This window comes from Diaphorina citri, unplaced genomic scaffold (genome assembly GCF_000475195.1).
Source record: "Diaphorina citri unplaced genomic scaffold, Diaci psyllid genome assembly version 1.1 scaffold59, whole genome shotgun sequence".
In the NCBI taxonomy this organism is placed as follows: domain Eukaryota; kingdom Metazoa; phylum Arthropoda; class Insecta; order Hemiptera; family Psyllidae; genus Diaphorina; species Diaphorina citri.
This window is the reverse complement of record NW_007377496.1, coordinates 350,347-422,435: the sequence shown is the minus strand read 5'-3', so window position 1 is coordinate 422,435 and position 72,089 is coordinate 350,347. Positions and strand designations below refer to the sequence as shown.

Below are 72,089 nucleotides of genomic sequence, written 5' to 3'. Positions count from 1 at the left end.
AGCGAAGAAGCCATACCAAATCATATCATTTGTTTACCTAATGTGAGTGCTTATGTAATCATGTCTTTTCAGTCTTGTCCCAGCAGTATACAATAACCTAAAGCTACAGCAATGAGTGCAAAGATTCCAAGAATTGTTATATTTAAGAAGTACCTAGGTACTTCTCTACGTATCTACCTACACCAAACATGATTCATTGAATATAATTTTATCTATCAACCAGACTGAAAATAACTGAAGTTAAATCTTAAATCTCAAAATAACGAATTGCCATCCCAAATTGACCCAAAATAATAAACAAAATATAAAAATGAAATAATCAATCCAGTCACTGATCTAGACGTTGCCGTTGCTCTGGACCGACACATTTCTTAAATGGAAGTTCTTATTTTTTAAAGAAGTGCTGGAGTCCTTTAGATTCTTTAGAACAAAGCGAATTGGAACAAGTTGTTGTCCAGAGAGAACACTGAGCATATTGCAAATAACGATTTAATACCTGTAATAATACCTGTAAAAACGTGCGAATCTAATAATAAAATGATTATTACGTAGGTATTTTATGTCTGATAAATATGGAATTACTGATAATGGTAAGTTAATTTAGTGTGATTTATAAGAACAGGGATTTTGTGCAGAAAATGGGTGTTTCCTGTAGATTTCACAGGGGGGACAACCGTGCTTTCACGTACCTAACCAAATATGTTCTAATGGGCCAGGTTGGATTCTCCTCCTCTACAACAAGAACAATGCTCCTTGTATTATGATGCCAAGTGTTATCAGCCATCAGCAAAGAAGCCATACCAAATCATATCATTTGTTTACCTAATGTTGTGAGTGCTTATGTAATCATGTCTTTTCAGTCTTGTCCCAGCAGTATACAAAAACCTAAAGCTACAGCAATGAGTGCAAAGATTCCACGAATTGTTATATTTAGGTACCTACTTCTCTATGTATCTACCTACACCAATCATGATTCATTGGATATAATTTTATCTATCAACCAGACTGAAAATAACTGAAGTTAAATCTTAAATCTCAAAACAACGAATTGCCATCCCAAATTGACCCAAAATAATAAACAAAATAAACATGAGTAAACCTACCTGGAGAAGTTGATTTCCAAGCTGTCAGCAAACAATGGGTTACCAGCTTCAACTTCATGGAAACAGCTGATAATGATAACTGAGAAATACACGACTCGACGCGAGGTCTACACTTCAGCAAACAATGGGTTACCAGCTTCAACTTCATGGAAACAGCTGATAATGATAACTGAGAAATACACGACTCGACGCGAGGATAAACAAGGTATATTCTATTCTTTTTACTTTCTTTACGTTGGTAAACATACCTGTTCGCGCTACTCGTTTCTGAATCATGTCAGTAGGTACAGTTTTCAAGTCGTACGCCCAGCCAATCAAAGCACACAAGTCGACAAACGCAGTCGAAATGTTGAACTTGTAGTTCCATAATTCGGCGTTCTTGTAGTCCCAAGGAAACACGTGATGGTAGTTATGCCAGCCGTCACCAAACGATGCCACAGATACGAACAGGTTCTCGGTTGGGTTGATGTTTCTAAAAAAATAGATATAGAAACATTAGAACTTCTTTCTTCGTGAGGTTAAAATCCTTGCGGAGAAGACAAGTTGACATAAAGCAGTTAACCTGACAATAACCTTAATAACCTTTGACAAAAGGTTCCCTGTCACATGACCGAAAATGGTCGTGTAGTTATAAATTAAATACATTGATATCAAGGCAAAGTTTAAAGCTTAACCCTTGACAAATGGAGTGTGCCTAAAGGCATGCGACTCCGACAGTCCACTCGGCCTCAATAATAATTTTATTGAAAGATGCCCGGAATCTAGTACAACTCATTATGTGATCGGACTGGAGAAGACTCAAAACGCTGACCCCGCATAAGCGAGAAAACGTGAAGAATAAGAAGAATTTATTTTTCACGTGTCATTTCTGTGGTTGGGTGCTCCTTTTGGAGAATCCTGCCACATTAAATAAAGCCATAAAAAAGATGTGATCAGAAAAATCGAGATTTTACTTGAGTCATGTACTGAGTAACTTACTTGTCATAGGGTTTGTTTCCCCACATATGAGCCACGCTGTTGATGAGGAATGTCCCATGCAGAGTAATAACATGTCTCAGTTGAGTAGCCACGCAGTGAGCCACCCACAAGTCTTCACCCCAGAAATACCACGGTACCCAAGTCGGTAGGATGTAGCACAAGAATACAGCAAAGGGTGCGTAAAGTCTGAAACGTAAAAAAGAGGTCTTTGATTTAAATGGAAACAAAGTAATGAATGAAAAGTGGATGGTCTTTTTTTCTTTTTGTATGGAAATTTTTTCATGAAAGGTACGGAGTACAGTGCACAGTTGCACAGAAATCCCGTACCTCATTTAGAAGATTTCAGACTGAAATCTAGTCATTTGTAATCTCAACAAGGAAAGAAAAATAATGTATAAATGAATACTTACCTTTTCTCTGTTCAAAATTTTGGCCATCTTTTTGTCTTCTTCGGGTAAATCCTTGTCATTCCAGCCCCAGACGCCTCCATCGTGTTTCTCTGTTCAAAATTTTGGCCATCTTTTTGTCTTCTTCGGGTAAATCCTTGTCATTCCAGCCCCAGACGCCTCCATCGTGGTGGTGATGATGACTACCATCTCCTGCAATGGAAACGAGTTCAGTGCGTTAGAGTGAGAAACAGAGATTCTATGTGGTGTAACTGTATGTTTTCCGTAGCAACAACTAATCAAGGAAGTATGTTTTGTACTTGCGAAACCTGTCTGATTCAATGAATATTGACGCTCCGGGACGATCGGACTGACGCTGGGTTAAAGGGATTTTTTAATCTCATTTGAGCAGGATAAACAAGGTTCAATGAATATTGACGCTCCGGGACGATCGGACTGACGCTGGGTTAAAGGGATTTTTTAATCTCATTTGAGCAGGATAAACAAGGTACATACTATTCTTTTTACTTTCTTTACGTTGGTAAACATACCTGTTCGCGCTACTCGTTTCTGAATCATGTCAGTAGGTACAGTTTTCAAGTCGTACGCCCAGCCAATCAAAGCACACAAGTCGACAAACGCAGTCGAAATGTTGAACTTGTAGTTCCATAATTCGGCGTTCTTGTAGTCCCAAGGAAACACGTGATGGTAGTTATGCCAGCCGTCACCAAACGATGCCACAGATACGAACAGGTTCTCGGTTGGGTTGATGTTTCTAAAAAAATAGATATAGAAACATTAGAACTTCTTTCTTCGTGAGGTTAAAATCCTTGCGGAGAAGACAAGTTGACATAAAGCAGTTAACGATTTAATACCTGTAATTATCATTAAACGTGCGAATCTAATAATAAAATGATTATTACGTAGGTATTTTATGTCTGATAAATATGGAATTACTGATAATGATAAGTTAATTTAGTGTGATTTATAAGAACAGGGATTTTGTGCAGAAAATGGGTGTTTCCTGTAGATTTCACAGGGGGGACAACCGTGCTTTCACGTAATCAAATATGTTCTAATGGGCCAGGTTGGATTCTCCTCCTCTACAACAAGAACAATGCTCCTTGTATTATGATGCCAAGTGTTATCAGCCATCAGCAAAGAAGCCATACCAAATCATATCATTTGTTTACCTAATGTTGTGAGTGCTTATGTAATCATGTCTTTTCAGTCTTGTCCCAGCAGTATACAATAACCTAAAGCTACAGCAATGAGTGCAAAGATTCCAAGAATTGTTATATTTAAGAAGTACCTAGGTACTTCTCTACGTATCTACCTACACCAAACATGATTCATTGAATATAATTTTATCTATCAACCAGACTGAAAATAACTGAAGTTAAATCTTAAATCTCAAAATAACGAATTGCCATCCCAAATTGACCCAAAATAATAAACAAAATATACATGAGTAAACCTACCTGGAGAAGTTGATTTCCAAGCTGTCAGCAAACAATGGGTTACCAGCTTCAACTTCATGGAAACAGCTGATAACTGAGAAATACACGACTCGACGCGAGGTCTACAGAGCTACAGATACGACCTATCTCCAAGTGGTCACCAGAAGAACTAAAAGTAGCGCTAAACTTGAATCACTTTGAAACATCAATGTATCGATTTCGACAATCACTGTGTTTTGAATCATATGAAGTATTCGGTGAATGTACCTACTAGGAAATGCAACTAATAGGACAGAGGTTCCGAGAGCAAACCTTATCTGCTCAGGATAAAGTTAGCCTCAACAGGAATCGACACCGCAACCTAGCACTTCTACATCACTTTCGGTTACTTGTGCATTTCACGGTTCAAATCTTGTAACTTACTTGTATTGCCAGACGACAACCCAATCCTTTTCAACGTCAGACGTGTCAATGACTTTGACTTTTTCGGTCACTTCAGGGTGAGGCAAAATCAAACTCCAGCCAATGTGAGAGAAGAAGAAGCCTCGAGTAGAATTGTGAGGGTCGGCATCAGTGTCGGTGTACTTGTGGTGAAGTCGGTGGTCTCGAACCCAGTTCAGAATACTGAAACATGACGGACCGAAAAAAGGTTTGAAACAAGAGTTATTATTAGGGACCAACGGAGGTCTTGGACCTATATTGTCGATACATACTTGGACCTCTACGTGTACATACCTCTTATCAAAGAGAGAAGGAAAACAGGATAGAAGAAAACCAGCTGTTGCGAGAACGAACATTATCTGTTTAGGATAAACTTCTTCCCGGGCGGAAATGGATCCCGCGACCTGGAGCTTACAAGGCAGGCGCGCTACTTTCCAAACTGACTAAGCTCGCAGGGAACATATGAAAATTTTATACCTTACATGAGAATCTACTGACAGTATTATGTCGGAAGGAGGTAGGAACATTTAAATAAAAGTGAATACAATATGAATGGAAAACCTACAGGCACATCCATTGTGTGTGCGTTGCTGGCAATGTATTTATTTTTTGCCTACCTAGATATTAGGCATAACACGACTGCGTGTACATGCCTCTTATTAATCGACAATACAATCTGTAGAGCAATATAAAAATAAGTTTTCCGTTAACAAAATGTTGGCATCCATATAACGACGCTGAACTCTAAGTCATGGAGCCTACTCGTATTATAAAAATACTACACGTTTGTATGTATGTGGGTAGGAACACGTTTGTACTTTGTACGAAGAAACACGTTTGTATGTATAGGTACGAACGTACGAGTTGTACCTACCTACGGGAAAAAAATTGTCGGTATAAGGGAGTCAAATCATCGCCCGCCTTATGTCCCAACAATGTACCCACCTAATTCACAATTTTTATTCCACAACACAACCACACTTTGACTTTTCCCTCGAAAGCTGGAATAGTGTTTATTTTTATTTATTTATTTTGCGCAGAAAATAATTAATTTCACACATTTCCAATGAGAGGTTCGAAGGGCATTGATTTTCTTCGAAATCATTTTTGGACGCTACGCTGGCTGATTACAATATGCTTAATTCGTGCCTGAACGGAATGAGAACAAGTACTAATCAAGAGATAGTTGGGCATAGTTGCCTACTTAGCGAAGTCAATCGAAGGGGTCGTTCAATGCATACCTGTATTGAATACCGATCGTTTGGAAAATGGCCAACAGGAGACGCATCGGCCATTTCGCCTTGTAGGAGTGGTGGGACCAGAGACGGTGAGCACCGGCCGTCACTCCGATGGAGGAGAAGAAGCCGAGGCCGAAAGCTGAAAGCCAAATAAGAGACCAAGGTTAGAAGAAAAAAAAATCTGGTGTGAACACCACACGACTTTCTGTTACGCTGAGCTCTCTCTCTCTCTCTCTCTCCCCAGGGGAATCCCCAAATAATTGAATTCAAGAGAAAAACAAAATTGAAAAACTGTCTGGAAAATGGTAAACTTTCTGTTTTAATACTCACTTGTGTTTCTCTAAAATTCCCTCTACTAAATAATAATTTGAGGTGAACGAGTTTTTCTGTTTTTCGTTCTCCTTTCCAGAAAGGTCAAAAATATCTGACCTTTCCATTATTTTATTGGGTTTCCACTTTCCATGCTTTTTAGAAAAAAATTAAACCTCTACTTGCACAGCTTTACCTTCTCCTTCAATACAAGACAGCGAAACGTTTACATAATATAACCAAAAAATCCATCATGATCCCCCACAAGTTAAACCATTTTCAAAGAGAAGAAATGATAGAGGATCAGAAGGAGGAGGACGAAGAGAAATAAGAAGAAAAGGTGAAGAAGGGAGAAGAAAAGGACCCAAGAAGAGGAAAAAGGAGAAAGCTGGAAAGGTGGTTCTGGAGATTTTGGAGGAAGAAAGCGAAAAATAAGAGGAATAGCTGAAGACGAAAAGAGAAAAAGAAAGAAGAAGAAAAAGAAGAAGACGAAAAGAGAAAGAGAGAAAAAGGAGAAAATCAAGAAGGTTAGGAGCTTAAGGGACGAAAAATTAGAAGTTAATCTGGAAAGGAGAGGACAAAAGAGAAAATTCACAAGGAAAAGCTTGAAAATAAAGAAAAGACAAGACGAAACAAAAGAAACACAGTAGCTGTCCAAATGCAAGAGCGATTAAAATGTTCTGCCACTGCTGGTGTGGTGGCAATTGTGGGATTTTATACGCCAAATGTTTCAGTCTGGTGATTAATAGTGAGAAAATCTGAGGAAAAGTTCAGAGATGGAAATTGTGGAGAAACGAGAACCTGCGTTTTCTATGTAAGATTATATTTTGTGTTGAGTGTTGTTGTGAGCGCCACATTCTTCTTTTTCTTCTTCGCCTTTTCCCGTGTACAGATGGGGTCAGCGTTTTTCGACAGCCTCTCAATCAGCTTTAACTAGGTGATTGGTTTGGGCTGACATTTGGTTTTGGCTACAAATTTTACGAGTGGATGCCCTTCGCACTCAACCTTTGCTATTTCTTTAGCAGCAGCGAGGGACACATATAATATTCGTACCTAAATCCTGCTTTTGCTTACACTCACATTTACCGTTTATACCTCCATGTACAATCTCACTCAGAACATTCTAAGTGTTTGACGTTGATAAGTTAATAATTTATGCCTTCAAAATAATAATTTGTGTAAAGGGTGTGTCACTGCTTTTCCCTTGGGAGTCGCCTAAGAGTATTTCAGTCAATTTTCAGCTCGCACCCTGTATATTCATGCGTATAGTGTCAAAATATCTGACGGCTCGGCTTAGGTTTTATTCATTGTGATGGAGATTAAAGATAGCACAGAGACACTAATTCAAGCCTGACGAATCAGACCATACCACGTGGTTCCGCTGAGTTACTTGAACTTGGACTAGCCAGGGACGCTCACAGGGAGGTTCATCCGGTCTTAGTAGCCCCCGGGGCCTGGCTAAAGGGGCTGATTCAAAATGGCGCTTCAAGCCTCTTAGGCCGTGCTGATCCTGTACAAAGGACGGGCTAAATCAGGAACCAACAGTTCCTGATTTAGCTAAAACTACTCAATATTTTTATTTGTAAAACAATGTTGCAAGTAGAGATGATAGAGAGGTCCATTGTTGGAATTAGCCCCGGAACAGAGCCTGCTTAGAAATTAGCCCCGGGGCAGAGCCTCGTTAGGAATTAGCCCCGGAGCCTGATTAGGAATTAGCCCCGGCCCTAGAACTAGTCATGGTCTCCATCTTGCCAGTTACTACATATTCTACTCGTCTGTTTTCTTGAGTAACCAGACTAACTATAGGTAAATAGGTTCATCATTAAGACCATTGATATTATCCGGGTTGGGATAGTGTTTAAAGAGAAACATGAAAATCATCGATATTCAACATTTTCTCATTGAGTTCACACTTGAAGGCAATTTCATCAATGAAAGGATGATAAATCCTGAACTTTATAGATCAACTTTAAAATATAGGTATTAAGTACCGTACTTATTGATCATAATCATAGCTCATATGTCATAACACGTTGCAATGTAAGGGGGTGAAGGTAGGCCATTTGACTCGTGTATCCCTGTGCAGTGCGAATTCGTTAATGTCATCAATATTGGGTGAAGGTGAGCTAATATTGGGTGAAGTATGATTAATTTTCTTTACAATGACCCCTCTGGTCTTTGGATATACCTACTGAGCAACGCGAGCCAGAAATGAAGGCAATAACACTGGTAACAGGTTCTGGTTCTGGCAACGAATACCTCGGTCTTCAGAAGTATATCTACAACAGTGGCCAATAAGTTTACAGTTAGGCCCGAGCTACTGGGTGTGTCATAATCTCATCATTTGCTCATAGGATAACTTATGCTCTCCGCTCCACTCTGTTTCTAGCCTAAGACTAATTTCATGAATAGGTTGGGGCGCAATCGTCCTACAATCCTACAGGCAGCACTCCGCACACAGGAATTTAGTTTGTAAAGACCCTAATATAATGTCAATGTAATGTAAAATACCTACTCGCATAATGGGTGCTTGAGATATTTGTTGACACTCTGTATAAAATAATACTGGCGTTGTTCATCCCATCAGGTGCCAGAAATCTGGTATGTCATTGCGTGTCTTCATAGTCGAAATTATGGGTCAATATTCACTGTGGAGAATATCTAGTGGCAGAGTGGAACCGTGAAAGCCAGCCTGGTTAGCTTGGTTGGTAGCGCGTCTGCCTTGTAAGCGCTAGGCCACGAGTTCAATTCCCGCCGGGGGCGGATTTTATCCTGAACGAATGATGTTCGATCTCAGAAGGGCTAGCTTTCTCCTATCTTGTATTCCTTAGCGGTTACAGTTCCTCTATCAAACCTCTAAAAAAAGAACTATGAAAAGAGGGTGATTGCCTGGAACATTTCGTAAAACAACTCTTGTCCCCCCCCCTTTTTTTATCTGGTCCTTTGATAAAAGGGCAAACAAGAGAAGTGGACCAATTCTTTTGCTCCCCCGGAGAACACTTTTATTCAAATTTTCTACTGTCAACGATGATGTGAGCTTTAGGTTTTAACACTTGCTGTCCAAGCGACTCGCATTTAACTGTCTAAGAATTAAGAATATTGCTCGGAATAATATTATTTATTAATTAGGATGAACCGAATACACTGCACATCTAAATGCCGGGTCGGGAATTAATCATTGTAGACAGAAGAAAGCGTTAAATAAGCAAATTAATTTATCGTGCTAATTCCAAATCACTGTAGGTAGTTTGTGCATAATAGATGCATTATGCATAGGTGTGGATATGTACGAAATTTGTGAATATGCACAACAGTTAATATGCTCATGAAACTGTAAAGCATAAGGAATAATGAAAATTCATTAGAAAATTTTCGGAGGGCAAAATATCAAAAGTTTTCCATAACGGAAAGCATTACTATGCCATATGAGGGAAAACTCCATATGCCAGTTACCTATAGAGTTATAGAGGTAATAAAGTCGAGTAGGTGGTAATAAAATTATAGTACAACTATTTACCTTGACTTGACATTTCGTGTCAACGGAGGGCAAAATATCAAAAGTTTTCCATAACGGAAAGCATTACTATGCCATATGAGGGAAAACTCCATATGCCAGTTACCTATAGAGGTAATAAAGTCGAGTAGGTGGTGATAAAATTATAGTACAACTATTTACCTTGACTTGACATTTCGTGTCACAAAACATCCAATTTGTGTTCTCGTGCTACTGTCTTCCATTAATTTACACCTTCCTATCACACTATCTATCATACATATCTACACAATACACATAAATGTCATACTTCAAACATACACATAAGGTGGTATAGTGATAGGTATGTGCTGATATAAGTAGCTGTAGGTGATGCGCACCTTCAGATAAGTGTAAGTTCAAGTTATCTTCAAGTCAATCATAATGTAAACAAACAAGAACTTGACCGAAAAAACTATTGGTGCTCCAACAAAGGTCACTTTTCTAAAGTTACCTTCACAAAAGTGAGGTTTTCGTCTGATAATAAAAGCTCTTGCCAAGTCACGAGATGCATAACACTCTTATGCATGTAGAATATCTTTAATAGGTACTCTTGAAGTTGTACTTAGAGGACATTACTTTATTTCTCCTTAGGTACCTATATACCGTATATTACGGATTAGAGACGACATTTGATTCAGAAATAAGTGAAGTTAGGACTTGGGCTCAAAACACTCATCGTCCTTACGAAAAACAACTTTTAACCCATTGGAAGCTCATGTTACTTTTAACTTTAACCCATTTAAGCTCATTTTGTTGAAGTTGAAGATAATGTGGGAATGGTTTTAACTTTATCTACTTCCTTTACATGATGATGGTCTTTTCTGTTGATTTGATTTGTTCTGGTTACAATCTCTTAGCTCTTAGCTTGAACCAAACTTATCCACTTTGACCGGTCGAGGTACACGTGACCTCACTGTTGGCAGTCTACAACAGAATGAATGTGAGTCTTTTATTTCGGTACCACGACACTCAACTGATGATCATAATGGTGATGATGATGCTGCTGCATTGATGCCAGACTTCTCACGTGACCCCTCGTGGTCGCGTGAGTTTACACTTAAGCCTATAGAAAAGAAGGGATCTAGCTCTTAGCTTGAACCAAACTTATCCACTTTGACCGGTCGAGGTACACGTGACCTCACTGTTGGCAGTCTACAACAGAATGAACTATGTGAGTCTTTTATTTCGGTACCACGACACTCAACTGATGATCATAATGGTGATGATGCTGCATTGATGCCAGACTTCTCACGTGACCCCTCGTGGTCGCGTGAGTTTACACTCAAGCCTATAGAAAAGAAGGGATTCAATGTTGCCACATGTGGCTCGATGAAATGAGAACACACCGGGACTACCTTGTCTTGTACGGACGGTACAGGAATTGAACACGTGTTTCTTTACAAGAGCACATTTCATTGGTTGCACGTGAAGATGTTGCCTGTACCTTGTCTTGTACGGACGGTACAGGAATTGAACACGTGTTTCTTTACAAGAGCACATTTCATTGGTTGCACGTGAAGATGTTGCCTGCACATTCCAAAAAAAAAAAAAGTTTTGTCTCATCATGAACGGTAAGAGAAATGTCCACAGTTGTTCTATTACCTATATAATGTTTTCGTTTCATGCCGAACTACATCAAGTCATTAGGTAAAGTACTTATTGAATTTTACTTTAATCCATAAATGAACCAATTGACTTACTTTTCACAACACAGAAGTGAGCATATCACAAGTCTAACCTATGTTGCCTGTACACATTCCGGTACAGACGAATAATAATCAAGGATTGCCTTGACATGACAGAGTTTTTAGATCCCGATGAGCCTTTTCCTGGCCCTACTCAGGTTGGGTGAGTGTATAACGTGAGGAAGCGAGTAGCTTGTCGCCGAATGGTAGGCAAAAACCCCCGTCACCAAAAACCTCAGAGTCTAACCTAAACTTGACTAACCTTATCATTGCATTCCTGCTAAATTGAGAGTTGAGATGAGAACAATTTTATTAATATGTGGACTATTGTGGACTACCTATTTAAATCTTCCTGATGTTCCTGACAATGGAAGACATCCCAAACTTTCGTAAACGAAATTTATATTCTTCAAAAAGTCCTCAACGTTTTGAAGAAGAGCGAATTCCACAGGATCTCGTATGTTATTTAAAACCTCAGTATGTACCTAGTACACCATAACATGGAACCTTTTTTTTACCAAAATAAAATGAGAAATTTTAACAAAATAAATCAATAGTATTATGGTTTATTTCTCAACCGATTCTCGTCCGAGTATTATAGTTCCCTCTAATGACGTCAGCGTAACCATGACAACACACTTGAACATCCTTCAAGTATCCTAACTCTTAATAGACTGCATTAAAAATGACGTTAAGTTGGGCACAAATATTGTGTGATTGCTTATATCCTCTAATTAGTACAGTTCATTAGTATCACCATTCCCGATGATGATAGTTTACTCTCTGTCTATCAAAAAGTCTGGCTGGGGGACGGGACATTAAACAGGGAGTATAGCAGCCTGAATTTCCCTTGCTAAAGAAGTAGCAAAGGTTGAGTGCGAAGGGCATCCACTCGTGAAATTTGTAGCCAAAACAAAATATCAGCTCAAAGCAATCACCCTACTTAGGGCTGATTGAGAGGCTGACGAAAAACGCCGACCCCGTCTGGGAATCCGCCCCGGGTGGGAATCGAACCCTCGGCCTAATGCTTACAAGGCAGACGCACCACGAACCAAGCTAACTAGGCTAGCACTACATACTTTGAATGTATCATGTATGTCTAGCGAGGTCTATAACAAATTAACGTTTGTTCAGCTGTTCACTACCTAAAGAAAATACCGTACACGATACCTAGCCTACCACCTACCACTAACATCAGTGAATAATTTATTCCCCAGCCTAAAAATTTTGGGAGGCAAATTATAGATAATGTCGGTGTACGGCCAAGTCATGATTGTCATAATTTAGAGCTGTACAGTATCTCTATCTATACCCAAGATTAGAAAAAAATTAGGCAAACCAACACCTATATGTAAAAAATAAATATAAAAATACAAACCTACCACTACCACTAAAAACCTTGTAGCAGTAATAGACTAACGTCAAACCTCTATCAAACAAACGGGGTTCGTTTGTCATTTGAATTAGAAATATATCTAGAACTCTGATTGCTTGATTAGCGATTATGTAAGAGGTTGTAGTTGTACAGGATTAGTCATTTGTATCAAAAGATAAAGGAAGGCTCAGCATAGGAGTCACTTCCACGTTCAATTTATCGCTCTGAAGTCACGAGAGGTCCTCTTCCTCCAAAACTACCAGTGACGAAGCAACTAGCAGTGACGACCCAACAACCAGACAGTGACGTACCTATGTCCCCAGGCTGATCTACTGAGTCGGTCTACCTCAAGGCAGTTTTCATGACATTTAGGACTAAATTGACTAATAACTCAGAAAAACGGTTATCATATTCGGATTCAGCGACCTCGAAAATCCCCGAATGGATTAAAAGTTGGCTTGCAACTCTAGGTCGTTTCATTTTGCAGGCCAACACTTCCCGTATCAAGAGCAAGCAATACGAAACAAAATAATATTCATATATCCTACAGTCTAAAAAACCATGTAAAAAAAAACTAAAAGGTTACATCTATTGAATTCTTTATATTGCTTACCTTTTGAAAATCCACAAGATTCGAAGGATACCGGGAGGATGTCCAATAAAGCACTCACCAAACACCGCACTGGATTCACTCTGGAATCAATAGACTGGCATGATAAGCACGATTAGACGCGAAGAATCTCCTACCAAAGTCAGTGTCAACACATACACTGCACTAAAAATTCCGCATTGAGGAAAAGAGAGAAAAACGCGGCACGGAAAACTCTACCTCCAAGAGGGCGAGAATACGTTGTACTGAAGAGAAAAGGGGTGAGGGGTGTGTGAAAACAGCTGGAACGAGACAGAGCTATGGGAAAATGATGAGGGGAGAAAGAGAAACAATGAGAGAGAAACGGGGAGGAAGAGAGGCAGAGGGAAGAGAACGGTTGGGAGCAGGGCCGTATCCAGGATTTTGACGAGGGGGGGGCGAGGGTTCAGACAGTGATGTACTGGGGCGGTAGATGCTCCAATTTTTCGAAGTCTTGCCTACAGTACAGGAAAAAAATGAAGTTCAAAGGTAGGGGAGGGGGGTGGCTGGGTTCCCTCGATGCCAATTTTTCGGGGTCTGACGTACCGTAAAGGAGAAAAATGGAGCTCCCCCACCTGAACACGGCCCTGGTTGGGAGTGAGTGAGGAAAAGGGGGAATTTTGAGAAAGCGCATGACCAAACTTTCGGTGGAGCATGACTTTGAGAATGGGTAAACAAAAAATCATGGGGAAAAAGATAATAGACAGATCCCCGATGCACTCTGACGTGGAGCGACTGAGATATTAGCGAAAAAGAGAGAAGGGTTTGGTCAAGTTTGGTGTGACATTAATGTAGGCCTCGGCTCTCGTGGGTTAATTAGTCCGACTAACACAATATCGCACGAAAGGTCTTTTCTAAGTGCTGTTTTTGGCGGGAACCATTACCCATAGGTACTTGGTTACCTAAAATAAATTCAACTTCGTATGTGGAGTACTCTTCAGAAATCCCGTACCTCATTTAGAAGATTTCAGACTGAAATCTAGTCATTTGTAATCTCAACAAGGAAAGAAAAATAATGTATAAATGAATTCATTCAAATTTGTAAATGAATACTTACCCACGGTCGAGAGACGTTCTTCATCAAAAGTATCAATCTAGGTAAGTACAAGTTCAAAATGCGTTCTCATCTCACACCTGGATTTCTAAACCGACACTTCCCGTATCAAGAGCAAGCAATACGAAACAAAATAATATTCATATATCCTACAGTCTAAAAAAAACTAAAAGGTTACATCTATTGAATTCTTTATATTGCTTACCTTTTGAAAATCCACAAGATTCGAAGGATACCGGGAGGATGTCCAATAAAGCACTCACCAAACACCGCACTGGATTCACTCTGGAATCAATAGACTGGCATGATAAGCACGATTAGACGCGAAGAATCTCCTACCAAAGTCAGTGTCAACACATACACTGCACTAAAAATTCCGCATTGAGGAAAAGAGAGAAAAACGCGGCACGGAAAACTCTACCTCCAAGAGGGCGAGAATACGTTGTACTGAAGAGAAAAGGGGTGAGGGGTGTGTGAAAACAGCTGGAACGAGACAGAGCTATGGGAAAATGATGAGGGGAGAAAGAGAAACAATGAGAGAGAAACGGGGAGGAAGAGAGGCAGAGGGAAGAGAACGGTTGGGAGCAGGGCCGTATCCACAGGATTTTGACGAGGGGGGGCGAAGGTTCAGACAGTGATGTACTGGGGCGGTAGATGCTCCAATTTTTCGAAGTCTGGCCTACAGTACAGGAAAAAAATTTTTTTTATTATTATTATTATTATTATTTTTCTTTTTTTCTTTCTTTGAATGAAAATTTGAATACATTGAAAAACCACTATGTTAAATGAGTTTTGTATGTGTACGTATTGCTTTATGCTTACCTTCGCGGTAGCTAAATGAATGGAGCAGCGAATCTGAGGGAATCAAAAGTACCTAGGTTGCTGGGATGTTGAGGGAGTAATGGGCAGGGAGGGCAGGCCCGTATCCAGAATTTTATAGAGGGGGGGACAAGAGTCCAAACAGTGACGTACCGGGGGGAGGGGTGCTCCAAATTTTCCCAGTCCGCCCCATGGTAAAGCTGCAAAAATTAAGTCCGAGGGGGGGCCCTAAGTACGGCCCTGAGAAAGGGGGATCAACAGGATTGTGGGCAGAAAGGGTCCAGGGCAAAGCAGGATTGTGGGTTTAAAAGACTGGAGGAGAGGTTAGTTCTTAGTTCTGAAGGTAGTGAAGGAGCAACAAGTTGGTATTTACCTCATAGGAGCAACAAGTCATTGTACTCTCAAGAACCTGTATTACTTGGAGAAAGAAAAGAAAACGAGTAATAGAAAGTAAATAATAATAATAATATATGTTACAGTAATTCCACATGAAATTCTACCTTGTCTGGTATCTGGATTCTGGACGTTCTGAAATATTCTGGATAAATATTAATAGCAGGGCATTATTTTTAATGGGTCTTACGATTACTTTCCGCCACTGGTTTAAAGTATGGAGGATACCTATCTTTACATCTTATGATAATTTCATTTTTATTCAGCATTTATTTTATTAATGCTCACCCTTAAGTTCTTGCAGCAGTTTTCCCTTAGTAATTTGTTTTACCTATAAATGTAGTAGATTGTGATTTTTTTAGGAATTGGGCAATACATGACCTAATTCTGACTTCCACCCTAAACTTGTGGTTGTCACTTTTTTTTTTTTTTTTCTCATCAACGTTGTCATGATGAGTTAACGAGCCGCTCCAGATATTAACTTTATCAGATCTGTATCCGGCAGAATGATGAATAATAATCTTAATGGAATCTCATTTTCACAACCTCACTTCGTCCCCAGCCTACTTTCCTCACCATCTATAAGACAAGTATCTTTGGGTTCAGTTAAACCAAAGCCAATGTGAATGCAACTTTCTTTAGCGCTGAAAAGATCCTTACTACAATCTCCATAGTTTAGAATGTTTAGATAAAAGTAAACAGTACACATGTTCAGATTGTTCAGTCAGTCTTTTCAGTTTAAGTACTTACATGGGAATCCCATGATGGGATTGATACTTGTTAGTTAAATTCCCTTTAGAGATGAGCTATTTTTTTTATTATTATTATTTTTTTAATGATATTGGGCTAAATCCTAAAAATGATACCCCACTCTAGGTATCTGATAGAAGCCGGACCAAAATATTGTTTATTACTTTCTATTATTTGTTTGGCATTCTTGTCGCCTTCCCCATGAAAGCGCCATTTGTATTATGTGGGGCATTTTTTAAAACGAATATTATAAAACCGCCTTTGTGAATTGTCATGCAAGCGTAGCCTTTGTTTATTTAAAGTATAATTATTATACAAAATAAAAATCAGCTTCTTTTTGTGTGTGTCAAAAAGAGGAGCGTTAATAAAGATTTATGCTACACCCAGATCTCGACGTTTTTATTTATTACAAAAAGTATACGCGAACATCAAATGAGAAGAAGGTTCATAATAATAACTTATGTAATTATTGTAACGACGAAAGCTTGGAAAATATACGTAAAGCTTGTTTAAAGCATTCCTCTGTGGGAAAAATCAACTCTTAACGATTGTAGTGGTGTAACTTCAAGAAAATAAGCTTGTTTAAAGCATTCCTCTGTGGGAAAAATCAACTCTTAACGATTGTAGTGGTGTAACTTCAAGAAAATGGGAGCGATTGATGAAAATACATATTTATCATTATCTGCCTATTAAATCTGTAACATCCGGAATTCAATATTCAAGGAATTTTAAAAAGGGAAGTACGAAGGATTTTTAATAATTGTTTTAAGAATGAATGCTTGCCACTAAGTAATATCGTTCCCCTATTACTACACTACCCTAAATTTTAAGCCTAGACTTGGACTCGAACCATTAACCTCCTTCGAAGGCTAACACTATACACCTGGGGTTGGTTAGGTCTAATTTAAACCAAAAGTAACCAATCAGGTTTAAGGGTGGTTTAAAACTTTGAATTATAAGAGTGGACACTATATAATAAGTGAACTCCGAGTCCATTTGAAGTTTAGACTTACACCACTGATCAAACACAATACCCACTTAGGTAGGTACTTACCTATCTACTTACCTCACAGAAAAGAAAAGTTCAATTTAAATTTTGAAATGAGGCTTGGGCTTTGGAGTTATTTGTTGAAGTTTAAATTTAAACAATTTGGTGAATAGGTACTTCAAGAAATCCTCCTTCCTCAATGGTATGAAATAAATATATACAAGCTGGGCCCGTCCCTCCGGGAATTTTTTAGCCCGTAGTTTAGAAATCCTCCTTCCTCAATGGTATGAAATAAATATATACAAGCTGGGCCCGTCCCTCCGGGAATTTTTTAGCCCGTAGTTTATTCAATCGTGATTAGAGAAAATCAGTACCTGTGTACCTACCTAATTTGTTTAATATTCAGTTTATGATTATTCTTGATTTAATTTTTTTAATTTTACTTTCATTACATGAAAGTAATGATTTAAAATCAAGACTAGAGCCTGTTCTCCCTGTAATCCCAATATAATGTTGAAGTCACTCATCCATTTATTGGTTCAATCGTGATTAGAGAAAATCAGTACCTGTGTACCTACCTAATTTGTTTAATATTCAGTTTATGATTATTCTTGATTTAATTTTTTAATTTTACTTTCATGTAATGGTTTAAAATCAAGACTAGAGCCTGTTCTCCCTGTAATCCCAATATAATGTTGAAGTCACTCATCCATTTATTGACCTTACTCGGCGTAGCTTAACATAGGTGACGCCTAAACCGGTCTTAAATTAACGACTGAAGTGTTATCTAAATTTTCCTCGCTTGAGTTCATAGGTCGTCGCGACAAATTTCAAGATCAGAGCTCATTTGTGTGAGAAAATGTGAAAAAAAATCCCCCAAAAACCAGTTTTTTTGGCTTTTTGGTTTTATGGACAAAATTTGCACCACCACTATCGTGTTCCTGGTTAAAAGACCTTTAATTTAATACCTATATAGGTCGACCAGGTTTGGGTAAGTCCTTCTATGGGGGCAGACAGACAGACCGACAGACGACACCGAAGCGAATACAATAGCCCATTTCGTGTTCCTGGTTAAAAGACCTTTAATTTAATACCTATATAGGTCGACCAGGTTTGGGTAAGTCCTTCTATGGGGGCAGACAGACGACACCGAAGCGAATACAATAGCCCGTCCCTTATACCTTTTTTTTATTACTATCGTAATAATAAAAGAAGGACGGGCTAAAAACCGCGTGGTATGTATATTTACCTATCGTGGAATAAAATTGATACAGGTAATATTATTTCATCACCCAACCAATGTGTCTTAATACCTACTCTTTATAATGAACGGAGATTTATCCCAGGCAAATACTATTGGGTAATAAATTCTGGAAAGCATTGTGACATTTTGTTAATTAAAAAAATACGCAAAAAATTGCACTTGTAAATTTTCATAAAAAAAAAACTTTTTTGAAGCAACTTATACACAAGTTGAAGTTTCTATTCTTAAAATCCCCACCTCATGTTGTATACTCCAGTCATAACTTTTTTTTTATTAATTGAATTTTTTGGGGTGGTATAAGACCAGGAAGAAATAACGAGTAGGTACCTACCTTCCTGGCTCCTGAGGCTCTCTCGATGCGATCATGAATTTTTCAGGTAGGTAGTTCTGAAGCAGAATTTGAGATTCTGTATGTGCATATTGAAATTTCCTCTTTGTTTGTTTGTTCCTATTCAATAGATTGAATACGTTTCCCATGGAGATGCGATCATGAATTTTTCAGGTAGGTAGTTCTGAAGCAGAATTTGAGATTCTGTATGTGCATATTGAAATTTCCTCTTTGTTTGTTCCTATTCAATAGATTGAATACGTTTCCCATGGGTCACTAAAGTTAAACTACGTGGTTGTGGTATCTACGATGGGTGACCATCTGAATCAAGTGCTGATATAGGATATAGGTACCTTTTCTCAGCCCCACTCCGGCTGGGTGCGGATAGGCGGGTTGTTTGAAGCCAAATGAAGGGTAAAACCCCCGTCCTTAAACACCGTAGAAGTCATATAGTGACATTAAACCCATATCAAACAAATCATCAGTAGATGCAGAGATAAAACTATGTATTATAATGGAACTATTCAATAGATACTTCAACATAGATACAACTAGATATAAGTTCGCGAAAGAAAAACAAACCCCTCGCAGAAAATTTAAAATCTTCGTAGTTACACGAAATGGAACTTTTTACTTTGGAGAGGGGCCAAATTTCTCAAAGCTCAAACATTTACAAATTAAATTAAACCGTTATTTATAAGAAGGAATGTTGACGTTTCGACACACCTAGCTGATGTAACCTCAAAGTATTCGGTGTGCACACAGAAGCAGCTGGCGTGGCATGTGTGGTGGGTAAGAGTCACTTTCAAAGTTTTTTTTTTTTTTTTACACTTACTGGGTTTATGTACATAATATGTATATCTTTTCTTAGAGAGATATAGGTACATAATAATAATAATAATAGATCTACTCGTTTTGTATGCAAATGAAATCAACTTAACTCCATACACAAAAAGCTCACTCAGAGGCTTAGGTGCAGGGGCAAACAGCGTTAAAGGATGGGGGTTAAGCTTCTACGAAGCAACCGAAATAGGGTTCTCTCACTTGTTGATTGAAAAGAGAGAGAGAGAAATTAAGGGGCAAAGAAAGTTAAAAGAGGGGTTCAAAATACGGGGAAATTTCTTTACCTTAAAGTTTTACCTAACCCAGGTACAAGATTAAAAAGTAAAAAAATGAAATCTGAGTAAGGGATTTGTAAAACCGTGAATTTCCCTTTAAAAATATAATCCACAACAACAAGAAAGGCAACCCACATTGGAAAGTTCGAAATATCCCCAATGTAGAAAAATATCCTCAAGACATCAAAATTGAACAAAGACTCTCGTTCTTTCAGCTGAAAAAATCCTTCCCTGTCAAAGGACCAGAATTAAATACCTACCAGAAATAACTTTCTAGGAACCTGTCAGATTTCCCTGATATTATAATCCTTGAAGATGAGAGAGACAAACTTTGAAACTCCATAATCTTGAATAAGTCATCGATATACCGATCTATATCTGTAACCTATAATAAGCTTCTCCAGTACCCACCCACCTTTAGAACCTATTAGGTTGCTCTTATAAACTTCATAGTATGGCAAACTCAATCCTTGGTACTAATCTCTAATTAAAAGAAAGATCTGAAGAGAAGAATTATCGAAAGAATGATGGTCCATACCCATACAATACCTACAAAGGAATTCATAATTATTACCCCCAGCATCCTTATCACCAAAAACAATAGGTAGGTAATATTAGGCAACAACAAAACACAGAAAGCGATAAGAACAAGATAGAATACCCCCAGCATCCTTATCACCAAAAACAATAGGTAGGTAATATTAGGCAACAACAAAACACAGAAAGCGATAAGAACAAGATAGAAATATGGGAAAGGCAATCTAGGTAATAAGTTCTTCTCCCTCCCTCATCTACCTTTTTCCCACAATCACCTCAAATATCCCTCCTCTTAGAACCTAACGTAATGACTACCATGTAAACATAACAAAACATTTTTCCGTGAATAAACTTCGCATGATGATGGCCCACGTAGGGGGAAAAAATGTCGAATTGAGATGTAGGTAGGTATCTCCTCACCCCAACAAAAATCCAAACAGGGTCAACATCAGGGATATTGAGAGAATATTTAGTAGGTGTACCGATGTGCCTACATAGTAAAAATACCTACTGACCCTACTGTTAAGTAACGGGCACCCGTACGTATAATCCTGTAAGAGAGAACAGAAAGAATACCTTTGACCAGGAAGTCGAGCGAGCGCCCCAAGAGATTGAAAGCGAAAGCACACAGGATAAATTGGTTTGTCCAAGAGTCACAGGATAAGTTTGGCCTGTAATATACAAATTCATTATTTTCAAATTACCTGACTCATATAGGTACCTACCTAATATACGACCTATGTACTATTGTACCTGTAACTATTAAGACTGACCCTACTGTTAAGTAACGGGCACCCGTACGTATAATCCTGTAAGAGAGAACAGAAAGAATACCTTTGACCAGGAAGTCGAGCGCCCCAAGAGATTGAAAGCGAAAGCACACAGGATAAATTGGTTTGTCCTAGAGTCACAGGATAAATTTGGCCTGTAATATACAAATTCATTATTTTCAAATTACCTGACTCATATAGGTACCTACCTATTAATAGGATAAATTTGGCCTGTAATATACAAATTCATTATTTTCAAATTACCTGACTCATATAGGTACCTACCTAATATACGACCTATGTACCTATTAATAAAAATGATATCTTGAAATCCTTGAACCCGACTCTACCCGGACCCTTAGGTTTCCTCCCGTTCCTCCCCTTAAATGGTCCTGAGTTCCTGACCACAAAAAGGTAGGGAAGAAGATAATCAAGGGGAGTACTATACGCATTGAAATTTGACAGGTCCCCCAACGTTGGACGACTGCACAAGTTGAAAACGTTCAAGACGGCAGAAAGAAAGGATAATGAAGCCCTGTTCAGCGGAGCGTGCGGCCTCAGTGCATTCCCAAGTTCCAGATTAATATTTACTTTTCAATCAGAGCTTTTTTTTATCATCCTTATTATTATTTATTGTGCCAGTGCATTCCCAAGTTCCAGATTAATATTTACTTTTCAATCAGAGCTTTTTTTTATCATCCTTATTATTATTTATTGTGCTCTCGTTTCTCGTTGGCAAAAGAAAAAGAGCATGTTGCAAGAAAAATTCTGAACTTCCTACTGAGGCTGTACAGAATATAGGCTGCGATGAAGTGGCTGAGGCTAATTGGCAAAAGAAAAAGAGCATGTTGCAAGAAAAATTCTGAACTTCCTACTGAGGCTGTACAGAATATAGGCTGCGATGAAGTGGCTGAGCCTAATGATAGGGCGTACGAAATTTCAATTTCTAACGCCATCGCCAGCCACACTCGGTCAGATTTCAATCAGAAGAAAAAGAGCATGTTGCAAGAAAAATTCTGAACTTCCTACTGAGGCTGTACAGAATATAGGCTGCGATGAAGTGGCTGAGGCTAATGATAGGGCGTACGAAATTTCAATTTCAGACCGTCTGGAATTTTTTTCCAATGTCTGATTAGTCTATCTGAAGGTTGACACATGGTCAGACTTTCAAATCAGGCGAAATTTGACGCCACTTGAACGTTGAACCGTCCAGCATGGAAATGGCTTCGGAATCTATACGTACATGAGGCATTGCCTCATGTGTATAAGGCAAGGTAATAGTGAATAGGAAGATCCCAGAAATCTGGTGGTTGGTACGTTGAACCGTCCAGCATGGAAATGGCTTCGGAATCTATACGTACATGAGGCATTGCCTCATGTGTATAAGGCAAGGTAATAGTGAATGGGAAGATCCCAGAAATCTGGTGGTCGGTGGATGTCAGGCAGCTAGTTAATATGAATACCCGGTCAACTATTTGTTATCTTTACAACAAACCCATCCAATATACCTACCAACCTCTATGTTTGTTATCATGAACTTTTTTCTACAATAACCTCTTTTTTCGCCACATTTGAAAGAACAGAACCATACAGGATTTTAATTTTGAGTTTCTATTTCTGACCAACAATTGACCAACGATACCTAGGTAGGTATGTACCTATAAATACATACCTACACATAATGATATGGGTAAGCAGAACATACCTACATGGGCAAATTTGTAAAGATAAAAACTGGTGTTTTACATACTGTGAGACCAGAAATATCAGGATAAGGTGTAGACCACGTCGGTGTTGTTCTTAACCATACAGGATTTTAATTTTGAGTTTCTATTTCTGACCAACAATTGACCAACGATACCTAGGTAGGTATGTACCTATAAATACATAGGTACCTACACATAATGATATGGGTAAGCAGAACATACCTACATAGGCAAATTTGTAAAGATAAAAACTGGTGTTTTACATACTGTGAGACCAGAAATATCAGCATAAGGTGTACAATTGACCAACGATACCTAGGTAGGTATGTACCTATAAATACATACCTACACATAATGATATGGGTAAGCAGAACATACCTACATGGTCAAATTTGTAAAGATAGAAACTGGTGTCTTACATACTGTGAGACCAGAAATATCAGGATAAGGTGTAGACCACGTCGGTGTTGTTCTTGCCACGAAGTGCAGCTACACCACTAGTCCAAAAATAATTATGCTAAATATCGAGTACCTACTTGGCCAGAACCATAGACAATAGTCTTCCACACATTGTGCTCAATTTTCTCACAATCTAAATTGTCCAGGAGCAATACCCCAAATTCGCCATGCTTGTCAAGGACCATGCATTGTATAGTGGCGAAGATAGAACTGCGTGCTCACAATCTAAATTGTCCAGGAGCAATACCCCAAATTCGCCATGCTTGTCAAGGACCATGCATTGTATAGTGGCGAAGATAGAACTGTAGTTTAAATAGCTATTGAATTGTTCTCATGAGGCTGAGTGAATCCCCAACTTCAATCACGGAGCCGAAAAAACTTCGACCCTGCCTGAATTTGAACCCGGATCGCCGGCGTGTAAACCTCATGTGATACCCACTCGGCCATGGACGGAGTGGAGGATTCTTAATCTGTCAAAAAAATTGTCCATTCTGAAATCCATTTAAAAAGTAGTAGATATAGGTACCTACCAATGTTAGAGAGGGATGATAAATAATGATTAATTCCATTAAGGAGCGCGGTAGCGCTCCGCCCTGCCAAGTCAAGAAAGTTTGATCGCGATACTAGAGATATTTTACGCGACAGGGAAAGTAGCCGTTTTCAGGTAGTTATGTAGAGGGATTCAAAATAGAATCAGTCGGTCATGAACAATTATTTACTTGTTACGTTTTTATATCTTCTAAATTCAGAAATTCATAAAAATGATGGAGCTTTAGTCATTAGAGCTTTATTCTCAGATATGTACCTAACTATGCACCTTGTACCTAACCTAAGGTAACTCAATTTACAGAACTAAAATCAATAAACATTAATAAACATTAGCAGGACTATTGCTTGAAGTCACCCTACTGCACTGCTTGTCTGTCCTAGTCAATATTGACATTCAATCTAATGTTTACTTATACCTCAACGTTTCCCCTGCAGGTCATTTCCCTGGATTTCTTTGCATACCGGCAAATTCATCTGGCGAATTATTCCACAGACCTATATTTTCCTCTGAACTGACTGGAGTATAAAAGATCCTGGTCTACCAGTCCAGGATATCAGTCACAGTTGTCATCTCAGCAAGACATCATCTCCAAGTATTACATCAGTCATCATGAGCACCTGCTTCTTGTTATTGTCAGTCATTTTGTCTGTGGCTTTGGCCCAGACCTATAACATTATCCCGATCGTGTCCCAGTCTCTAGTGAATCATCCGAGTGGCGCTTACCAACTCCAGTATCAATCCGGGGACGGTCAAGCTTTCAGTGAGAAGGCTGATATGAAGAGAAACTTTGAGAACACTGGTGATGTGCTTGTCAAATCTGGACACTATGCCTACACGGCGCCGGATGGCACACCCGTATCTGTGTCCTACGTAGCTGATGAGTATGGGTTCAGAGCCAGTGGAAGCCACATTCCTCAACCAGTGTTCTAAACCAGCTTATCCAGAGCCAGACTAAGGAGTACCAGTGTTCTAGACCAGCCTATCCAGAGACAGACTGAGCAGTCCCAGTGTTCTAGACCAGCCTCTCCAGAGACAGACTGAGCAGTACCAGTGTTCTAGACCAGCCTATCCAGAGACAAACTAAGGAGTACCAGTGTTCTAGACCAACCTATCCAGAGACAGACTGAGGAGTACCAGTGTTCTAGACCAGCCTATCCAGAGCCAAACTAAGGAGTACCAGTGTTCTAGACCAACCTATCCAGAGCCAGACTGAGGAGTAAGCTGAATATTATTCTGTAAGCTTCTATCATTTGCCAGATGAATATACCAGTGTTCTAGACCAGCCTATCCAGAGCCAAACTAAGGAGTACCAGTGTTCTAGACCAACCTATCCAGAGACAGACTGAGGAGTAAGCTGAATATTATTCTGTAAGCTTCTATCATTTGCCAGATGAATACTCTCTCTCTCTCTATTATATGCGAATGTTTGATGTGTTACGTTTACCTACATGTTGTTATTAGAGATGAAAGACATTGCATAATACTTATAGCTGACCATATTGGACTGTCCAATTTATATTGCCTCATGTTGAATGTTCTGCATTTGTGAGACATAAAGGAGTGTCCATTATTGGTACCTAATTACCTGTGTAAAGTGGAATATTTTCCATTTAGGTTAGAACGTGAGGTTTCTAATGTGTTCTATGTAAATGTAAATAAATAATTATAATAAATTGTAAATTTTGTTTCAATTCTCTTCACACTTAGATACGAGTTATGGTTTAAGCAGTCTAATTAAAAGAATATAATTTCAACACTTTTTCTCCAAGTAGTCCTTGTCTCTTGTATACCACCTTGTTCAATATTTTGACTTGTACGTGATAAGAAGTCAGAAAGAATTTCGCCCACAAGAAACGAAAAGGATTCAAAGAAAAGTGAAAGATGACGGAAAGGTCAGGGCACAAGGAATGCAGCCTCCATTATAGCTTTCTGTATCCAATTTGTACAGTTGACTTCTTTCCGGAGACATGTACAGCAAATCGTGCAATCCAAATACGCCCTGCAACGTTCACAATACAAAATGCAAGTGTATTGCCATTACAGAATACAGATTTCTCAGCAAATCGTGCAATCCAAATACGCCCTACAACGTTCACAATACAAAATGCAAGTGTATTGCCATTACAGAATACAGATTTCTTTATTATATGCCTCTAATATTAGAAAGGATTAACAAAAATGTTCCTAGGGGAGTGGGAAAATTGGTAAATCTGACGTCGAAACTTTTACCATTCATCAGTTCTGTAAGGATTAACAAAAATGTTCCTAGGGGAGTGGGAAAATTGGTAAATCTGACGTCGAAACTTTTACCATTCATCAGTTCTGTAAGTTATGTCATGTTGTACGGAGATTCCATTTCTTGCTGTTCAATTCACTTTTGAGCAACTTCTCTAATAAGTCTTTTTCAGTTCTTCTTTTTCTTCCTGCTCTTTTTAACACCTGATGGCTGAAATTCAAATTTCAGTTCGTTTTCTTCTTCTTTTTCTTCCTGCTCTTTTTAACACCTGATGGCTGAAATTCAAATTTCAGTTCGTTTTCTTCTTCTTCTTCTTCTTCTTCTTTTTTTCTTCCTGCTCTTTTTAACACCTGATGGCTGAAATTCAAATTTCAGTTCGTTTTCTTCTTCTTCTTCTTCTTCTTCTTCTTCTTTTTCTTCTTCTTCTTCTTCTTCTTCTTCTTCTTTCATTAAATTCTCATACCTTCTATGTATATCTGATCTTCCTCCTCGTCCTCCTGATCTTCCTCCTCGTCCTCCTGACTCTCTGTTTTAATTTAATATTAATTATTCCTGGCGTAAAGTAAAAGGTCATACAGTGGAAGCTGAATAGGTACATAAAAGTTGTGTCTTTTGCAACGAGAATGATAATGGAACAGTAGGCACATCCCAGGGTAAAGGTGTACTTGTGCATAAGTTGCTGTGCATTTTCCATGTCTTCCTTTGTCCATACCCATTTTGCCTTTTTCTGTTTCCTTTCCCATGTCAAGTAATTTCATATAAGAGTTGTACATGCATATCGTACAATAAACACATAACAAACGTACCTAGGTATGTACTTGAAGGGGAAATGGGTAGGTAGATGGTAGGTACATAGGTAGGTTAGGTATACCTTCTGAAAATCCAGACTTGTAGAATATTTCTCAACTCTCGTACAGACTACAGAACGTGATTAGCGAAGTTGAGATGACGTGACATTTAGTTTAGTTTGGTTCAAAGTAAATTACGATTATACAATATACATTATGTAGAAAGGTTGGGTAATATTCCCGAGATAGCAGTCATGAATATCATGATCCTTTGTCCAAAGATATCGGCGTAGCCAGTCTAGTTGTCTAACGCTAGGTCGCGGACTTGATTCCCACCCGGGGCAAACTTTATCCTAAAGTCCTAAGCAAAATAAATGAGGTTCGTTCTCGGAACGGCTGACTTTTTCCTATCCTGTCTTCCTTCTCTCTTCGATTTCAGGACGATAAGACCTCCATTGTTAAAGCTCCCTCTATCAAACCCCTTAATAAAAAACATTTTGGGGTATTTTGCCCAATCGTGAGACGTGACCAAAGCTATTATCAGTGGAGCTGGAGAAAATGTTTCAGTAGGAATTAACTACTAGAGTAAGCTCCCTCTATCAAACCCCTTAATAAAAAACATTTTGGGGTATTTTGCCCAATCGTGAGACGTGACCAAAGCTATTATCAGTGGAGAAAGAAAATGTTTCAGTAGGAATTAACTACTAGAGTGGGAGGGTTTGGAGGAGGATGGGAAGGAGGTTTATGCTATAGGAAGTTGAAATATGAATACATTTTCCCATACATTAAGACAAAATTCACCCTGAATTAGGCCAGCTTTCGTGGGTTTTGTCTTTCGAAATTTTTGATACCATGAGCTTGGGACGCTCTGGTGACTTGATTCTGACAAATTATTGACTCTTTCAGTCTTTGGACACTATACGTCCGTCCTGGTTAACCCTTGCATACAGGCTCTTCAACTTTGATACTTATCTACTAGAGAGGGAGGGTTTGGAGGGGGATGGGAAGGAGGCTTATGCTAGAGGAAGTTGAAATATGAATACATTTTCCCATACATTAAGACAAAATTCACCCTGAATTAGGCCAGCTTTCGTGGGTTTTGTCTTTCGAAATTTTTGATACCATGAGCTTGGGACGCTCTGGTGACTTGATTCTGACAAATTATTGACTCTTTCAGTCTTTCGACACTACCATGAGCTTGGGACGCTCTGGTGACTTGATTCTGACAAATTATTGACTCTTTCAGTCTTTCGACACTATACGTCCGTCCTGGCTAACGGCTAACCCTTGCATACAGGCTCTTCAACTTTGATACTTACGAATTAGGCCAGCTTTCGTGGGTTTTGTCTTTCGAAATTTTTGATACCATGAGCTTGGGACGCTCTGGTGACTTGATTCTGACAAATTTTATTGACTCTTTCAGTCTTTTGACACTGTACGTCCGTCCTGGCTAACCCTTGCATACAGGCTCTTCAACTTTGATACTTACCAACTCAGGCTGTGCCACCGAGGGTTAATATAAGTATCTTCTTAAGCCCTATTATCATTTTTACAATGTGGTAATTTGCGTACACATAAATATTCTGAAAACAATGTTTGAAACATAAATTTGAAGAAAAAAAGTAGGTTAACTTCCAAGAAATACCTAGGCATATTGTTAAATGTTTGTTGCTTTTCTATTATTTGTTTAAAACGGAAAGTTCATAGGTGGTGAGCACTGGTCACCCGCTCAAAACTTGACCTCACGTGACGTTGCGAATTCATCATCTGCTGAAGTTGCTACCTATGTAAGTACCTATAATGTATATCCAATTTCATCACTTACCTATTATACACTTAGAGAGATATGTATAAATGTAGAAAGAAGATTAAAGACAAGTTAGGTATCAGGGATTGAGGTATCGGGACACAGGGCAGATTGGGTTCGATAAATAAATAATAATATCTAAGTATTGTGAAGGGAGAAAAAATTAAGTTTTCCCTTTTGGGAGGGGGGAAAAACAAGGTTTGTATGACGTGAGGCTATCCATCAACATTTGAGCTGGAATACAGTGTAACTCTCTCTACTATGCAGGAGGTTTCAAAATTGTTTCCAATCCCATCCCTGCACTGGTAAGAAATTGTGCTTGCGGCCAGAACGGCGACCATTGGCCATGGACCATTGACTCTCGCCGAGACCATCGACCATCGCAGAAAATATACTTAGGTAGGTACCTACAGTGTAACTCTCTCTACTATGCAGGAGGTTTCAAAATTGTTTCCAATCCCATCCCTGCACTGGTAAGAAATTGTGCTTGCGGCCACAACGGCGACCATTGACCATGGACCATTGACCCTCGCCGAGACCATCGCAGAAAATATACTTAGGTAGGTACCTATATGTAGCTCAATTTCTTAATTTTCTGCTAGGGTCGGTCATACCAATTATTTTCTAGACTCCGTTGGGGACACTTCTATTCATTAACATGGTTTGTTTTCTCTTGGGTCGGTACTGGGCGAGTTTTGATGTTCGGTTCTAGGTTGTGGACGCCTACTCTAACACAGGTATACATTCTCATACCTAAGCGTATTCAAAGGATATTTCCTTATCTTGAATATTGGAGTACAAGTACCCAAGATGTGTCGACTATTGGAACAGGTAAGTTTTCCAGCATTTGAAATTTGAATCCGTCTGATGTGTGTAATAATTCAGCACATACCCCGAGAGCAATATCGATATATACCGAGTAAAAGATTTATTTGTCTAATAAAAGAGATAGATGTTTGGGCGAGATTTATTACCTGTGTCATACGCGAAGAATACAAGATGCTGTATTGTACTCGTTATACATACAATACCACTGGAGATATTTTTCTTACCTTTCATAAATATTGAAGGTTCCAAATCGTTTCCATTTCCTATCTTCTGGTGGATCTTTCTACAAACGAACATTCGATTATTGAGGAAGAAAACATTATAGCTATGCATGTAGATAATTATTAATTTAGATTAGGGCAATCTCCGTGGCCGAGTGAGTATCATACTAGGATTGCACATCGAAGGTCCCGGAACTTCTGGGTTCGATTCCCAGTAGGGTCGGAGTTTTTTGGTCCCATTCTTGGAGTATGGGGTGCACTCAGTCTCTTGAGCAGCAACCAGTGTCAGCATTACCAGAGTATGTAACGCTATTGAAAAGAAGCCTCAAAACTTGAAAAGAGCCTCTTAGCTTTACCCCAAATATTAATTCGTTCTTTTTCATTTAAATACCTAAATAGGGAAAAGAAGCCTCAAAACTTGAAAAGAGCCTCTTAGCTTTACCCCAAATATTAATTCGTTCTTTTTCATTTAAATACCTAAATAGGTATATTTTTATAGGTATAATATGTGCTATTATTATCTCTTTCTAGATTCAGATGACGGAGTGTCAAAAAAATCTAATTGAATTTTATTCTTCTCGCCACAAAAAGTTTTATTTATAAGCTCTTTCTCTTTATTTCTCATTTTTTGCGTCTTCCGTCCAAAAGTAAAATACCTGCTTTCGTCCAGAGAACCATAAAGCCAAAAAAACAAAAAAAAATGGTTTAGAGGTTTTTTTTACATCTCACACAAATGAGCTCTGATCTTGAAATTTGTCGCGACGACCTATGAACTCAAAGCGAGAAAGTTTTAGATAACATAACACTTCAGTCGTTAATTTAAGACCGATTTTAGCGTCACCTATGTTAAGCAACTCAAAGCAGTTTTAGATAACATAACACTTCAGTCGTTAATTTAAGACCGATTTTAGCGTCACCTATGTTAAGCTACGCCGAGCAAGGCCAATAAATGGATGGGTGACTTAAACCTTATATTGGGAATAAAGGGAGAACGGGCTCTAGTCTTGATTTTAAATCATTACATGAAAGTAAAATCGAAAAATCAAATCAAGAATATAGCGAAGTTGAGATGACGTGACATTTAGTTTAGTTTGGTTCAAAGTAAATTACGATTATACAATATACATTATGTAGAAAGGTTGGGCAATATTCTCGAGATAGCAGTCATGAATATCATGATCCTTTGTTCAAAGATATCGGCGTAGCCAGTCTAGTTGTCTAACGCTAGATAGGTACTGATCGAATAAACTACGGGCTAAATAATTCCCCGAGGGACGGGCCCAGCTTGTTGAAAATTTCAAAAATTTTAGTCGATCAGATTGCTTAAACCTAGATTGAAACTTAAACGGAGTTTAAACTCACATTGTGGATAGGTACGGGCCTGAGTGAGTTCTACAATTCACTGAACGACTAAGCTTGTTGAAAATTTCAAAAATTTTAGTCGATCAGATTGCTTAAACCTAGATTGAAACTTAAACGGAGTTTAAACTCACATTGTGGAAAGGTACGGGCCTGAGTGAGTTCTACAATTCACTGAACGACTATAGTATTCGCCTTCTTGAGTGGGAACAAAGGAAGGAAGTTGGATTAGCACGAAATGAGAAAACAGATAACGTTGGAGGGAAAAAAAGAAGGGAAAACAGAGAGCAACATGGGCGAGCTAGGGACGTGAAGAGGATATCATAAATCGTGAGAATAAATTAAAAGTCAAAGACATTATGAATTCAAAATCTGAGATTCTGGGGGGAATGAAGAATGAAGATTTAATTAATAAGAAATCTCTCAGAATAGCGCATAGGACAGAGAAGGGGACGACAGGTGGCTATGTAAATAAACGCCATAGGGACCTTATACCTAATGAAAATGTCAATAAAGATTTAATTAATAAGAAATCTCTCAGAATAGCGCATAGGACAGAGAAGGGGACGACAGGTGGCTATGTAAATAAACGCCATAGGGATATTATACCTAATGAAAATGTCAATGAAATAGGGACCATAGACCATAATTATTACAATACGTGGTATTATTGCATAAATCATTGATAAAGGTGTTCTGAACGTATTTCATCTGTTCCATTGATGATTATGTCAATGGAAATTAGGCTCATTAATTTATAACATTTATGAGAAAATAATTATGTCTCCATTCATCCACTGAAATATGAAAAAAAAAAAATCAAGCCAAAAAATTAAAAATCCACGGAATAAAAACGGCGCTGCGGCTTTATTTGCCTTAGTCCTACTTAAAATGTTCGAATAGTACAAAAAGGTCCTAAAAAGTTCAGGTTAAAAAACTTTTAACAGAACCTTTGTTGAACAATCTTCTCTTGACATACAACTAAGTAGGTATATACAATAATTATAATGTGTAGAACTGTTAAATATGAAAATGAAATTAAGCGATTTTTTTTCTTTAACATGAGTAGGTACCCATATTTATAAATTTATATGTTTAAAAACGAACCAATCTAAATCAAGATTACACCAAGGTAAAGTTCTCAAGCTAACGAGAAGCGAAGGGGGGGTAAGTTTCATGATAAATAGAAAAGGAGACTGTGGGGAACATAATGACCCCCATGCATGTGGCATAGAAAAGACTTTTTCCGAACAATTATTAACTAATAGGGAAAGTTAATAACAAGTTATGAAATATAGGGCCTCGTAGAAAACGCGCTCTTCAAAAATGAGAACCACGGAAAACGGAAATCTCGTAAAATGAGAGGTCATGTTAGTACAGAAAGCTCTCAGCAGTCAGACTTGGCCAGATAGATAAGATTGCCCTCCTAAATAAGGAAGAGGGTAAAAGAAATTAGAAAAATAACTGAGTTTTTTATGTGATTTGTTCTTCATTCAGTTTTGTTCAATTCGATAGATAAGTACTCAAAGCACATACAATAAAATTATTGTAATTTACCTCTGTACAATAAATGTTACAATCTTTTATCATCAATAAGGAAGAGGGTAAAAGAAATTAGAAAAATAACTGAGTTTTTTATGTGATTTGTTCTTCATTCAGTTTTGTTCAATTCGATAGATGAGTACTCAAAGCACATACAATAAAATTATTGTAATTTACCTCTGTACAATAAATGTTACATTCTTTTATCATGTACTACATCTTTAAGCCAATATAAATTTGCTTTACTTCACAGAAACAAGTATTAATGTATTTTATTATGTAAGTACTATATTGTACCCTATGTCGAAGTGAATGGATTGGAAAACTAGTATAGCCCCGCTATACGTTAGTAATAGAAAGTAACAATAATACTTCACAGAAACAAGTATTAATGTATTTTATTATGTAAGTACTATATTGTACCCTATGTCGAAGTGAATGGATTGGAAAACTAGTATGGCCCCGCTATACGTTAGTAATAGAAAGTAACAATAACCCTGCACTTGATAGGAAAAAGACTTTGATTGAACATTTGGATTAAAATTACTTATGAACGACATGACCAAGTAGAGTTACCTAGCGGCATACAGAAAACATAAAATGCCACCAAATGTCAAGCACTTTGTAAAAGTAAGAAGCTAGATGCTGTTGACAAAAAGAGGGAAAGAAATATAAGTCGAAAATTCAATTTTTATTTTCCGTTCTAATGAAAGAGTTCAAAGATGTGTGACGTCAGACTTTACGCAGTTGTTTTTTTCGTCCGCTAGGTAGCGCCAGTATGCAAGCACGCTTGCGGAGGAGCAGAAATAAATGCGCAGAAACGTATGCGCACAAACACATTAATGTGTTGCCTGCCAGGGAGCTTTGCTCGGGACATTTGATGTGACGTCATCGTGTACGGGAGCGTATGCCGTGACGTCAAAGTTCACGATTCACCGGTATTTTTTAAATCGATTTATCTCGGGATCTAGAAGTCGTAGAGGGAAAAGAAAAATTCCCTAGTTCCTTATTTTTTCTGCTCTCTGACTTTGAAACCTCACCTGAGTCAGCGCAACAGTTCTATTAAAATACTCGTATGTACCTAATGTACTACTATGTAGGACGTAGGTGTAGGAACTACTTTAGGCTAATAAAATTAGAGTTCCGATTTTATGTAGATACATAACAGACCCACCTACTTTTACATACTCGTATGTACCTAATGTACTACTATGTAGGACGTAGGTGTAGGACCTGCTTTAGGCTAATAAAATTAGAGTTCCGATTTTATGTAGATACATAACATACCCACCTACTTTTACGTACTCGTATGTACCTAATGTACTACTATGTAGGACGTAGGTGTAGGACCTGCTTTAGGCTAATAAAATTAGAGTTCCGATTTTATGTACCTAGATACATAACATACCCACCTACTTTTACATGTTTCACCCAAAGGAAAACCTCGTCATTTTCCTGTTCTTATCCTTCACAACGACTAGCAACTCCTATTCCTGCGCTTGAGCCTGCTTCTCTCCCCGTGAAAATTTGAACGAAGTCTAAACAAATTAGTTTAAATTCAAATTACAAATAATTAAACTAAAGAGGTTATTTGTAAACAGAATTGTAATAGTTAATAAGTAGTTGTATATTAGGAGCATAGACCTAAGTAGAAACTTGCGTGCCACTGGTAGGCAAGGGACCACGGACCTAATGCTGTTCTGAGTGTCTAGAAGTCAAAATATTACCTACCTAGTATATGTATTAGTTTCAAAAATTAGGAGGGAAAAAACTGAACTCCAGAAAATGCTTTTTATACCTATTCAATTTCCTTTGATTGCTTTGCAAGTTGAAGTAATTTATGGCTTTAGGTGTGCAGAATATGCGCATAATAATCGCATAATAATCTATCTATTTTACGTTTCTGTACACAGTTTTACGAGTATTTACATTTTGGTCTTGTCACATGAAGGGATAAACGAAAAAAAAAAATTACGAATTTATCATGAAAATTAAGCGTGCACCATTATTTTAAAAATCGTCAGGTAACGCTGGCGCACCCTGTATGGGATAAACGGGACGTTTGGCCAATAATTATTGATATTGTGTAGTTACTTTATGATGTTAACTAGACTAGGTACATTGTATATATATATAAATGTAAATGTGTTCTAGCTCACCAATGTCTTCGCATCTTTTGAGAGTTACCGTATGAGGACAGATAAGGACAAAATGTTCCAATCCCATGGTAGGTGGATGAGTAAAGGTAACTCAACTGAATCCTGAAACTAATCAGAATTGGAATTGAAAATGTCCACTGCAAAGCAAATCACACAAAATGATACCTATTGTTGTTCAATGGAGTTAATAATAGGTTCCGGATTATTAGTTTACTTAAAACTCGACTAAAGTGTAGAAAATCCGAGGAAAAGCTGAAAGTTGGGGATTTTTTTTTATCATTCTTCACTCTTGCAGTAAAGCCATCCCATATCTAGCATCTATTTAGCCACCAGATGTTTGGAGCAAGAAGCAAAAGAGAAGAATAGGAACTAAGGAACCAGAATTTAGTTTTCATTCAACTCTCACGTAGAGGGGTTGTGTGTTTTGTGTCCCGCGTACTGAATCTTCTTTCCAAGGGATATATTTTTTACGTAAAAATTCTTTCTGTTAGCTTTTTTCGAGTTTTTCGTATTAGGGTAGGTAGTATTGTGACTTTTTTCGCTAAAAAATGTGTGTTTTCACATGATTTTTTTTGAAAATTTGCCCATTAGTTATGTAGATTTGTATCAATTTCTGTTTCAAAGATCGATTTACTGAAGAAGAAAAATATACCTATTGGTATCACCTTTTACAGTTTTTGGTGAAGTTGTCATTCTGAATGCATAATATGCTGAAAAAAAGTTAGTCGGACAAAAATCGAATAAAGTACATATTAGTTTTATTCAACTGCTTGAATAAAGTATTAATTTTCTCGACCACCTGGTCATGAGAACGTGCCATTATCTACGATGACTCACACAATAGTTAGTCGGACAAAAATCGAATAAAGTACATATTAGTTTTATTCAACTGCTTGAATAAAGTATTAATTTTCTCGACCACCTGGTCATAAGAACGTGTCATTATCTACGATGACTCACAATCACTTTTTTTTTTTTTTTTTTTTTTTTTTTTTTGTGGAATGGATTTTTTCTACCAGAAAAATATTTTGGGGTTAAGAAAACGAAAAGTTGGGGATGGGAGAGAAATGGGAAGAAAGGAATGTAACAAAACAACTGGATCACTGGATCTAGGTACATAATACTTTGAGACTGAGAAAGACTTACTTAAATGAATACAAAGGTAAGCTTTAGCTCTCCTGTTACGAAAAATTAAAGCCACCTTTCCTCAAAGAAGAGTAGCTAACCTTAATCTGTCAAAACCTTGAACTACCGACCTAGTTACCTATATGGACTACAAAAGCCACCTTTCCTCAAAGAAGAGTAGCTAACCTTAATCTGTCAAAACCTTGAACTACCGACCTAGTTACCTATAAGGACTACAATTATTCTTTATTATTAAACCTCAAAAAATAATAACTCTTCTAGTATTTAAGTTTTGTAAGATTGTAAAAGTGCTAAAAACTGATGAGCCAAAGATGCAGTGCGGTGTGTACCTATAGTGTCCTATGGGTACCGACATCCATCCTCCGTAGATAAATAAAAGATCAGGGAATGAAGGATGATCATATATGGGTTAAACTGGGGGAAAAGGGAATGTTGAGAAATAAGGAAGACTTGCGTGCCACTGGTAGGCAAGGGACCACGGACCTAATGCTGTTCTGAGTGTCTAGAAGTCAAAATATTACCTACCTAGTATATGTTTGCCCTCCTAGCCAGGGGAGACATTTTCAGGTTATATGTGGGGTAAATGGGTGATGATCAATATCTATCACATTTGCTCAAAAAGTTTTAAGGAGCAGCTAATTTCTCCTTTTACTTGTAAACAATACTCCAACAGGAGGGTGAGAATATGGCCAACCAGGCGATAAATGAAACCGTTCTATTTCATTAAGTTAACTTATACAGGGTAACTCATAGAACAAACTAATTATGTACTGTGATAAATTACCGAATTATGTATAAAAAAGTTTAAAAACTGATCCGGAAATTTTTTACTAGGAGAATTCAATCTCTCAATGAAGGTGACTGTGAAATCTCATCTCTTGATGGAGCAATAGTACAAAATAAAGAGCAAATAACTTTCTGATAAAGTGGTGAAGTTAACCAACCTCCACAATTCTACATTTCCAAGTTTTAAATTTACTGCCATACCTACCGGCTATGGATTTCTTAATAAAAGGCCCAGCACCAAGTTCGACCCTATAGCATAATAAATATTCTCCAAGTAGGGTTATTATAAGAAAAAACTGAAATGAAAAGAAAATTAAATGTGATTATAGTGACTTAATGCTAAACATTCCAACAACATACATTGGCGATTTGAGTGGAGGAGAGAGAGAGAAGAAAAAGGCGGAAAAAGTGTGAAGAAGAGAGAGGAGGAGGATAAGAAGAAGGTGAAGAAAGAACTCAAGTGAACTGCATATTATATTTAATCAAACTTTTAACTTTGAGTGAAGGAGGAGAGAAAGGAAGGGTGAAAAGTAAGCTAGAGGTAAGTGAAGTAGAAATTAACTGCATATACCTAAACCTAAGTTAATGAGAATAATGAGAGCAAACAATAGTGTGGACACGGTCATAGTTGACACTATTGTGTGGTGTGGTGACGGAGAGAGGGAAAAAGAGACTGAGCTGAGAGAAGAAGTATACCTAAACCTAAGTTAATGAGAATAATGAGAGCAAACAATAGTGTGGACACGGTCATAGTTGACACTATTGTGTGGTGTGGTGACGAAGAGAGGGAAAAAGACACTGAGCTGAGAGAAGAAGTAAAAAAAAAAAGATCTAAATAGCTATGCAGCATACCTTCCTAAATCCAAATCCGAGGTCAAAACTCCGAAAAAAATAACTGTAAAAAGTCGATTATTCAATTTTTATTTTCCGTTCTAATGAAAGAGTTCAAAGATGTGTGACGTCAGACTTATGCAAGCACGCTTGCGGAGGAGCAGAAATAAATGCGCAGAAACGTATGCGCACAAACACATTAATGTGTTGCCTGCCAGGGAGCTTTGCTCGGGACATTTGATGTGACGTCATCGCCTACGGGAGCGTATGCCGTGACGTCAAAGTTCACGATTCACCGGTATTTTTTAAATCGATTTATCTCGGGATCTAGAAGTCGTAGAGGAAAAAGAAAAATTCCCTAGTTCTGATGGCTTTACTGCAAGAGTGAAGAATGATAAAAAAAATCCCCAACTTTCAGCTTTTCCTCGGATTTTCTACACTTTAGTCGAGTTTTGAGTAAACTAATAATCCGGAACCTATTATTGATGTGCCTTGGGTATTTTATGATATACCTAATTGCTGGCTGGACAGTCAAGTTGTCCTTATGTCAATCAACTGATTGACGTTTTTTTACCTCTCAGCCTAATTCTACAATCTAAATGATCAGCATGACCTTTTCTAATGTTTTCCATCACATGACAACAACCTGTACAATCAAATGAACTACATAGGAACTGCATGGTTCCAGTTGATATTAGGTCTCTTCTGGTTGAAATGAAGAAGATGTGATAGGAATTTCCGACGTGATGCCACAGGAATTTTGAACTTAATTTATAAAATACCTATCACTGAATGTTGTCAACAGTGATGTTCTAATCATAGAACAGATGGATACCTATATGATTACATATTATAAATTAATGTAAAAATTGAAATTCCTTCTCATTCTCCTGACCTCATAAAAATCTTCTTTTCTGTGTTTATTTTTGTGTGTTTACATATTTTGAAGTGTGATTATTTTTGATATTTTCTGTGATTGACATACGCATGTAAAAATTGAAATTCCTTCTCATTCTCCTGACCTCATAAAAATCTTCTTTTCTGTGTTTATTTTTGTGTGTTTACATATTTTGAAAGTGTGATTATTTTTGATATTTTCTGTGATTGACATACGTAATGCAACAATACTATAGTTATATACCTACACAATTCAGTATAACATAATACATACCTAGTAACTATGTAGTAAGTAGATAATGCTCACTTTGAGCTGCGAATGTGACGAGATTAAGAAAATCCCCTTCTAATGTTCTGTTCTATTACCTATTTAATGCCCATTGAACTTAAGCTCAATCTATAATGAAATAATATGATTAATAGTTATTTAATTAACAACCTCGTCTCTATAAAGTACACGTATACAGGGTGTGTATCGGCCAGATAAAACATTTGATTCTTATGACTTATGGCCGGATCACGAGTCACGACCTGAGTTTAAACTAGGTTTAGGCCGTTTAGGTAAGCTAAAGGTCTGTACTGTATGCACAGTCGTGCCTTAAGTATGAGGGATTCCTTTTTGAGCTTTTCTAGAAGGGGTAATTGAATTACCTATATACATAATTCGGCAATTTATCACAGTACATAATTAGTTTGTTCTATGAGTTACCCTGTATAAGTTAACTTAATGAAATAGGACCTAGTATATGTATTAGTTTCAAAAATTAGGAGGGAAAAAACTGAACTCCAAAAAATGCTTTTTATATTCAATTTCCTTTGATTGCTTTGCAAGTTGAAGTAATTTATGGCTTTAGGTGTGCAGAATATGCAGTAAATTTAAAACTTGGAAATGTAGAATTGTGGAGGTTGGTTAACTTCACCACTTTATCAGAAAGTTATTTGCTCTTTATTTTGTATTATTGCTCCATCAAGAGATGAGATTTGACAGTCACCTTCATTGAGAGATTGAATTCTCCTAGTAAAAAATTTCCGGATCAGTTTTTATGAAATAGAACGGTTTCATTTATCGCCTGGTTGGCCATATTCTCACCCTCCTGTTGGAGTATTGTTTACAAGTAAAAGGAGAAATTAGCTGCTCCTTAATTAATCAATTAATTTAGTTCCACCAGTCTCAATTGTCTCTATTTATTATTTTTGAAATTTCTTTCGTGCTTTTTATCACAATTAAAGCAGTTTATATTTCTTTCCCTCTTTTTGTCAACAGCATCTAGCTTCTTACTTTTACAAAGTGCTTGACATTTGGTGGCATTTTATGTTTTCTGTATGCCGCTAGGTTGTACAGGTTGTTGTCATGTGATGGAAAACATTAGAAAAGGTCATGCTGATCATTTAGATTGTAGAATTAGGCTGAGAGGTAAAAAAAACGTCAATCAGTTGATTGACATAAGGACAACTTGACTGTCCAGCCAGCAATTAGGTATATCATAAAATACCCAAGGCACATCAAGATAAACAGTTTATCATCAAATAGTTATGGGATGTTTAATATTTAATGTTTATTTGTTTTTAAGCCTGGGGTAGTGGATTTTTTCTTTAAAATTGAGATGTAATCCAAGCAATATGACAAGACAAAAGATTCTCATTTCGTCTGGTGGAAAAATCACAAGAGGAATCAAGGAAATGGTCAGAATACTCGTATCGAGACCTAATCATGCAAAAATCAAAGTGCAATGAAAATTAGCATTAGCATTATTTTGGCCTACTCTCTTCCCTTCTCTCTCTCTCTCTCTCTCTCCCTCCCCTTCTCTCACTTATCCCGCCATAGCATGTGAGGGCATTAGACGTTATAGCAGCTACGGCCAAGTTTCTATTTATAAAATGGAAAAAAAAGAGGGGGAGGGAAGTATTGAGACATTTTGTTTGTTTTTCGACGAAAAAATTGGATACAAAATAATAATTGTAATCTTTAAATCTTTATCTACGTAAGCCCACTTTTATAATTTCATTTCAAATTGTTTCTGAGCAGTCTGGGAGACTATGTCTTAACGATCTCTAATCATGTTCATAGGTTGTCAAACACTTTAGGTAATATGAGATTGTAAACCCGGTAGTTATCCCAGATGGAACTCAAAAGATATGTGGCGATCAGTCGTCACTCGTGTGAGCGAAGCCTAATGCACCACATACATATCCTCTTTGGATTTATGCAACTGCATTTGTTTTGATTTTAATTTTTAACATGTGCATTCAAGATTTCAAGATTTTCCGACCAGTTTGACTTTTCTTACAGAATTTTCCTCTTTTCCACTAGTAATACTAAGTTTCCAGTTATTTACAGTGTGTTATTACATTCTTAAGAATAAACCGTCAAAACTTTAGGTAGAGATTGTAAACCCGGTAGTTATCCCAGATGGAACTCAAAAGATATATAAAATTATGTACTGTCAAATCCACCCAAACCACTAACAAAACAATGCCGAACTAACTAGGTATGTAATATGTAACACTATAAACAGTACTCGTATGCTCTAGATTAGTCTAAATCTCTTTCACTGCGCTGACCGTAACTTGTAGGACTGGATGGCGAACCTCTGGTACGCTGAGGAAATATCTCAAACTGTGTACGACTTCCGCCTCCATACAAATATTCGTCTGAAAACGACGAAGAATTCCATAGATTAAAATTATGTTGGCAAGTCTGTATCACACTCACAAAACCCACCCAAGACTGTGTATATTGGAGGATGGTGATGCTTAAAGCTTGTAGTTTGTGAAAGCTGTGGAGTAAGTCTATGGTCAAACTGGTTAATTGGAGAGCAATATTGTGTGTTCCAATGGCGTGTACACCATGGAATCTGCTTCCCTTCCTCTTCAAGGAGTTTTTCTCCTCAATCTCCGTACTTAATATTACTTGGGTACCAAAAATAGTAAGTGACAATTCAACCTGTATTCTAAGACCACCACCAGATCGCCATCGGCAGACTGTATATTAAACTCATAGCTTCCCCTGAAAATTTCACTACAAGCCATTGTTTGCTCTCACCTTCATCGTTTTCATTTTCAAAGTCCTCGTAGCGGTAAGCATCCCCATCCGCTATTGTTGTGGAGGTTGCCGTCACGCTCGGTAAGCTGGCGGGATGAAGATCATCTGCATCCTCATCCACTGGTTTCTCTTCCTTCTCTTCATGTCCATCATCGGACGAGGACAGCTCATCCAGACACTTGTAGCGGGGATCATGCCGAGGATAGTAGGTATAGGCGTTGCTGACGTCACTACTTGAACTAATTGTACTTTGGCCGTCTTCAGATTTATCCGAATCGATCGTGGAAAGACTGTGGACCTGAACATCGAAAAAGAACTGTCAGTGAGTCAGTCGAACTGTACGGGGAACTACGTGAACACCAATGTGTAAAACGACAGACGCTCGTCCTTTTAAATATATTAGCTTCTATATTAGCAAGAACTGTCAGTGAGTCAGTCGAACTGTACGGGGAACTACGTGAACACCAATGTGTAAAACGACAGACGCTCGTCCTTTTAAATATACATAAAGTGAGTCAGTCGAACTGTACGGGGAACTACGTGAACACCAATGTGTAAAACGACAGACGCTCGTCCTTTTAAATATATTAGCTTCTAAATTCCTGTTAAATCTGTTAAATCTTTATTCTTAATGCTTCTTCATATTATGCGAACTTCGCTGACCGATTGTCTTATAAAACAATGGCTCTTCTGATTGAAAATTGTTCGAGAACATCTACCTAATTGCTATCCTTAAGATGCGTTTTGCTGCAATAAGTTGCGTTCTGCAATAAGCAATAAGTAGGATTTCGGTACGCACGATTAAACTCTTCCCAAATTCTTCTATCAATCGTTATCCGCGTAGGTACCTACAGACTTACAGATAAATGAAACCACATTCTATTACCTGTGTACGGTCCGTGAATAATGTTTACCTTCGTTTGCCCCCTCTCACTTACCCCTTAGAGTCAAAACTAAATATTGAATCACTCCGTCGCATTTATTTGTGACAGAAATTGATACATTCCTCAAAGATTAAATACTATTTACTTACCTACAGTCATCGATCTTCACGTACAGTCCAAACTCTCATCAACTTTATTATTATATTTCCTCTTTCCCCCAGATTTACTTACCTACAGTCATCGATCTTCACGTACAGTCCAAACTCTCATCAACTTTATTATTATATTTCCTCTTTCCCCCAGAAAAAAATTGCTGATAACTAACGTCAATATTTGACTTGATTAAAGAGAGAAAAAAATATCTCAAGTTCTTTTGCGTCTTCGAAAATTGGAATACCTACCTCAAAACTTTATAGATATTATTTTTAATTAAAAAACCACTCAAACTAACTGAAGCCTGTTGCTTTATCTCGTCCTCATCATGCTCAACATATAAAAGTTTATTACTTTATTCTCGTCTTCTGGTCCTTTGAATAATTTCACCCCGAACTTTGTTTGAATCAGATAAGGGAGAATGCTGCTGACTCAAGTAAAACTCGTCTGGATTTGTGTGCTGCTCTTATTATGCAATCAAGGTAAGAATCTTCGTGTTTTATCATCATATACATAATATATTAGCTTCTAAAAAAATTATCACATTTCATGTCAGAAATACCGCCCCTCTCCGACTTGTATCAAAATTTTCACTCCGTTCTTTGCATCTCTTGACCATCGAAAGTATTACTAAGATAGAAAGACGTACTTTATTTCGGTCCATTCAGATAATAAGTTGAAAATAGAAGAAAAATTTAGATAGATACCTGCTGAATGATGAATCTCATGAGAAGGTTGAAATCCAGCATCTTCTTAATAGCAAACTTTTCCATCATGCTCATGAATTGGTCAAAAGTAATATACTCCACACTGAAAAAAGAAGTGATAGTAGTTATACTCCCTGTGCCTACTGGCATCTTGTATTAGGCTCAAGCTCCAGTAACATTGAGTTGTCCTATTTTATCATCGGACCTAATTTTGATTCCACCAAGAAGATTCCTCTTTGGACGTAATAGCTCGACCACACTTGCCTACTGGCCTCATATAATTCAGCCATAAGATACTTAGGTAGATAATACCTACTTGTATTCGTTGAACAAAACATCAAGTTCTAAAGCAGTCATAACAACTTCGTCCAAGAGATCAATTTTCCGCAGAAATTTGTACAAACCAGAAATACTCATGGTCAGTTCTTCGCTGGGAGATTTTCTGGTGGTGTCGGAAAATTGAACGAAAATTTCTTTCCCCATGCTGTAGTAAGTCTGAAATATGTAAAAGTCCAGAATGACATTAAAATAATCAGCATTTTTTTTTTCTTTTCGTATCAATTCGTGCGAAAAAAAAAAAATCAAAACCAAAACCATTGATTCTTAGACATGCTTGTTTGCCTGACCTCAACTTGAAATTACTATGATCTAATTAATATCAATAATATCTAGTATCTAACTGCATATTATGTATATATTTATTATGAAAAATACTTACATTTTCTTCGTTTAAAAATGCTACATCCCCTAATAAAGCGTACAAGCTCATGCTGAACACCTTAGGCACAAAAAGGTGTACCTATAAAGTTGCTAGTTATTATTGAAAAGAGTTAGGTACCCACGATTCACAAACTTCAGGAGGAGTTAAAATTATGTAGTTGGCCAAAACTTGGATCTTTCTGAAGAACTTATCCTACAGATTTTTCTCTGGTCCAGATTGGTCCTCTTGGTTGAACTTTGTACAATAGGTGCCTATTACTTACATTTTCTTCGTTTAAAAATGCTACATCCCCTAATAAAGCGTACAAGCTCATGCTGAACACCTTAGGCACAAAAAGGTGTACAGCCTATAAAGTTGCTAGTTATTATTGAAAAGAGTTAGGTACCCACGATTCACAAACTTCAGGAGGCGTTAAAATTATGTAGTTGGCCAAAACTTGGATGTTTCTGAAGAACTTATCCTACAGATTTTTCTCTGGTCCTGATTGGTCCTCTTGGTTGAACTTTGTACAATAGGTGCCTAGAGATGAGGCAAAAATGATGTTCAATAGAGGTTCTTTATACGTAAACTGAATAAAGATTTTTGTTTTCAGTTCCAATTGCTAAAGAATGTAGAGGTCAAATTACTAAATGTCCTCCTGGTCTTGTTTATAACTTATAGAAGAAGTCACACACTAGACTTTAACCGTAAATGCTCCCTCCCGAGGGAATAGGGTGAACTATAAAACAAAATCGTTACCACAGGTCCCTCTGCTGAGTAACCATATCAAGTGCTCGTAAGTTATGGGGAGAAAAACTCTACACTGGGGTAGAAAAAATGGTGAGGATATTTTTATTGTGTCATCAACCACTTTTTCCTTCTTCCCTCCAGACTCTTTAGAGCATTTCCCCTCTCAAATGACTCTTTTGAAGAAAATAAAAGCCATTTCTGTTTCTATAGCTTCCGCAGTATGGTTTATAAATAATTGATTTCGCCAACAGTTAACGGAATAACAAAAACGAGGGATGATATTATGAGAAGAGATAGAAAAGAGAATGATGAAGGAATCTAATACATGTCGTTATTCTGCGTAAGTTTATCTTGCTTGTTAGGTATGACTAGGCTTGCCAAACGTCCCTAATTACCCGGGACAGTCCCGAATTTCAGGGGGTGTCCCGACGTCCCGTTCAGTTTTTCATTTTGGGGCGTTTTGTCCCGAATTTCCGTTTTTGTCCCAGAAAAAATTCGGGACGCGTTTTTTAACTTTAAAATTAGGTACCTCTATAAATCAGAATTTGTTCTTAACTTGTTTAAATTTGTCATGCTTTCATCAGTTTGCTCTTCCACTTTGCTAAACCTTTATAAACAAGAAAATGTTGTATTAAACCGCCCCTTGGATTCCCGTTTATCCAGGTTCGACTGTATTTTGTTTATCTGTTTTAATAATAGGTATGTTACCTATCACCTATCATACCTATGTGATTTCGCGATTATGTTCGCGGATTTCGCGATTAAGTTCGCGGATTTCGCGATTATGTTCGCGGATTTCGCAATTATGTTCGCGGATTTCGCGATTATGTTCGCGAATTTGGCGATTATGTTCGCGGATTTCGCGATTATTTATGTTCGCGGATTTCGCGATTATGTTCGCGGATTTCACGATTATGGTCGCGGATTTGGCGATTTTGTTCGCGGATTTTGCGATTATGTTCGCGGATTTGGCAATTATGTTCGCGGTTTCGCGTCCCGAATCGACATTTTGGATATTTGGCAAGCCTAGGTATGACGTACCTAGGAATAGGTACATGACCTTCGCAACACAATAAGCTTTCGGATGAGTAATATGAGTATGAAGTAGATACTCTGATCAGATAGATTTGTACAAGCTTAACCTATCGTTTGGGGTTGTTTACACCTACACCTAAGCCTCAGAGTGATGGACTTTTTGTGTATGGAGTAAAGCTAGGTAGATAGGTACCCTTTGTTTTATCTACTTGCTTAGATAGATTCCACAAGTTTTGTTAACAGTTGTCTGTGTTAGGTCCACTTCCACAATGATCCACTCACAAGGCAAGATGAGGTTTGTAACAGTAAACACAACCTACCTCGATGTTGTAGTAGTCAAAACGCTCTCCTCGTAAGATTAGAATTTAGGAAGTAAGTACCTACTGATGATTGCTTGTGAGTCGTAAAGTTCAATTCGTTCCGGGCCGAAACAGTTGCGACCCTGAAAATATCCCCCTTTGAAATCTCACACTAATTTGTCAGCAAAACAATCAAACATCAGCTTGTTTCGATTTAATGAGGCAATAAAACCCCCTTCCCCCATGATGGTTTGTAGTTTTGTACCCAATCTCCTATACTTCTAACGTATTTATGTGACAGACTACAACACACACCAGATGTGGAGATGTCACCATGGTAGAGCGGAACCACGTTACGAAAAACAGCAAAAATATCACATACATACATATAAACTATTCCTTCTCTGAAATTATTAAATCCGTATAAGAACACTAGATATTGTACATTTGGATATACGTATACCTCATAATAAATAATATGTATAGTTAGAATAAGGCCCCGTCTAGGGCCTTATTCTAATTTTCTTTTCCAATATCGTTTTAGAATTTGAAATACTTACTATCTGTTACCTATCTAGTATCTACTGTAGGAGTGTAAGAGTGCCTAATCTTTTCCAATATCGTTTTAGAATTTGAAATACTTACTATCTGTTACCTATCTAGTATCTACTGTAGGAGTGTAAGAGTGCCTAATACGAGTACATACTTCCAAACTGTCAAAGAAATTCATCATGTTTCATTTGAGTTTTGACCCTTGTTTTTAAGGGATAGGAAAGTAAAAAAATAGTATCAGCACTTTTAGTTCACTTACATTATAGTCATGCTGGAAGTTTCTTTCCCGTTCTCAATGATAGGTGCTTGAGTTGTTTGTACTCTGAAATAATTTATTTGCCGTGTCACCAGGGCGGGACAATGCTTCCAATACAATGTTCAATATTATAGTCATGCTGGAAGTTTCTTTCCCGTTCTCAATGATAGGTGCTTGAGTTGTTTGTACTCTGAAATAATTTATTTGCCGTGTCACTAGGGCGGGACAATGCTTCCAATACAAAATGTTCAATACTTGTCTTTTGTCAGCAACATAAATCGACTAGTTAAGATGTTGGGAACAGATTTATATTGTCAGGAAGCCATGAATCTCAGGATAATTACTTGTGCAGTGGCAACGCGATGAACTTACTAACGGGGCAGAATGATTTCTGATGTCCTCAAAAATGCCATGAATCTCAGGATAATTACTTGTGCAGTGGCAACGCGATGAACTTACTAACGGGGCAGAATGATTTCTGATGTCCTCAAAAATCGGTTGATGATATTGCTTATCTTCATACTCATACCTACATTCCTACATACCTGGTAGTTTCATGTTCTTAAGGCCGGTCATTCACGTTCAGTGACAGGCTTGTCAGGCAAAACGTATCGTGAGTGGCCGGCCTAAGAAAACTTGTCTGTACGTCATCTTGACCACAGATACGTACGACACTGCTTAAGATAATTTATGATCCTAATCATATGTAATATTCCTATTTTCTTAATTAAACATATTCAGTTTATAACTTTGTTGGGTCTCAATTTCTTAATTTAACTGTTCATGTTCAAGTTAGGAAAGTACCTATTTAGGTACCAACTGTTTTCATGGAAACCTAAGTCAAGCTGGCTATAAAAAACAATGTCCAACATGTCAAGTAAGTAGGTAACTATTTAGGTACCAACTGTTTTCATGGAAACCTAAGTCAAGCTGGCTATAAAAAACAATGTCCAACATGTCAAGTAAGTAGGTAAGTACTATCTCATCTTTCTTTCTCTCATGTATCCAGGTTTTGTCTTCTCCTGTTATCATAAATTATTCTTCATGGTAATGGAATAAAGTTGAAGTGACGAAAAAAAGAAACATTTTGAGCCCCATTATTCTAGCACGCGTTCTTTCACTTTTCTGTAGGTTTATTGGGGAAAGTTTTCTTATTCAGTTTGTAGGTGCTTGTACCCTCACAATATTGAGGGTATTAGATACTTTGATAACCCCACATTTTGGTACGCAGTAACCTCTGTGGGTGACTGTTTTACGTTAGCGTCGTTAGCCAACGAAGGTCACATAGCGCCCTTTGAAAAATGATCATTGCTCAATGAGGGTGAGGGGGTTTGTGTTAATTAATATCAATATTTTTCCTCGCAATGATTTCCTCATGAAAATTCAAGTAAGCTTAGTATCTTCATCATTAGTCTTTTGATAACCTATTTCAGAATACTCTCGTAATAGCAATGATTTCCTCATGAAAATTCAAGTAAGCTTAGTATCTTCATCATTAGTCTTTTGATAACCTATATTCAGAATACTCTCGTAATAGGTACGTACTTAGTGACTTAGTCCTTTTTTGTGACTTCTACCTACATTTATAAGAACTGCGTAGAAAAGGTACCCACCTTTAAAATGTAGATTCTACCGAGAACAAAAAACAAGTGGGAGAAAAGCACCGGTAAATGAAAGTAATTGGTATAATTTTACTTGGAGAGAAGAAATGTAATCAAATACCCTCACCTTCCTGGGGATTTATACCCTGCAAAAGTTGCAACTTGTAAATATATTATGTTAACAATTTATTAAGTTAGCAAACTTGGGTAGGTATTATGTTCTTGAATCTTGACGGGGGAAAAAATGAAAATACAAAGAGTTTATTGTGCTATCCCACCAGTGTCACGTGTTTCATTTTTCATTTAAGTGAAAAGTTTTCCTTCTGTGTTCTTCACTTTTTTCTTCGCTTTTATTAAAATATTTGTCATGAGATGATCACGGTGGCAAATCATCTACCATCATAGAAGTAAGTAGGTAACTGATGAAGCAGATAAAGTAAAGTTGATGTTGTCCAAATGATCGTATCAAATAAAACTAAATGAAAACGAATGACTTAAATAAAAAGATAGACCTACTGTTCTCTATTAACAGTACTATAAATAATACACTTACAGAGCTTACTGTAGGTAGGTAATACTTACTACTACATATTTTGTATCTACATAATTATAATTATATTTATAGGTAGGTGGTACATGGAAACAAAAAAAGAAAACATAATAATAATAAACGTCAAGCTTGAAAATCTGAATTGTTAACTCTGTAGGAAAACGGTCATTAGTCACGCCAAAAATTACATTATTATTTTTACGTAAGAGCAATATTGTTATCCCTTTGTTGAGTCCCCGACTTATTTGACTACCGCTCTAACACATACTGTTTTTTGTGCAGTGTATTAGAGCTACCACCTATATGTGAATCAGTCACCCATTCAGCACCTGTTACTGTGTAGGACAATCAAGTCCTGATTGCACCGAGTGTTTGGCAGGAACTAGTTGGGAATCATGTTGATATTGGATATGAGATTGAATAGGGATTTTTTGTCAAAAGTATAGGTCCTCTCGCAGCGTAGGTAGGTATTATTTAAATGAAATTTGTAAAAAATAGTAAATTGTTGAGATTAATTAATGAATTTATTGAGATTCGTCAGAATTCCTGTGATAATATGTGTTACAATAGAAATCCTGTTGAATGTAGGAACTAGTTGGGAATCATGTTGATATTGGATATGAGATTGAATAGGGATTTTTTGTCAAAAGTATAGGTCCTCTCGCAGCGTAGGTATGTAGGTATTATTTAAATGAAATTTGTTAAAAAAATAGTAAATTGTTGAGATTAATTAATGAATTTATTGAAATTCGTCAGAATTCCTATGATAATATGTGTTACAATAGAAATCCTGTTGAATGTGTGTAGGTATTTATTTAAATGAAATTTGTTAAAAAATAGTAAATTGTTGAGATTAATTAATGAATTTATTGAGATTCGTCAGAATTCCTGTGATAATATGTGTTACAATAGAAATCCTGTTGAATGTACCTAATTATTATGCATACCTACCAAAGTAACATTCGGTAGATATATGAGATCTATTTACTTACTTTTATCAACATTCTCCACCTACCAACTTACCATCTGCTCCATGAAAACTGCAACATTTCGATCCTGCTTGAAAAACATCCTGCATAGAATAATATCTACCTACTCTCCGGTCTGTTTTTGTTTAAATTCCAAATACCTGGAAGATATGAAATTAGCAGCTAACAAGTCGAAAATTGAACGAATGGTTTTGTTCAAACATTTTGTTCTTTCCTAAAGAATGAGTTCATGTTAGAATACAAAACGAGATAGCGGGTAGAAAATTAAGAAAAACAACAAAATCTCTTGGAAGCTGTAAGCTAGTATACCTACATAGTTTTCTATATCCAGCAATATTAGAGCCTGCAAGAAGGGCTCGCGTTCTTGCAGTCCTCTTCTTGTGAAAGGAGGACTAAGAAATGAACTGCAATAGCAAGAACAAAATAATATAAGTATCAAATTAAAAGGAGCGCGGTAGCACTCCGCCCTGCCAAGTCAAAATTTGACAGCGCTACTGAGATATATAAATACTATAACTTAACTTTCAACGAAGTGTAACCAAAGCTCAAAGGTTTTGAACTGCACCAGCTGGTAGGTAACTGTCAAATCGAATGTAATGAGTTCATGTTAGAATACAAAACGAGATAGCGGGTAGAAAATTAAGAAAAACAACAAAATCTCTTGGAAGCTGTAAGCTAGTATACATAGTTTTCTATATCCAGCAATATTAGAGCCTGCAAGAAGGGCTCGCGTTCTTGCAGTCCTCTTCTTGTGAAAGGAGGACTAAGAAATGAACTGCAATAGCAAGAACAAAATAATATAAGTATCAAATTAAAAGGAGCGCGGTAGCACTCCGCCCTGCCAAGTCAAAATTTGACAGCGCTACTGAGAGATATAAATACTATAACCTAACTTTCAACGAAGTGTAACCAAAGCTCAAAGGTTTTGAACTGCACCAGCTGGTAGGTAACTGTCAAATCGAATGTGTCAAAGGAAAACATGAATAAGTTCCAAGTTCCCCGTGCTATTTATAAAATGGTCCAAGGAAAATTTTGAAAGACAATATTGAAGAGCCGCTCTCCCTAACTCCTCGTACTGAGATTATGAGTGAAGAATAATAAAGGCTATCTTGAAGCTTTTTATATCATTTGAAAGGGTTTAGTGGTTTCAAAATATACTGGATGTATGAACATCTTCTGAATGCTATATACCTACGCAAATTTCTTATCTCACTTCTCGCAGATTTGAAAAGCAACAAGTCATAAAGGACAAGTTCTGTCTATTTTCTTCAAGCTTTTGCAGCAGTTAAAGAAAATATATTATCTAAAAAAATATTTAACCAGATAATACATATTTCGAACTGAGCAGAATCACAAGAACATCATGAGTATCGTGTTTCCCCAATTGGCTGAATTTTTGAGGACCTGGAGATGCCAAAACACTGATTAGGTACTTGAAAATTTCTCTACTACATCACAGAGATTTTTCACTTTCCCAAAAGATAAAGGGATCGCAGTTGAGACTACCCAGTATTAATAATTTAATTACAAACATAAACATTGCCTCTCCCATGATTACATCTGTACAGTCTTATCCCTTCCATTTCCATCTCATCAAACTTCTTTCCTAAACTCCCCATTTCTTCTCACAGACATGACGCTGGGATATTGCTCCCATCCTATTTCTCTATGAATGTAATTCGTCCATTACATTCAAGCTCTGGAAACTCAAATTGTACTGTTATTTGAAGAATCTAGACATTTAATTCCAGATCTCCCCTTATTGTACGCTATTGCATTTTGTCTGCACTTAGTCAATTAATAATATCCATGTCATTATGCCGGCATAAACAGAGAATGTCTACTTCTTTTTTAGCGTCTCGTTTTGACGCTCTCTAATAATTAGATAACGAAAACAAGCGATTATAAAACTGCAAATCCTCTTATTCTGGTGAAAGAATCAGATTCAAGACCATTTTTGAAATTGATTGGTTAGTCCTCCAGAAGTTTTGAAATCAGTTTTGTATTTTCAAGCGGGTCTGGTAAAATCTAAATTTCAAGATCGGATCTGGATCTCTTGTATGCTTCATCCTTTCCTTCAATGCTTTTCAGTTTCACTCGGAGAGGTTATCTTTTCTTGACATTTGTGTCGTTATTATTGGAGTCTAGTTTCCTCACTTTTGTCATCGTGTCATGATTGTGTCGTGTGTAAAGTCACCCGAGATGTGCTTAAAACCTCAATATACATAAATGCCTAAAATGTAACAATGCATAAGATTTTAAAATGTACATGTTACATGTTTACATTTCAAATTGGTTTTGCAAAAAGCCATTTCTTGCAAGCTTTACATTTTTAAATGCTTTTTTTGACCCATTTTACAATTGAGCCAAATGCACTTTCTTTTTAAAAATGCTTTTTTGGAAAAAAATTCATGATTTGGCTCTAAACTTGCCAGGATGAAAACAGTCATGGTCTCCACTCCAAATTATTATAAAAATCAATAGATCAAGCGAAAAGAAAGTCACTAGATTTTTTAAATTTTTTTTTTTTTTTTTTTTTCTTGAGTTAACTCCAGGTTTATTTACGTCAGGTCTACCACCATCACATTATAAATAAAATTATCAAATACTGAGAGAAAATTGCATGCCTCAAGAGATTCGAACCCACACCGTTTAACCTACAGAAATTATCACCTGACCATGTTCAGGACCGGTCTGTTCTCAGGACTCAGGACTTCCATACACTAGTCACTTCAGTTTTCATCGATGCCTAATGCAATCATGACTTAAGTCCCCAGAACACAAATGGTATCAAATGAAGCTATTGAAGCTGCAGTACTCAACGCAATCAGAGCGCGTGGAAAAATCCTTTCATATTCCAAAGTCAGAAGGCAAGAGTAATAATGAAACAAAATAAGGGAAAATATGAAATAAAAGCTTGAATGGATACAAGAACACTTCTGCAAATGTGAGGCTCCAAGCTTCCTCCCAAATTTTTGAAGAAATTTTCAGAGTTTTCCATTGTTAATACCCTAAATAAATGTAAATCGGACTTGAGGCAAGAGATGACCTAGAATATTCCGATTTATATTTGACCTATTAATTGAATTTTTTACAGTTAGGAAGGTATTTAGGAAAATGCATTGAATAAAAAAGTTCCATAAATTATGTAGTAATTAATATGCCGCCAAATCAATCCACGCTATGTCTAGAGTAGGGGAAAATGCATTGAATAAAAAAGTTCCATAAATTATGTAGTAATTAATATGCCGCCAAATCAATCCACGCTATGTCTAGAGTAGGTACCTACTTGCCATAAACAATTTTGTAAGAACAAGAATACTATAGGATAGAGGATTTTAGGAAATGCAATTCTTCCACTTGGTATCAATGTGATTGCAATGCTTCCAGTAACTTTGGTAGACTCGAAAGCAAAATGCAAATTGCTTCGGAGAAACAAAAAGACAATGGGAAGGAGAAGGAGTAAGACAAAACTATAGTACCTACCTAGCGAGGGTCCAAAAAGTAATGGACGGGGGGGGGGTGGCCGGGCCCCATTCTTTCGGAGTCTGACGTACATACGTACTTTTGTTTGCTAATTGGGAAACGCCAATGGCGAACTAGTATGTTGTTAGAGCTACATAATTGATTTCTCAGGAAAAATGTAACATGTATGTACCTATTCACCTGCTTTGTATCTTTGAACAACAGTGTAGGTATTTGCAAGATACAGAACTATTCTACAATATTATACCTACCTATAGTCAAAGTCACCTATGTATATCTGAGACACATAGAAAATAGAAACTATGTACTTACAAGGAAGGTGGAAGCTACTGAACAAAGCTAAAAACAAAACAAATGGAAAAGAAAAACCAATTTGCTAGAAAATAAAATTGAATAATTTAACGGAACAAGATTGATGGCTTACTTTTCCAGCTAATAAAACCTCCGTTACCTTTGTGTAAGGTACTAAATAAGAGAGACCAGTGGTTTTCAAAATTTTATATAAAATTTCAAGCCTCCTGAAAGGAATAACACAAAAATATGGAGTAAATAAAGAGTGAAGTCCGGTCCATACGTAAAAATTTATTTGAATCTGTCCTTGACACATCAAGTTTGATTAAGTTTAGTAATCTCTGCTGTGGTATGTGGACCCTGACTAACACAAACAACTTTTTGGTAACCGCTTAGACGTGATAGAGCAAAAATTAGAAAGCGAGAAAAGGTGCATTGAACACGAGAGATCGGAATGAGCAAAAGAAATCTACGGACCTCTTGTTTCTCTCTCTCCAAAATATTTATCAAAACATGTTGATTAGTTAATCAAGTCTCTGGCGGCCGTTCATAAATCTCCAACTAACGCCATTCTATGGTTTTAAAGTCAATATTTAAGGGTATTTGAGTGAAATTTCGAGTGTATGGCCGCCATACACGCCTTATATGGACGCTACGCCACTGGTTGAATTAAAAATATTAATGAAATCCCCGCATGCACCAAATATTGAACAACAATCACCTCACCACAACGTTGTATTTTGAATGAAATGGATAAAAACCTATAAAATTGCTTTTATTAGTTTGAAAATTATCGGGTAAAATTTATCAGATCAACGACAGGTACCAACAACCTCCCACGTCTCTCATAATGATGGAAGTAATAATAAACGAAAACTCATTAAATTTACCCTGTCAGGAAATAATAGATAGGTATATATAACCTAGTAGTATACTATCCGGCCTAAAATGGATTGCGCAGTATATTTGCCCTAGTAGTACTATCAGGCCTAAAATGGATTGAGCAGTATATTTGCCCTAGTAGTACTATCAGGGCTAAAATGGATTGAGCAGTATATTTGCCCTAGTAGTACTATCAGGGCTAAAATGGATTGAGCAATAAATTCAATATGCATAACGTATTGTTGGGGTGAAGTAGGGTACACATACACATATGTGTAGGGTGCACATGCACACAGTGAACAGAGAGCTGTGTTTGACTATCATGAACTCAGTCTGAGAAATCCTTAGACTTGGATAGGTACCTATCTACAGTGGATTGAGCAATAAATTCAATATGCATAACGTATTGTTGGGGTGAAGTAGGGTACACATACACACATGTGTAGGGTGCACATGCACACAGTGAACAGAGAGCTGTGTTTGACTATCATGAACTCAGTCTGAAGAATCCTTAGCCTTAGATAGGTACCTATCTACACAATCTACAGTACCTACACACAGTGAACAGAGAGCTGTGTTTGACTATCATGAACTCAGTCTGAAGAATCCTTAGCCTTAGATAGGTACCTATCTACAGTACCGGTAGACTCGAAAGCAAAATGCAAATTGCTTCGGAGAAACAAAAAGACAATGGGAAGGAGAAGGAGTAAGACAAAACTATAGTACCTACCTAAGTATCTGCACAAGAAGAAGTGTATGGGAGAAGAAAAATTGGAATTCCTACTACCCTACCGATACGTTTTCAAGATTTTAATAAAAGCAATATGATTATTGTTGTTCTGATTGTTCTTATAAAAACAAAAAGCATAGAGGAGCTTACAAAATGGCTGCTATCTGTAGAGTGCTTTCCTGTACCTATATTTACTTAGGCATTGTATAATTGTGTACAGTATGTTCGAAACGTTTATACCAGACTCAATCACAAAGTCAGAAACCAAACATAAGTAGGTATCTGATTGTTAAACTTTTGTGGTTGCCAAAAGAAAGAAAAGTAAATCAAATAAGAATTAAATAATACATATTGTGTTCTTGATCCTTGAGCATGCAGTAAAGTTGTGTGATCAATCCTTCCCAATCAACCTGTTGAGTTTATTCTTCTTATAAAATCTCTGGTTATTATTCTGTTATTGTTTGTAGATATACTCGTAGGTACGTTATGTACATACCCGCATGTATTTCATAGGAGATTGTTCGGCAAAGGGTTAAGTCGGTATCTACATTTCAAGATTTCGAGTTGATATCTAATTTACATAGCGCATTGTTGTACGCAATGACAGATAGAATGAACGAGTACTACAGGTAAAAGTGGTATTGTATTTGTATCAAATGAGATGTTGAGGAAGAGAGTTGTTTTCAAGAAAGCTCACACTCTTGGCTCTTGGGCTTTTATCCTCTTCAGCAACATTTATCCTCATCAGAAACATTGTTTCAAATCAAATAGGGATTTGCGATGGAAAGCCGACTTTGTAATGGAAAGCCTACATGTATTGGTATTTTATGGTGATTCTACCCTGTTTGTAGACTCAGATAGGTAGTTGGGTACCCGACTTTGTAATGGAAAGCCTACATGTATTGGTATTTTATGGTGATTCTACCCTGTTTGTAGACTCAGATAGGTAGTTGGGTACTATATTTAATCCTGCTTTGTAATTTTGGTGTGTGATATACGTTTGGCGGCAAAAATGTTCAATTTAATAATTTGTTCCAGGAATTAACAAACGCGATGACTCGAAAATGTTTCATAAAACACATTGTTATACATATCCCACTCATGTGATTGCTGCTTAATTACCCCTACACAAACACAACATATGGCACTTTTTGATAAACTCTCTTTACGTGAGGACAGGATTCTCCAATGATGCAACTATAGCACTCGTTTTGTATTTGTTTTAAGATGTTATTAATTTAATTTTGTTTGAGTTGTGAACATCATGCGTTCCCCTTCTAAAGCTAGGGAGGTCATCCACTCACTTAATGGTTAGTCCTCAATTTCGCCAACCCCAACCCCATGAACAAATTCATGGAGTCTTATGCTGCGTTCTACAGCGAACACGGGATTCGGGAACCCCATGCTAACCTTGCCCCAACATACATCCTATATGACTACATAGCTACATACATAAAGGATGTCAGGATAAAAAAAAAAAAAATCTTAAGGAAAAGTCCTAATTTTATTATTCATGTCCACTAATGCTTTATTAAAAGATGCCACACTAATAAATTTACAAACAAACTGTCAAATATCTCTCTCAGAAAACAGGAACCAGCCTTTTCTAAATCCCTAGAGATTTCTGAAATATTTATCCCTCTCCCTTTTTGCTTCTTTCTCGTCCTTCTCTCTCCACCAATCCCTTTCTTACTCTTCTCTCACCTCCCTCTATCTGTTGATTTCTTTCTTCTTTCCTGTTCCAATGTTTCTAATAATTTCCACCTTCTCCTTTCTTAAAAACTAAATTACTTTGAGAAAAGAAGGAAAACTCCCCAATGTCCAAATGTGTAAATCACACTTTCTCGCTTGTAGAATACAAGAGAGCTTTGTTCGTTGTGAGAAAGTTTTCTTTTATGAAGGCAAAGGATCGACTGGAGGTAGGAAGGGATCAGACTTTTATTTCTTTTTTGTGTTCTACAATCTGTTTGCTTGAAATAATTTCAGTTTTATGACTTGTTTGGAGAAACAGAAATTGGTGCTTAATGAGAAATCAAGTCGAACTTTGACTCTTTTCCTTTCCAAAAGAAAAGGAAAGAACCAAAGCTTCGTTGTATTGGAATTTTTGGTTGGCAGGTGGAAGGTAGAATCGATGTTTACTAGTCACTCTTTCTCTCGTGAATCATCTACATATTCTACATGGAGACATAGGCACATCCACTAATACTGACAATATTGGTGGAGATGTCAGTTTCACCTTTTCATTCCCAATGAACAAGTCATTGTTCAAAAAATTACTGTAAAAAAAAGTAACCCATTTGTGTTTCAATACCTACAAAACAATAACCACGGGTAAATAGGTAGGTAGTAACGCGTGCATGTTTTCACGTGTTATACAGTGTAGTTACAAACCTACTTTATGTTGATGGAATTATTTTTTTATCCACTTTCTTTCCAGCTCCAAAATTTGCGTTCCGTTCGCCTTAATTTTTCAGAAGAGGGGGAATACAGAATTTTCCACAAAACATTCTGTTTCTTGTTTCATTATGATATTAGATTAGATAATGCTGGGAGTCATGTGGTACAAGCTAGGTAAAGTGCTGGAGGCGGGGGAGAATTATGGTAGGCCGTTATGTAAAGTCTACACCACATAGTATTCTTAGTACTAACTACATTGTTCTTTATTGTATCCATACCATGACTTGAGCTAATTAATAAGTCTACACCACATAGTATTCTTAGTACTAACTACATTGTTCTTTATTGTATCCATACCATGACTTGAGCTAATTAATATTTTAAGTCTACACCACATAGTATTCTTAGTACTAACTACATTGTTCTTTATTGTATCCATACCATGACTTGAGCTAATTAATATTTTTTTTCTTTTTAAATTATATTCTCAAACGCAAACGTAGTTGTCGATTGTTTTGAGTTTTCTTAATAAGAACGGAGGTACGCCATTGAAGTAGGTATAAGTATACGAAGAACCTACTCGGAACTAGTAAGTTTCAAATTGAAATAAGGTGCAAAAGTAAGCATAGCAAATAGCACCATTATCAGACCAAGAACTTGGTCCTAAGTTCAAGGACTTGAGTCACTTTGGTGTTGGAAACTTCGTCCTTTAGTCGCTCAAATTGTCAGATTCATTTCTTTTAATACACAAAACTATGGGTGGTTATCAAAAAAAAAAAAACTCTAGGGTCCTATCCTCTTATCACCAATAACATAGACTTATAAAACATTATAATTAGGTATTGAATTCCAAAGATTTAAGTCAGCAGATTCGTTTCGCAACAGCGCGGCGCAGCTTCAGTTCTGTGGCACTGTGGGTTAAGATAATCATAATCAGTTTGCACGGTCAACTAGATTGGTCACATTAGTCATCATTTATTCCACAAATCTAAGTACACATCATATTCGTTGTGGAAGCAGTGGAAGAAAAAACTTATTCAGGATTTTGTGATTCAATATGGTACAGGAAATCAGGACTATTCCAAACCCACAGGTGGCTTAAAGCAAAGAATGGTGAAAGTCTCATTTTTGTGATTCAATATGGTACAGGAAATCAGGACTATTCCAAACCCACAGGTGGCTTAAAGCAAAGAATGGTGAAAGTCTCATTTTTTATTCTCTCCTATTTGGAACTTGGTTGTTTCTCTCTTTTGTACTCTTTTTGATGCGCATAAGCAAATTTTAAATAATATATGTTATCTATGAAAAATTTACTCTAATTAAGTTTACTGTAAGTAATTTGATTTTAATAGCAAGAGATGTTTCCCTCGAATCCCTACTAATTAACTAAAATTACTAACCCCATATTAAATACCACATAGGTACTTACCTAACTTTATTTATGCTGTTCATGGAAAATGATTTTCTCTCTCTCTCTCAAAAAAAAAAACGTAACAGTTAAATTCAACTACTGAACAAAACTGAACAGGATAGAGAGGGATGGGGTGATATCAGCTGAAATGTGCATAATGGTGAAATAAATAGCATTTTTTTCCACTAGTTTGCCACTTGTCAGACCAGATTTTAAGCTCGCTGCTTAATTATTGAAGAACTTTGACGTACTAATTATTTTGTCGAAGTGATTATGGGTTAGGTGTAAAATATAGGTTTGGTGAGTTTGGTGTAATGAGGGAGAGCTAGTTTTTCTTTTTCAACACAGGGTCACATGTTGTGGCTTTCAGTGCAAATAACTGGAAGGTTGACAGACAGTAGACATCCCACAGTGTGGAATGAAAGTTTTGACTTGTCCCAGATTCTATTGTCGATGTAGAAATATAGGAAAGCTAGCTTTAACTCCGATTAGTCGGTCACTATAGGTAAATCTAATTTTGCGTAAATAAATTTCGCCCAAAAGTGCGTGTCAGATGTTTCATAGCGACAAGACACCATGTATGTCCGCAGGATCGTATTTTGCAGACGGGGGGGGGGGGGGGCGAAGAATGATGGGGGGAGGGGGGGGGGTGGCCGGGCCCCATTCTTTCGGAGTCTGACGTACATACGTACTTTTGTTTGCTAATTGGGAAACGCCAATGGCGAACTAGTATGTTGTTAGAGCTACATAATTGATTTCTCAGGAAAAATGTAACATGTATGTACCTATTCACCTGCTTTGTATCTTTGAACAACAGTGTAGGTATTTGCAAGATACAGAACTATTCTACAATATTATACCTACCTATAGTCAAAGTCACCTATGTATATCTGAGACACATAGAAAATAGAAACTATGTACTTACAAGGAAGGTGGAAGCTACTGAACAAAGCTAAAAACAAAACAAATGGAAAAGAAAAACCAATTTGCTAGAAAATAAAATTGAATAATTTAACGGAACAAGATTGATGGCTTACTTTTCCAGCTAATAAAACCTCCGTTACCTTTGTGTAAGGTACTAAATAAGAGAGACCAGTGGTTTTCAAAATTTTATATAAAATTTCAAGCCTCCTGAAAGGAATAACACAAAAATATGGAGTAAATAAAGAGTGAAGTACGGTCCATACGTAAAAATTTATTTGAAACTCTCCTTGACACATCAAGTTTGATTAAGTTTAGTAATCTCTGCTCTGGTGTGTGGACCCTGACTAACGCAAACAACTTTTTGGCAACCGCTTAGACGTGATGGAGCAAAAATTAGAAAGCGAGAAATGGTGCATTGAACACGAGAGATCAGAATGAGCAAAAGAAATGAGAAACGGTGTTGATCATGATTGAATTAGGGATCATCGTCGGATGGTATACCCTACACACACGTCTTCCCAAAGGTAACCTCTACGGACCTCTTGTTTCTCTCTCTCCAAAATTTTTATCAAAACATGTTGAAAAATAATTAGTTAATCAAGACTCTGGCGGCCGTTCATAAATCTCCAACCAACGCCATTCTATGGTGTTGAATTAAAAATATTAATGAAATCCCCGCATGCACCAAATATTGAACAACAATCGCCTCACCACAACGTTGTATTTTGAATGAAATGGATAAAAACCTATAAAATTGCTTTTATTAGTTTGAAAATTATCGGGTAAAATTTATCAGATCAACGACAGCTACCAGCAACCTCCCACGTATCCCATAATGATGGAAGTAATAATAAACGAAAACTCATTAAATTTATCCTGTCAGGAAATAATAGATAGGTATATATAACCTAGTAGTATACTATCAGGCCTAAAATGGATTGAGCAGTATATTTGCCCTAGTAGTACTATCAGGGCTACAATGGATTGAGCAATAAATTCAATATGCATAACGTATTGTTGGGGTGAAGTAGGGTACACATACACACATGTGTAGGGTGCACATGCACAGGCACACAGTGAACAGAGAGCTGTGTTTGACTATCATGAACTCAGTCTGAAGAATCCTTAGCCTTAGATAGGTACCTATCTACAGTACCTACATAGGTACCTACCTAAAAATCAAATTTATGAGGGGTTCAGCATCCAGGGTTCAACGGAAAGAAACGATGCCTAAAGTTCTCTAATAGAGCACCAGGGTCACTTTAAATGTTGATGTGGTCATAATTCAGTCCATTTAGTCTGCATCAAGATCAGTTAACTGATTAGCAAGATAGTTCCTGAATCCCCCTCTTCAGCAGACCCTCTCGAACTAGGTCTAGAACCAGATGCCTACCAGCTGATAGTAGGATTCCAGGTGTTCTAAGGATATTAACGCAATACCACGTGCCTTCTTCTCATTGACTCCAATCATAAATTAACCTCACGTGTTTGTATTACAAATTGTCACCGGTGTTAAGGACTTAACAATATTCACTGTGGGGAGATGGGCGCGGGTGAATATCTATTGTTTCACGAAATGGAGCTGACGCTATGCTTATCCATTCTGCGGAAATCGTGTCTTTTTTACGTACCACGTGCCTTCTTCTCATTGACTCCAATCATAAATTAACCTCACGTGTTTGTATTACAAATTGTCACCGGTGTTAAGGACTTAACGATATTCACTGTGGGGAGATAAGCGCGGGTGAATATCTATTGTTTCACGAAATGGAGCTGACGCTATGCTTATCCATTCTACGGAAATCGTGTCTTTTTTACATACAGGGAATTGTACTCGTTAAGTCTGGAACGACGCGAAATTTACCCTCGCAGGTGTAACTCGAACAGAAGTACCTAATAGACATAACCAGATATTGTTCGGAGTATTGGGACTACAGGGTCAGTTTTTTGATAGCAAGGGAAGGGAATAAAGTTTCATTAATTTATTGACGATTTGTAAACCCATTGGATGGAGACTCGCCCTCAATTATCTTCTCTTTCATTTCCATTACAGCAAGGGAAGGGAATAAAGTTTCATTAATTTATTGACGATTTGTAAACCCATTGGATGGAGACTCGCCCTCAATTATCTTCTCTTCCATTTACAGTGTCCTATACTCTTGATGAGTTTGAGTCTTGATCTGTCTCTCTCAATCCCTGTTGTCTCTCTTTATCAACTTTTAAGGAGCACGATTTCACATTTCACTGATAGAATGCTAACAATAGTTTGTCAGAGGCAGGTAGCATAATATTGTGACGATGACGGCAAGTTTATACTGCGCTCCAACTTACGAATATACAATAACTAACAAAAAACATCATGACGTTGTGTTTTCTGTTCACCCGTATCTACACTTTTATGGTAAAGTGGAAGGTATGTTCCTCTAAGAATGATCGGAGACACCAGGATGCTCAAAACAAAATACTTAGGTACTTTCCATGTCCTCTTCTCTCTCAAGCCTTAACTCTTGGGAGCAATCATTTCTCAGTGCCGAAGTTTTGCGGTAAAGAAATGAATATTGATTTTGATTCATCAGTGGCGAACCCAAAATCCAAACTTATATTATTAAGATTGTTTGGAGTGATAATATACTCTTGGGAGCAATCATTTCTCAGTGCCGAAGTTTTGCGGTAAAGAAATGAATATTGATTTTGATTCATCAGTGGCGAACCCAAAATGCAAACTTATATTATTAAGATTGTTTGGAATGATAATAGGCACATATGAAAATTTTATTGTAGATATATATCCATGTTGACTATTAAAAGAGGGACATTAAGGGTCATACTATGTTTTTCTTATAAGTGCACATATGAAAATTTTATTGTAGATATATATCCATGTTGACTATTAAAAGAGGGACATTAAGGGTCATACTATGTTTTTCTTATACGTCATAACCTCATACTCATAACCCATCCAAAAAGATTATTTGGAAGAAACTTTCCCTCCAATACATATTTAGAATTTGAAAAGTAAAATACCAATATTTTATAACATTATAACTAAGTAGGTATGTTCAAATCAGCAGACAAAAGTATCTCTATAGGTACCAAGGTATAGGTAGGTATTTTCAAAAATATCAAGTCATTTGAAGTCTGGTGGAAAGTAAGTAGGTACCTACCCACCTTCTCTCAACCTACCTGCGTGAATTTTGAAAAGTCAAAATATTTTCCACATGCCTTTTTCACTTTCTCGAACATTCAGAAACTTTTCGTGTGTCTGTGTGGGTAGGTATATGTTGTGTTTGTCATTTTGAGTTTTTATGACCCGTATTTTATTTTATGACATGTTTGTATGTATAATATTCTGCCTGTAGAAGTAAGTTTTGTGTCACCGCTGAAACACCATGAAAGGGTTTGCAATCCCTGGTTTCATATTGAATAGAATAGATCCAACCATCTGGTGATTATTTAATATTTATCGTGCTCAGTAGGTACAAATGCTTTGCCTCTGTTCCCACACAAGTAGAGAAACTTTTTTAATAAAGAGCTCCTAAGTATAGAAGTCTGGAAACATTCGATATTCAGCGAATCAGCGCAATAGAAACACCTGTTATGTATTGAGACAATAGAAGGTAAGGTTCGTAAATAATAGTGTTTGTCATTTTGAGTTTTTATGACCCGTATTTTATTTTATGACATGTTTGTATGTATGGTTTGGACATGGACGAGTCTGCTAATAATACGGGGATCACCACACCAAACTTGTAACTAGGGTAATACGAGGCTCTTAATACCATCTTGGCTTTAGTATGGAAAGAAATGTCTTGTTCTAAAACCAAATACAGAATGAGAAGGGAAGGAAAAAAGTATGTTGGTGTTGATGTACATACATGGATTAAAAGGTGAGAGCTCACTCGTATAATTGCTATCAAAAGTCTTTATCTTCTAGACTTCTAGAGTCTGGGCCTGCCAACAGCTTTGGGTACACAATGAGCTTTCTTTAAGAATTATTGTCTGAGATATTAAATATTATTATTATACAAAGCACAACCCACAACAATGTCTTACAGACTGACTGTAGACGTCACTCACTGCAGATCATCTTGTTCAGGTAAAAAAAAAAAAATACTGTGAAATAATTTCGTATGTTAGGCTCAAACTACGAATTCGCTCATTGAGCGAAAAAACGCGCACTCCGCGGAGTCGGAAATGGAAACTGCTCACCCCCAAAATTCGCCAACTGAGCAACTGTATTTAAATAGCTCAGTCCGCGGAGTAGTTAACAATTTTTTTTTTCATAAATTTATTTTAAAAGGGGCACGACTTCGATTGTCATTAGCCCATTTAGTAGTAAACAAGAAATGCCAGACTCAAACGAGGGATTTCAAAATCTGGAGCCAACGCTATTTTTGATAGTCAGGACCGAATTTGAGCATTTTTCAAAACGCACAATCCGAGGTCTGGCATTCCTTATTAACCACCCCGCGGAGTGAGCATATGTACTTATTTATATTTTTCTTTCTCATAATGCTCAATAGCTCAATGGCCAAGCTGCATACCAAATTTCAAGTCTCTAGCTCTTACCGTTCTCGAGATATTTTGTTTACAGACAGATACACAGACAGACACACACACACACACGGACCAATGGCTGAAACTTTGGATTTAGGCTCTAGGGACCTCAAAACGTGTTTTTTCATGGAATTTTTTTTGATAACAATGAGAATGAGGCTGCTATACTTTGTAATATTTAAAGCATTCAGAAATAACTCCACGACCTACATATGTAGAACATTTCTGTGAAATAATGTACTGTAATACGATACAGGAGGAAGGAGTTGAGAGAGCTTTCATTTCCACTTCAATTTGGAATTCACTTGGAACATATTAAAAACATGACAAATGGGGTTAAAACATATTGCGCCCCCAGCGTCAAAAATCTCCGTGTTATGGCGCCCCCAAACGTAATGATGTCTAGAGACAGAGAGAAAAATGAAGTGGAATGGTCAATGTGATGCAAATGAACGCCCTTTTTGCTGCCCTCTTTCAGAGAAAGAATGCTCTCTTCGGGAGTGATTATATGAAATACAATAATATCTGTGTTAATATTGTGTTTTTTCTTTTTTTTTCACTAAAAACTGACCATCGAAAATTTGACCCGATTACATTACTTTCCTTCCTATAGGATAAAGGAAAGTAAAAAGCACATCACTCTGAGGCTTAGTTGTAGAGGCAAACAGCCCCTAAAAATGGGGATAAGCTTATAAGAATCTACCTGATGTAAATGTAAGCTTTTACGTAGACACCAAAGGGTGAGTTACCTTTTGGTATGGAAAGTTAAAGTGTGGTATTTTTTCCACCAAATAAATGACACAACTCACTTTGGTCAATAGTGTCAATACTTCAAGAGGGAAGTAGAGATTCCAAGCTAGAGAATTTATCCAAGATTCGAAGAGGTTATTAGAAAGATATATTTGAAGTTTTGTTTTAATATTCATCGTTTACAAAATATACAAAATGAACTTCCAGACAAGTTTAAAATAATATTATTAAATTTTAAAATAACACTGGTGGAAATTACTACAGGGTTAGAATCTAGAAATAATTACTCGAAGGTCATGTTGAAATATTGATGAGTTTATTAATAAATAAGAATAATAATAAAAAAACTATCAAATTAATATTTATATATGCTATAATTCTATCTATACGTATATCTATGTCATTCCAAGTACCTACAATACATATGTTATTTATAAATAATTGTCAAGTTTTATATCAACACTGATTTACCGGTGACCCACCAGTTGTTTTACGCTTTGTTTGTTGTAACCTAAAATTTTCATTAAAATGGGTTGAGGACTTTTGAAATTATGCATGTGACATATTGTGACAGACAAATATGTAACCAAACATGTCACAAGTCACAAGGGTCTGGAAATTAAAGCCAGGTTTCCAATCTCATGTTAACATTTTGTTTTGAGCAAAATGACCAAAATGACGACCGCGCCCTCTACGTCACGGAGTACTGGAAATTCAAGGCTTGAGAGAGAAGAGGACATGGAAAGTACCTAAGTATTTTGTTTTGAGCATCCTGCTGTCTCCGATCATTCTTAGAGGAACATACCTTCCACTTTACCATAAAAGTGTAGATACGGGTGAGTCAAGTTGAAAGTTAAATTTTGGAGGACATTAACTTTAGCTTTCAAAAGTGATTAGTGGATTAGAATACTTCCACTAGCTTTGTAGGTAGACTTGGAAATATCATGAGAACTACATAAATCATGTACAATATGAACGCAAGTGCGAAATCCCCACAAAACACAAACACATTATCTTCATGACATAAGATAAAAGTTTCCACGCTGACCCTGTGAGGACAAGAAAAGCAAAGGAGCATTAGTGAACCATATTCAAAAGCGTAACAATGGCGAAGCTCTCTGAAATTCCTTTTGTTTTAGTCCCCGTGATTTATGTCATCACACCCTGTGCTGTTATCCGCCTGAACTTTAACTACCTTTGCATAACTCAATTATTGTCTAAATATACAAATTTCTAGCATTACAATGGAACAGGCGGGGGTTCATTTGAGATAATAGCAATGAATATCCAAACTCGACTAAACTTCTTGCTCCCTTGTTTTTGTAACTTTTTGTCCGTTTGTTTTTGTTTTGATAATGATAATGCTTTTGTGATACCTGAGAAACGATCATAGTGTAAAACATTGTAAATTATCCTTTAATCATGTTTGTAATGTTAAACTTCATGCTCGCTTACACACATACAATAGATGAAACTGTAGGTATCGCACAGCTAAGATGGTATGAATACTGTAGCCTGAAATAGATATGCCAAATGGTAGTTTTTGATACCAAGACAAGGTCCTCTCACTCAAGTTTCACATGCATTTAAAACTTTACGTATCCCGCAGACAAATGAGTTTTGTATCTCCCGTCCTCTTCGTTCTTCGATATTTCTTCCATACGAATTCCGGTATTTACATGTCTCTCATATCTTTGAATGAGGATTCGAACAGGTCTCCAATATTTTTCCAGAGACTTTCCGATTTTATGATAAGTTAAATGAGTTGGTACCTATCTACTAGTGTAGGGGTACATTCGGAAAACAAGAAACTCGATTAATATCTATGCCTGTAGGTCACCGGTCGGTCCTCGTACCTCAACCTTGCTTATCAAGACAATCTCGTGATCGGAGGTTTTAATTTAGCATATGAGGTTTTCTTTTTTTGGATAAGACGTTTTAACACAGGAATACCTGGTCGTTTACGGTGAGACTGTTGGTGAATATCACCACAGGAATTTGCAATAGACAAAATCGAGGGGCACATTAAAACATGAAGAAGGGCTCCTATTATTATCAATCTCACTAATTCATTCTGATGTTCTTTCAAGATAAGACCACTCCCCGTTACCTTCCAGACAACCCATACCCTAATTTTCCATCCTAAAGCTTTTCAATCATATTTTGAGGAAAAAAATCTAAAAAAAAAGATATTCATAGAACTTGTTATTATCATCTGAAAATATTTACCTTATTAGCTGCGAGCATTTCTCATTGTTGCATATTTTTCCATTGTATCGAAGACGTCTGTTACCTTTTGGTGCTTCTTCTTTTCGATATAAAGCTTGATATTCCAATATGATCATTAAAACTACGATTCATGTAAACTTGATATACATACCTAAAAAGACCTGGGGGAAGTAAACAAAATTTCAACATTGAAATATTATTAATAATACTGTACGTACGAGTACCTATGTCACTTTCGAAACTTTCGGAATTGTGTTGGCTCTGTACCGAAATCTTGTTAATTCTATTTCAAAGCATTCAGGATTAAAAGTACCGAGAGGTAACCGAACTATGTATAGTTTTAACTATTCGGTACGTATTTCACAGTCCTAATTGGCAGAATTGTCCGGTGGTTCCATATCGCCTTAAGAAACGCTTTTTCCTGAGTAAAAATTGTGTTGCATGATCCTTGACAGTGTTCTCCCCCTATCTGGATCCTTTCTGAACTTTCGTGGGGGAAGTTCGTAAGAATAGCTATATGTAGGTATGTACATTATTATTGTGGATTATTCAGTTATGAGCATTTTTTGAAAAGGCTTCTGTGTTGCATGATCCTTGATAGTGTTCTCCCCCTATCTGGATCCTTTCTGAACTTTCGTGGGGGAAGTTCGTAAGAATAGCTATATGTATATGTACATTATTATTGTGGATTATTCAGTTATGAGCATTTTTTGAAAAGGCTTCCCGGAATAAGAAATAAAGGGAACTTTTGTTATTCAGATGTACCGATGTGTTAAGCTCAAACCCCAAATTCGCTTCTTGAGCGAGAAAAAAAAAATTGCCACTCCGTAGAGTGGCTTGTAAACTGCTCAATACCCGTTGACACTATTGACCAAAGTGAGTTGTGTCATTTATTTGGTGGAAAAAATACCACACTTTAACTTTCCATACCAAAAGGTAACTCACCCTTTGGTGTCTACGTAAAAGCTTACATTTACATCAGGTAGATTCTTATAAGCTTATCCCCATTTTTAGGGGCTGTTTGCCTCTACAACTAAGCCTCAGAGTGATGTGCTTTTTACTTTCCTTTATCCTATAGGAAGGAAAGTAATGTAATCGGGTCAAATTTTCGATGGTCAGTTTTTAGTGAAAAAAAAAAAAGAAAAAACACGTTTTGAGGTCCCTAGAGCCTAAATCCAAAGTTTCAGCCATTGGTCCGTGTGTGTGTGTCTGTCTGTGTATCTGTCTGTAAACAAAATATCTCGAGAACGGTAAGAGCTAGAGACTTGAAATTTGGTATGCAGCTGTCAAATGTGACAAGGTTGCGACACGAAACTTTTGGTTAATCAGGTAGATTCTTATAAGCTCATCCCATCTTTTGGGGCTGTTTGCCTCTACTCCTAAACCTCAGAGTGTGCTTTTTGTGTATGGAGTTAAGCTGACATTTACATCATACTGGAATTTTATCCAAACTTTCACGTATCTATCCTGTATTTCGTCTATAATTTTCAAATTCCTTTCTTCTCCCCAGTATCTTCCTCCCCCTTTCTATTCAGTCATCGAAAATTTTATTGCTTCATACTCGTATATCGCCTGATCTCGAGAATTTCAACATCTTCTGAAGAGACTGTAGACAACACACATGAGAATCTGAAGCTGTTGAAAGGACATTGGGTACGAACACGTTCTCTTCTCAAATCGAGGGTAATAAATGTTAGATAATGGGAAAGGGTGCAGGAGTCTGGGGCAAAAGTTTCCACTCAGACGATCCGGAATACCCGTAAGTCAAAAGAAAATAATAAAAACAAACCTTATGTTCGCCCAGTAGTGTAGGTTATGGTTCCAGGAAAAATCAAGAGATGTCCAAACCATACATACAAACATGTCATAAAATAAAATACGGGTCATAAAAACTCAAAATGACAAACACAACATATACCTACCCACACAGACACACGACGGATCCCCCTCCTGCAAGTCTATGTGAAAAACTACACTTTTTGCCCAAACATGCTTGTACTAAAACAATAAAATAAATTACCATTTTTGTAGCTTGTTCGGCGAGGAAAAAACACAGCAAATAAGCAGATTAGTACGGATTTTAATTCCTCACTCATAAATCCCGCTACGGGTTTTCCATTTCCACTTTTTCCGACGCCCATTTCTCATCTTAATGTCCTTCCCAATGGTGGTAAAGTTTTTCATGACCTCCTAATACTTGTGTGGCAATACCTACTTGTGTGGGAACAGAGGCAAAGCATTTGTACCTACTGAGCACGATAAATATTAAATAATCACCAGATGGTTGGATCTATATTCTATTCAATATGAAACCAGGGATTGCAAACCCTTTCATGGTGTTTCAGCGGTGACACAAAACTTACTTCTACAGGCAGAATATTCATAATAAAGTCATTATATTATAGGTACTTAATATAGCATCTAGGTACTTATGTGATTATAATTTATAGTACGAAATTTTTGGTTTCTAGACACACATATACATATGTACATTACCCTACAATGCCCATGCAAAGTTACGTCTGTTTCTATTTTGATAAGTATTATAAATTACAATAATGCACCAACATCCTCATAATATTCATTAGTCGCGAAATTCCATGCTTACGCGGCCTCCATAAATATGTGTTGTTTAATTTTCCCCAACAATAATTCAAACATAGAAATACCGCCGTGGCTGGATTATGTTGGTAATGTAATGTACCTAATTCAATTACACGGGGAAGCTTTTCCATTGGAATGACTTGTTTAATCTGGTGCCGGTTGTGCATGAAGAGAAAGAGAGCTTGAAGCGTTAGAGAGGACTTTTGGGAGCTTTTGAATTGTTAAGAAGAAATAACGAAGGAGGCGCTACCCAGTGTCGAATGAACAAAGGGAGCCTTTTTCAAGTGAGAGAGTAAAAATAATTGAACAGCCTGTAAGTTCCATTTGATTCAGTATAGACATAACAGGGGCTGTTAGGGGCTAAAAAGAAGGTAGGTGAAATCCACTCATAGTTTGATAACTTTGTTGTCAACTTTAGTTCTGGTACAAAGATGTTTTTACTTTCTTTCTTTCTTTCTTTTACAATTTTTATCTTTACCTTTTCTGTAGTTCCGCGATCCGACACTATGAAGCAAAGACAAAAGATTACGGAATCTTCAATTCGGCACGATTAAGATATTACGGTGTATTTTCTTCGCAAGGAGGTGAAGGTGACATTGCCTCCCAGATGGAGATAGGTCATGCTTGTTGGATTGTTCTGTTCTTTGAATCTAGAAACCGATTCATTTTATCTTTCGACTTTAACGAGACCAAAGTCGGAAACCTATCTTGGTTTCTTTGAATTCTACTTCCAGCTCATTGACTCATTGGTCGGAGTGAGTAGGTTAGTGGTGCAGCTGCAGCTGTGATGTCTCATTAATTTCATTATTCTGATCAGTGACTTATCAGTAATTGACTTTAGATCTAAGTCATTAATTTTATCCAACCAAGTCTGGTATTCATGTGAAACTTGAGTGAGAGGACCTTGTCTTGGTATCAAAAACTACCATTTGGCATATCTATTTCAGGCTACAGCCGCTACAGTATTCAACTATTCATACCATCTTAGCTGTGCGATACAGTTTCATCTATTCTATGTGTGTAAGCGAGCATGAAGTTTAACATTACAAACATGATTAAAGGATAATTTACAATGTTTTACACTATGATCGTTTCTCAGGTATCACAAAAGCATTATCATTATCAAAACAAAAACAAACGGACAAAAAGTTACAAAAACAAGGGAGCAAGAAGTTTAGTCGAGTTTGGATATTCATTGCTATTATCTCAAATGAACCCCCGCCTGTTCCATTGTAATGCTAGAAATTTGTATATTTAGACAATAATTGAGTTATGCAAAGGTAGTTAAAGTTCAGGCGGATAACAGCACAGGGTGTGATGACATAAATCACGGGGACTAAAACAAAAGGAATTTCAGAGAGCTTCGCCATTGTTACGCTTTTGAATATGGTTCACTAATGCTCCTTTGCTTTTCTTGTCCTCACAGGGTCAGCGTGGAAACTTTTATCTTATGTCATGAAGATAATGTGTTTGTGTTTTGTGGGGATTTCGCACTTGCGTTCATATTGTACATGATTTATGTAGTTCTCATGATATTTCCAAGTCTACCTACAAAGCTAGTGGAAGTATTCTAATCCACTAATCACTTTTGAAAGCTAAAATTAGTGTCCTCCGAAATTTAACTTTCAACTTGACTCACCCGTATCTACACTTTTATGGTAAAGTGGAAGGTATGTTCCTCTAAGAATGATCGGAGACACCAGGATGCTCAAAACAAAATTTAACTTATCATAAAATCGGAAAGTCTCTGGAAAAATATTGGAGACCTGTTCGAATCCTCATTCAAAGATATGAGAGACATGTAAATAACGGAATTCGTATGAAAGAAATATCGA

The 72,089-nt window shown here is 37.1% G+C and overlaps 3 protein-coding genes across 6 annotated transcripts; 1 reads left to right on the top strand and 2 right to left on the bottom strand.

The window, feature by feature from the left end:
* Nucleotides 1-1,247: 1,247 nt before the first annotated feature.
* Nucleotides 1,248-5,773, bottom strand: LOC103518316 (acyl-CoA Delta(11) desaturase-like). The gene is made up of 4 exons (XM_008483380.3): nt 5,610-5,773; nt 4,351-4,551; nt 2,082-2,267; nt 1,248-1,575 (listed from the first exon to the last, which is right to left on the bottom strand). The coding sequence occupies exons 1-4, from the start codon at nt 5,654-5,656 to the stop codon at nt 1,248-1,250; spliced, it is 762 nt and encodes a 253-aa protein (XP_008481602.3). The 5' UTR covers nt 5,657-5,773.
* Nucleotides 5,774-18,496: 12,723 nt separating this feature from the next.
* On the top strand, nt 18,497-25,034 carry LOC103518250 (endocuticle structural glycoprotein SgAbd-2-like). Of its 2 annotated transcripts, none has more exons than XM_008483312.2 (2): nt 18,497-18,783; nt 24,309-25,034. In XM_008483312.2, exon 2 carries the CDS (start codon nt 24,484-24,486, stop codon nt 24,802-24,804), a length of 321 nt encoding a protein of 106 aa, XP_008481534.1. In that variant the 5' UTR covers nt 18,497-18,783; nt 24,309-24,483; the 3' UTR covers nt 24,805-25,034. The 2 variants fall into 2 exon arrangements, with proteins under 2 accessions (XP_008481534.1, XP_026685759.1); XM_026829958.1 differs by lacking the exon at nt 18,497-18,783 and adding an exon at nt 18,888-18,908.
* Nucleotides 25,035-40,950: 15,916 nt separating this feature from the next.
* Nucleotides 40,951-46,956, bottom strand: LOC103518236. Of its 3 annotated transcripts, none has more exons than XM_026829936.1 (5): nt 46,857-46,956; nt 43,578-43,756; nt 43,262-43,364; nt 41,518-41,833; nt 40,951-41,126 (listed from the first exon to the last, which is right to left on the bottom strand). In XM_026829936.1, exons 2-5 carry the CDS (start codon nt 43,742-43,744, stop codon nt 41,008-41,010), a joined length of 705 nt encoding a protein of 234 aa, XP_026685737.1. In that variant the 5' UTR covers nt 43,745-43,756; nt 46,857-46,956; the 3' UTR covers nt 40,951-41,007. The 3 variants fall into 3 exon arrangements, with proteins under 3 accessions (XP_026685737.1, XP_026685732.1, XP_008481520.1); XM_026829931.1 differs by lacking the exon at nt 46,857-46,956 and adding an exon at nt 43,980-44,157; XM_008483298.2 differs by lacking the exon at nt 46,857-46,956 and adding an exon at nt 43,980-44,157 and having other exon boundaries at nt 41,518-41,815.
* Between the last annotated feature and the right edge of the window lie 25,133 nt (nt 46,957-72,089).

Bases quoted from the DNA above. Each gene is read 5' to 3' on its own strand.
- LOC103518316 (XM_008483380.3), bottom strand. From the start codon at position 5,656: ATGCGTCTCCTGTTGGCCATTTTCCAAACGATCGGTATTCAATACAG. The intron at 4,552-5,609 runs GTATGCATTGAA...GTCATGTTTCAG, and splicing joins ACGATCGGTATTCAATACAG to TATTCTGAACTGGGTTCGAG. The intron at 2,268-4,350 runs GTAAGTTACAAG...TTTACGTTTCAG, and splicing joins GTTGTCGTCTGGCAATACAA to ACTTTACGCACCCTTTGCTG.
- LOC103518250 (XM_008483312.2), top strand. From the start codon at position 24,484: ATGAGCACCTGCTTCTTGTTATTGTCAGTCATTTTGTCTGTGGCTTTG.
- LOC103518236 (XM_026829931.1), bottom strand. From the start codon at position 44,030: ATGAGCTTGTACGCTTTATTAGGGGATGTAGCATTTTTAAACGAAGAA. The intron at 43,757-43,979 runs GTAAGTATTTTT...TACATATTTCAG, and splicing joins CATTTTTAAACGAAGAAAAT to ACTTACTACAGCATGGGGAA. The intron at 41,127-41,517 runs GTGAGAGCAAAC...CGTCGTTTTCAG, and splicing joins TGAAAATGAAAACGATGAAG to ACGAATATTTGTATGGAGGC.